The sequence below is a fragment of the Ischnura elegans genome, chromosome 4, assembly GCF_921293095.1.
Source record: "Ischnura elegans chromosome 4, ioIscEleg1.1, whole genome shotgun sequence".
NCBI lineage: Eukaryota > Metazoa > Arthropoda > Insecta > Odonata > Coenagrionidae > Ischnura > Ischnura elegans.
The window spans coordinates 95821286-95893374 of record NC_060249.1 but is presented as its reverse complement, the minus strand read 5'-3'; the positions used below and the strand labels follow the sequence as shown (position 1 = coordinate 95893374).

At 37.9% G+C, this 72089-nt stretch overlaps 3 protein-coding genes and 1 non-coding gene across 4 annotated transcripts; 3 read left to right on the top strand and 1 right to left on the bottom strand.

Annotated features, from left to right (window-relative positions):
- Window positions 1-14967: 14967 nt before the first annotated feature.
- Window positions 14968-37227, top strand: LOC124157816. Its single transcript, XM_046532846.1, has 4 exons — window positions 14968-15253; window positions 23961-25016; window positions 28626-28661; window positions 35475-37227. Exons 2-4 carry the CDS (start codon window positions 24786-24788, stop codon window positions 36237-36239), a joined length of 1032 nt encoding a protein of 343 aa, XP_046388802.1. The 5' UTR covers window positions 14968-15253; window positions 23961-24785; the 3' UTR covers window positions 36240-37227.
- A 6341-nt stretch (window positions 37228-43568) lies between these two features.
- LOC124157815 lies at window positions 43569-45299 on the top strand. Its single transcript, XM_046532844.1, has 4 exons — window positions 43569-43805; window positions 43898-43988; window positions 44082-44200; window positions 44907-45299. Exons 1-4 carry the CDS (start codon window positions 43676-43678, stop codon window positions 45035-45037), a joined length of 471 nt encoding a protein of 156 aa, XP_046388800.1. The 5' UTR covers window positions 43569-43675; the 3' UTR covers window positions 45038-45299.
- A 4803-nt stretch (window positions 45300-50102) lies between these two features.
- Window positions 50103-69197, bottom strand: LOC124157814 (UDP-N-acetylhexosamine pyrophosphorylase-like protein 1). The gene is made up of 7 exons (XM_046532843.1): window positions 68910-69197; window positions 68584-68761; window positions 68034-68340; window positions 66103-66358; window positions 57096-57244; window positions 52293-52571; window positions 50103-51147 (listed from the first exon to the last, which is right to left on the bottom strand). Exons 1-7 carry the CDS (start codon window positions 69096-69098, stop codon window positions 50910-50912), a joined length of 1596 nt encoding a protein of 531 aa, XP_046388799.1. The 5' UTR covers window positions 69099-69197; the 3' UTR covers window positions 50103-50909.
- A 217-nt stretch (window positions 69198-69414) lies between these two features.
- Window positions 69415-69494, top strand: Trnal-uag. Its single transcript has one exon. It is a non-coding gene; the product is annotated as a tRNA-Leu (tRNA).
- The last annotated feature ends 2595 nt before the right edge of the window (window positions 69495-72089 follow it).

The following is a 72089-nucleotide window of genomic DNA, read 5'->3' as shown; positions in this document are numbered from 1 at the left end:
TTGTGCAGAAGTGGTACAAAGCTGCATCACTTTTCAGCATAATCTCCCCCACGCTCAATGCAAGTCCTCAAGCGCTAACCGAGCGATGCAATAAATTCCTTTAGAAAAAAATTCTTTCGGTAATCCGCGCAACCACTCATGCACTGCGTCTTTATCAGAACTTCTTTCCTACCATTGCCAAGAAATATATGCAGATAGCTATTATTTGCAATCACAGTAAGTTATTAACTGTATATGAAGAGCCTATTATGCCTAGTCCTAGTCAAACTATCCTAAAGCTTAACTATCGCAGGTATTATGGTCCTTTATTGTTCGTGTAAAAGCGATATTTTTAATCTATCGGTTCTGCAGTCTATTTCCCTAATCTTATTCTTGTGATCGTTTCTACCATATTAATTAGGCTCTCTCAAAATATCTTGAACACAAGGAAGAAAGTATCCTACTTGGAAAAGGATAAGAGTTACAGATAGAATGAAGGAGAATAGCAAGCCTTCTTATGAATTTGACATGGAAGCCCAAGTTGGATGGGTGTCAGGCTGGGTAATCTGCAATATTCTCCAATTACCTTATCCGTGAGAGAACTTAAATAAAACTGAGTAACTGATTGTAGGCGAAAATCCACCCCCTGGCACTCTAAAAGGCCCGGCTACAAGATGCAAAACACGTAAGAGTTAATGTCTAAACGTATGAATACCAAAATGACCGTGTAACGACCCCAAGTGTGCGAACGAATTAACAGAAAAAAAAACTGTACTAATTTGGTTCATGTATTCGTTCATGCATTCGTTCATCTACATCAACATAATACCCTGCTAGCCACCTCTAGGGAGTTCGGCAGGGGTTATCAATCACCTACATGCAGCATGCAAGTGGACCGCCACAAGTACACCGCACGGTCATTGAAATATTACGCATACTAACAAATATATATGTATATTCATAAACAACGCATCACTCAACCATTCATAAACAACAACAATTCAACTACTATGAAAATATTCGTGCAAAAATGGAAATAAACATATTTTGACTTAGTAGACCTGAACTCAGCCCTGAATATGGGTACCAAGTCGGTTTCCATGGCCCAAGTAGCATTTCAAGACGCCGGCGTTAATTTTACTGCCACCCTACGTCATTCGCTATCCACCCCTCATCTTGAAAAGCACCTCGATTGAAACCTTCCGTAGAATCCTTCTTGTTCTTCCATACATAAATTCTTCCCCGCGCCTCATTCTCTTAACTGTGTTCCATTACGGTCCACCAAAATCATGCAATCGGATATTAACTCGTTCGTGTTAATGTATCATGTAAGAGGTGACGAACGTGTTAAAATCTTAAGAGGTGACTTAGGCTCATGAGTAAACGTATTTTCCGCAAATATAGGTACATTCGATCCACATCATAAGGCTAATGTAGTTTCGCGCTATGAATTTCGCGCACACCTGGACGCTCAAGTGTATGAAAGAGAGAAATCAATTAACCCTCCTTCTCCATCGATTAATAAGAGCAGTTCACCGAGAGAACAAAAGGTCGCGCGTGCTCGAGGGCTATTTTGCCACGCGGAAGAGGCAGACGCGGCGGCGGCGGCAACGAACTTTTCATTCATAACGCCACACGGAGCGGAGATTGCATCATGAGGACGACAACCCTATCGAGCGGACCCAGTCTCCCACGACACGCTTCCCCTTCCCTCCCCGCACTCCCAACCACCACGCCTTTTACGCTAGCAGCTGTTCCGACGACGACGCGAAGAAAGGAGCCTCTCAGGCCGCAGCGATGCGCCGCTTTCTCCCGCAGCACGCGAGCGAGAAAATGGGTCGTTCACTCACACCCGAAAATAAAAACAATATAAAGTTCGGCAATATTTTCAATTCTCTGTAGGGAAAGGATATTTGGTCACAATTACAATATAAGATTACACTGTAATCTACAGCCGATGTCCCACGGTCAAATTTGCATCAAAATATTTAGATGCAACTGGACGTGGGTGTCCCACGATGCATCTCATTTTGATCAAAAACAAACGAAAAACGATATTTATGTAAACAGATTTGGAAACTTGTGGAGGCGAAGGATTCTGTCTTTTTTAGCAGGCGAAATTGTCTGAACAGGCCTCTTGAACATTAAAGAGGCGAAAAATAGAAAACAGAAGGAATGCTGAACTTGGCCTTGGCTGGAAAGGGGTATGAAAGCGTTGGAATAAGCATGCTTAACATGTTGGAGAAGGAGTTGGTCGCCGATGTTCCCGATGTTATCAATATTAATTGACGATAAGTGATGATATTTTCATGTCCCTTATCAGCAAGGCTGAGGGCAGAATAAAACGGCTGGATACAAACGTGAGGCAGTTTATTCCCGCGACGAAAATGTTATTAATAAATGATGGACATTGTGGTTGAGAAGATAGTGAATAGTGCTGTAAACGTGCATTTAAATCACATTTTTTCTCTCCTAATCTAGCAGTTGCTAACATAAGGTCCTTATCCTATAATCATAGAGATAGAAACGGGCAGCTGTAGAGTTACACAGGTTAGTCGACAGTCCATATTAGTCATTTCTCCAGCTGCTCGCTCGCTCGCATTGTATGCCCTCCACAAAGCTAACCTGTAGAATTCGGCCTCGATACCTTAAGTAAATCTTTTATTCTTTCCAAAACATCCCTCCTTGTATTTCGATTCTAATATCGCATCCTTCTTATTAAAGATCAACTCATTATTACGGATTCCCTAGTTGAAAGTTTCCAACGCCTATCGAGACCAATTTCTGCCCATTTTTACTTTTAGGACCACAACAGGCGATGAAATAGACGATCACGAACGTACATATATATATTTGAAATAATGTTTTGTGAATTCACTTCGCGGTATGGTGACATTATAAATTCAAAACTAAACCTTTTAGTAATCCATACAGTACTAGTGAAAAAACTCAACCGGTTTCGATCTTTTCAGGTCTTTATCTAGAGGTTTACGGTAATGATAATGACCTGAAAAGGTGGAAATCGGTTAGCTTTTTGATGCATAATGTGTGGAATACAAAAAAGTTTATTTTTGTGTCCATAATATATATATTTATTAATTAAAATGCTCATGCAGACGATAAATAAGTTAAACCTATGTGGCCTGTGTGTCAGCGCTTGGCGATGCTTTTTTGTCAAAGGCCCTGTGATTGGTTTGTTTCATCCAATTGGATGAAAATTTAGAACCTGTCCTATCCATTTGTACAAATCGGTGTTTGTACCAACGATAGGACCAAAAGCCAGTTGGATGAAATTTTGACCGTGGGACAGGGTGCGCGTCAGTTGCATCAAATTTTGATGCAAATATTTTGACGCAAATTTGACCGTGGGACATCGGCTTACGATTTTCCTATTTCTTCATTACAGCTTTCGGGGCTCATCACGATTTAAGAGTGGCATACGGGTGTATGCCGCGTGATATGTCGGATTTTGCCACGACGTTTCGTGACCGACCGCTAGTAACTTCTTCAAGGGAATGGTCTCCCTTGAGGAAGTGACAGCATTCGATCACGAAACGTCTGGGCAAAATCCCATATATCACGCGGCGAACATCCGTATGCCACTCTTCGTTTTTCCTATTTTTTATGCAAGTAATATTTTAATTTTTGTTTAAAAATTAGTTTTATCGGACTTCGTTCACTTCAGAAAAACCCAAAACCCCTCTATCACCGTCACCCGCTGGAGCGTTTAAGTAAACTCCATCCATTCCCACATAATCATCAATAGCCATTTTCATGATGGGAGAAAATATGCATCAATACAAAAATTCATTTTTAAGAACAATTTTTTACGGAGCGGAAACGTGGACACTTAGGAAGGAGGACGAGAGAAGAATGGAGCCGTTCGAGATGTGGGTGTGGAGAAGAATGGAGAAGGTGAAGTGAACGGAGAGGGGGAGGACCGACGACATGCTGAACATGGAGATAAGGAGAGGCAGCTTGTAGACGAGATATGGAACAGAGAGTAGGTATGGATGGAGCGAGTACTTAGCGGGGAAGGGTGTTGAAAACTGTTAGAGGGTAGAATGTTAGGTAAACGAGGGAGAGAACGGAAAAGAATAGGATTTTTAGGCAGAATGAAAGGGAGTATGTATTATTGTGAATTGAAGTCCGACCGCGCTTCCAAAGCGAAAAACTCTTCTTAAACCTTCACCGGTGATGTGCGGTCTGAGAGACCACTGTGTTTTTAAAATTATGAATATTTTCAAATTTTTGTAAAATAAGGATATGACACCATTAAAATTAAACGTTTTTATTATTCATTCTGTAAATTTACAAATTAATTCGATTAGCGGCCTGAGAGACCTCACGTCACGCCTGCAGAATGCATCTAGAAAAGGAATAAACGAGATAAATCCCATTGTTTCCTTTTAGTTAGCCTTCTTTCTTTGACATTTAAGGCGTTATTTTGAATAATGGCGATATATTGACGCTTAAAAACGATTACAATGATTCAAGTGTGTTTGATATCAGTTTTTGGATCCTGTTTTAAATTACTTTTTTTACCGAAAAATTGATTGGCATTGGTAACCCATAAAATATAAAATTTGGAATAGTTTGGAAGATAAAGAAACATAAACTTAATTAATGAAAATGCAGTCGCAGCATTTTATGAATATTTGATTTATTGCGATCTCCCAGACCACACGCCACTGGTAGTGTAAAAAATATTTCACGTCACTGGTTAAGGGTTAAGTTACGTTTCAATTTCATAATTTGCTGCATTTAGCAGTCACTGCGGGAATACCAGGATGAAATATTCAGATTTTTCTGATTTTTTTCTTTTTCTTTCTATTCAACGGCATACAGCCACTTTCGAAAGTTTTAGGACAAAGTTTGTGGCGCCTCTTCTGCTCCTCGAAGTAATTTAGTTTCCTTACTACTTTTTTGTCCTTGGCTACTCATCGCAAATATTTCGTTTGCGAATTTAAAATGATTTGAAACCTTCAAGAAATACAAAACGAGATAATGAACTGAAACAGAATTTACGAACAAAGTTTTCCGCTACGGAGACTTGATTTAACAACCATTACTTTTGCAGTGGCACGTTTACTCCACCAGGCCATCTCAATTACTTCCGATGGAAGTCTTATAATACGTAAAATACAAATCAACAGTGAAAACCGGTACGAGTCAGCAGTAAATGCACACAGAATAATAATTAAATCTAACATAAATCGAAAAAGAATAATAAATTCAGAATAGAATTGCGATTAATTTCTTCCTCTGAGTGCATGTATCTTCACGCGCAAACGAAATAATTGCAGTGCGCAACCAACGATAACAAAAATAGCGAGGGAAAATAAATTTCCTGGAGGAGTAGAAGTGGCGCGACAAACTTAGTCCAAAAACTGCCAAATCTTTTGAAAGTGACTGTACATAACCCGTTTTACGGTGAACAACATCTTGCGAATTTTGATAATCGCAATGGTTCGAGTGGGAGAAATACATGGCGATTTCAGAATTGAACGACTTTCTTTGACCTAAATATTTCCTCTCTTCATTCTCATCCACGATGCAGGTTTCAACACTTACTACTAAGAAAAGCTTACGTTTGAGTTTTCTGTCCAGGTAACACCAATAGCCTTGAGTGAAAAAACGACTTGATATGGCACTCCCGGTTCGGAGATTGGCGTTCGCCATTCCGGCTTCGATTGAAACCACTGTGTCCTCATGTCTGTGGAATCTTTAAGGTCGTCCTTGATTCCCCTAAAAACGGAGGAAATAATTCGAAAATAAAAAGTTCAAATCAACGCGGGAATCAAATGAAACAGGACCTCGTAAATAGACGTAAGAGCAGCAATAGACCTCGTAAATAGATTGCATGACTTGTAGTGTAGCCTACTAACCTATGTAAAACTTAAAGCATGTTTCTGAATTTCTATTCTATATTCTATTTCTAACAGCATATAGTAGTAGTTTGTTATTCTACGGGACGTTTTTTGGGCGGTGTGGTGTGCATGTGGGAGTTCAAATGCATGCTGCATGCTGGTGATTGATCACCCCCTGCCAAACACCCTAGAGGTGGCTCGCAGGGTATTATGTAGATGTAGATGTAGATGAGGAGTTTTTACACGATAATAATGAATTATGATCGCAGCAGGCGCATTTTCATTCATCAGTTACACCCTCAATCCCATATTTTGTAAAAGTTGCGACTTCGGTCATAAAATTACTTTATAAACTAAAAATAGGCTGGGCAAAAATTAAAATAATTATTTTAGTAGCAGCTCAATTTTCATTCTTAATTATACTCTCTATTTTCTGTAAAACGCGTAACTTCGGTCATTACTTGTTGAACCAAAAACAAGCTCAGCAATACTCGCCGGTATCAGCTTGGATTTTACAACTTAATATTCCTCTACATCAATCTTCGATTAACGTACACATGGCCAATGTTTCCCAAAGATGCGTTGGTACCTAGTGATAGATGGTTTAGTCTTTACAGAAAACCGTGGGATCCATTGTTTCTCCCACTATTGAATAAAAAAGAGAGAGGTCTATAACTCACATTCCACAATTTAAAACATTGATGAAAGATAAATCGCTAACTTAAGCTAATATGAGAGGTAATTGAGAACCCAAGCACTTTCAGTAGCAAAAAAATCAACAGTATTCAGTTCTTCAACATAATTAGAGGTCATCGACGCATTAGATGTTAATGAAAGCTTTTAAATGGCACTCTAATATAAATCAATATCTCTATCTCTACGTAGATGCATTCTTATATTTCACGAATCTCAATATTTGCAACCAGTACTTCATTTAAGACGTTCCTCTGCCGTTATTTCCCTGCACTATAACTTTAACGACTGTCATTTACGGTCCGACGTTCAGATGCATTATCTGCTGGTGCGGGCAAATTACGTCGTATGGGAACGAATATTTCAATGAAATTACGATAGTGTAAATGCTCTCGCCATACATCTCATTGACGGACAGGGCCGGATTTACCGTAAGGCAAAATAGGCAAATGCCTAGGGGCGTCGCAGTCCAAGGGGCGCCTTCAAGGGCGGCAGTTCATTCAGTTACAGCAGTACGCAATGTTTCTATTTTTGAAGTTACTCTTCTTTTTTGTCGTATGAATTAAGGCTAGACATTATTTTTGGAAAGGGTATTCATAAAGTGTTTTAGTTGCATAAAATTTAAACTGTTCCATGCAGTTTTACTTTTTTTCTTTAATTGAATTGTCTATGTTTTCCTTGCGTAAAAATTCAAGCATTAATTTATGCTGTCAGCCATATATCTGTGTATTCCTTTTTTCCGAACCTGTGAACTGGAGTGTCTATCCCTTATCATAAAATCGGGGAGGGGGGGCGCTCAAGTGAGGAGGGGCGCTCAATGGAGAGGTGTCTATAGCGTAACTTTGGGTAAATCCGGCCCTGATTGACGGATATAAACTGCATGCGTGAGCAAGGATTTAATAACAGTTGACACTGTCTTTCGGATGGATCTGAAGCGTAACAGGGCGATTGAAGTGTTTCTATGACCCTCAGGCTGGGTTTTGCAACTTATGGTGGAAGCGCAAAGCCATTTTGTAAACACAAAAATCCGACTGATATTATCCATTTACATCATTATTTATTACCACAAATACAGATAAGGCTTTTTTGCGATCTTAATTAATTTTTAGACACCCTAATATTAAATTAAAATTAAAGTAGGTATCTGCACTTATTTCCTTAAAGCCCGTATGTCACTTTCCAATTTATTGACCAATAAACCGGCGAGCAATATTGTTTAAAATATTGGGCGTAACCTCAGCGTTACGTAACGCAGGGGCGGATCCAGGATTTCTTTCTGGGAGGGGCACAAGCATGGCCGTATCCAGGATTTTGTTCAGGGGGGGGGCACAAGGATATCTTGTTATACAAAACGAACGAAATGATAATGGGACCGTATTAAAAATCTAGCATATTTAAAGGGTCAGGGGGGGGCACGTGCCCCCGTGCCCCTCCCCTGGATCCGCCTATGACGTAACGTACGACACGTATCAATATTTACACCAATATTGGCCGAAATAGTGTTCTAATGTCCCGCTAGAGAACGCCATTGTATTCCGATGATTTTACGTTGTAAAAGCATTGGTGTGATTTGTACGCTTCAATCAATAGTGAAACAAATTCTTTCGTCCACATTTTAGAAACTTCAAGCGAATTTTTTAAAAAAGAAAACAATTTTTTACCACCAAAACTGATGTTTTACATAGAGCTTCTTGCTTTGGCCACTAGAAGTCAACATAACTGACTTCTGATTGTATATTGGCCGCGAGAAAATAGAACCTGTTCAAAATTCCAAATTGGGCAAGAAATTGTGTCCAATATGTGAAAAGGATATTGGACTAGAAATTGGTGTGAGTCGGTTGGACCTCAGTCCAATATCCAATAGATTGGCCCAGTGGCGTAATGGGGGTGATTAGGGGGTAGATCCCCCGCCCCACAAGCCTCAAAGTAATAAAAAGGTTATTTAAAAAATTGCCTAGTTTTGAAACATAATAACTGCATCTACTTAAATTTAAATTATAGAGTCAAAATGATGTAAAATGTTTATTCAGGCATGTCATTTTTCAAAAATCTTCCAGCCCCAGGTCATCCCATTCCTCCTCCTCCCCCCAAAGCATTCCTAGTTAGACCACTGGATTGGCCAATAAATTGGGAAGTGCCATACATGCAAAAGTATTGTGTAAAGTTATCAATCAATGCCTCTAATTATACCTATGTGAAATATGGAGGGCAAGAGGTGGTTGTAACCACCCCTCTCAAGTCCTGGTTACATGGTACATTAACACGTACAAGTTAATTTACGTTTGCGTGAATGATTTTGGTGGACCGGAACGGAACATGTACGAATGTATGAATAAAATTAGAACAGGTTCTATTTTCTGTGCATGCATTCGCACAATTTGGGTGGTTACACGGTACATTTTGGCGTTCATTCTCGCGTTCATACATGTAGACTAACCCGTTCGTGTTAATGTATCGTGTAACCAGGCCTTCAGGAAAATATTTCCAAGGAGATGATAGAGCTGTTATAATTTTGAATCGCCAAGGCGATTAGCGGCAACGATTGAAGTTTTCCATAAAGGAAAATAATTACCGGATGAGCCGAACTGTATTTATTAATACCTTCACCGTACTTTTTGTCCAGTGCAGTCGGCATCAAGCTGATCAAGGACTAAGGATTCTCTTATTAAAGACTGCAGCCACGTCCACTGCAGACAGGGACCGAGCCCCCACTTCCTAATAAGCCCACGCACTAAAAAGAGGCGAAGGTTCCCCGAGATGGTGGAATTTTCCAGAAGGTCTTTCAACGCTGCGAAGGGACAGTTTCTATATCTCATTGAATGGGCGGTTTCCGAGACTAAAATCATTTTTCTTGAAATAATAAAGTTTTGGTTAATGATTTTATCTGAGAATGGAGTTAACGTTCAACAAACCCATTGCTTAAACATCAGGAAAAATTAGCACTGTAAAGTTTTAACTTTAAGGGGCTAATTATCATATAGCGCATATCTTCCTCGCTTCAAGTGCAAGATCGTAAGCGTTATTGGAGCTAATTATCACCAAAAAACTGATTACAGGTACGCGGAACTTTAAAATTTACTCTGTATATATACTGTGACTTGCATGTTATCTCTTAAGGCCTATAAACCAATGGGGAACATGAACGCTTTTTAAAAGTACTAGAATAAGAAGATTCCTACCTCAAATGTGCTCGCAGAAATTTTCGCGGATGAATTATGTCTTTAGCTGAGTTTTGAGTCTATAAAAAATAATCTTCATCGACTGCTTGAAAACACGTGACGGAGCGTGGGCGCGTTATATCACGGCACGGTATCCACTGATGACAGACTGAGGAAGTGGATAGAAAAACTGTCAATGTAGGGGCTCAAACGCAAATTTGGCGAGTATAATTGCTGTTTTAACGTCAAACTTCGGATTGTGAATATATTGGGTTGCCAAGGCATTGTTGAAATAAATAAAGGAGATTGTTTTGGGAGATTTGGAAAGATTACATTGATATAAGTTGATTGCAGATTGTGACTTTCGTTACACACCTACATCATTTGCTGAATGCAGTAAGTGTATTACAGCATGATATTCAATAGAAAAACGAGTGAAAACCTCATAAATCGTGTATACCGTGTATCCTACAAAACCATATAAAGTGCCCCTTCGTCTAGTACCTCTGTTTACTCGCTGGAGAATTGCTTGTGTTCCAAAGAACAAAATAAGAGGAATAAGTGGTCGATGATCCACAGAATGGAGTTAAATACATTATCTATATTGTCAATGAGATATTCTCAACGTAAGTACACTTTTAAATAAGGGTTACCGTACGGTTTTATCGAGTCGCCAGTTTTTCACGGATGACCACCAAATTTTGGATGAATCACTTATTTCATTTTGTAAACAATCCTATAAATATACCTATTATTCTGTCTATTATATGATCAAATTATACGGAAAGTGGCTGATTACGAGAACAAATACTGATTATGATTAAACCACGAGGAAAAATAAGGAATGTAACGGGTGGCCGACCTCTCGTCGCAAGGAGCCCCTAACAAGGAACATTCACGAAGTGTCTTTCGCCGATATCGTTCAAATTTGGTAGGGTAGTAGTGTTCCATAATAAAAGCACATTTTCTAAATTTCTCGTGCCCATAAGCCTTGTGACATAATAAACAGGATATAATAAAGGCAGTTGAGTCTTACACCTGAAAGCGAGTGTGTCGTGATTTCTCTCCATCCTTCCCCTATGAATCGGCGCACGCAACAGGAATACACTAGAAATATGAGGCTTTTGGCAAGGTAAATTCAATATTTATTACTGCGATGCCCAAAGCGTTCGCTGCATGTCAAAGCAGAGCCTAGAATTTTGACTCGTTTTTGCTGTCGGTCTCGGTTCAAAAACAGGAACTCGAGTAAATACAGCGTAAATAGTATTTGAAACTTATTTCTTTGAATATCAAATGCTTTCTTATTTCTTTTTAACGATCATTTGGATCTCAATCTTGGACAATTCTCGCGCTTCATACGTTCGGCGCCTTTCCATCTAATCCTTCCATTTACCCATCCCCTTTTCTTCTGTTTCATCCTTTCGCTACCCATATCCAGTGAAAAATCTAAGACAAGCAAGACGTCAAAATCAAAATAACTATCGGAGCCATACGTAAACAAAGAAGTCGCCAATACATGCCAGATAAACTAAATAATTTGTCACCTATTTCTTCCGTATCTGTAAAAGTAATTGAAAATTATACCTTCCATCACATTGTATAAGTTATTTCTCCTTAGGTAAATATATTTCATGTTCTAGTTATAATTAGTCATAACAATAACATATATTAAAGATGAACACATGCACGTCTCACATTTCAGAAGATTTAAATCGATATTTTAATTTAAGATAAAGTTAGAACGCACAAGTAATATTTTTCAAAATAAAAGTATGATAACTATAAGAACAGTTACATTAGCGCCTTTTTAGCGCTTATTTTTTCTGGATCTTGCGTATTTCACTCTTCACTTATTTTCTTCTTAGATTCCTATTGGTCGCAACGATCTACGCCACCAACATCAGTGACGTCTATGGCTAGGCCATTAGAGAGATGGATTCACGGACTTTCACTTAACCGCCCGGTCACCAGAATACGATGACAAAGTGACTGCCGTTAGCTGTAAACCCTTCGCGCTTTAAGTAGATCGCGTCCACCCGAGTTCTGGAATAAGGGTGCTGGTTACACGGTACATTAACACGTACACCTACAAGTTATTGTACATTTGCGTGTATAATTTTGGTGGACCGGAACGGAACATGTACGAATGCACGAATCAAATTAGAACAGGTTCTATTTTCTGTGCATGCATTCGCACAAGTGGGGTGGTTACACGGTGCATTTTGGCGTTCATTCTCGCGTTTATACATGTAGACATTAACCCGTACGTGTAACCAGGCCTTTAGTCACACCGAAAAAGTTTAATAATTTTAAATTCATTGTGCTCACGTCTAACCTTCAACAATGTAATCTAGTAAACTTTTTTGACATTTCTCCTCGAAATAACCTATGTAAATTCATTTCCGCTCATCTAATCTGAACATCATTTATAGTTATGGCTTCGTTTGCCATAATCAAGATGGATTTCTTTTCCTTAGCTTCAGTCCAAAAGGACATCCTACCAGAATAGCACAGGTTCGAATCCCATGAGAGATGAAGATCTTACCAAAGAATGCCTTTTCTACCGATCCCTTTGGAAATTAGTTCAAGTGCATCATTAGGTCCGTTAGACAAGATGCTTAACTGTAGGGTCAACGACCCTTCGTATTGAGAATGGACCAACTTCGGGAGTTTATCCAGTAAATTCTTCTCTATAATAAAATTTTCCACGTTAAGGAATCCACTTGCAGCGGACTAAGCAATCGTCCAAAATTGTTGTCCTCTTTTCTTTGACGCAGACTGTTTTACAATCAGTTTTGGTAAATAATCGCGTAAAAGTAATCGGATCACTCGTAACTATTACTTTTTACGAAATATAATTTCTAATTTTAATTTACTCCTTGCGGTGTAAGAGGAATCGTTATTTACTCGTAATATACGTTTACTTTACTGATTTACCCAGGCCTACTCGAAACTTCGAATCTACCATAATTTGCTTGTTTAGGATCAGCCACCCTTATGTTGCGGCCTACTTTGAAGGGTACAAAAAGGGTAAATGGCATTGTGAAATCGTTTGGAACTGCAATTGAACCCAGTTACTTTTTTCTCAGTACTTTTACCAACACTGTTCACAGTAATGTTTTTAAAAAAAATTACCAGCAAACTTAAAGTACGGCAGATGGTTAACACACGATGACTCTATCAACTCGAGCCGAAAATATCGATTAGCGACGGTCAGCCTCGCTAGTGATCGCCTGCGAATGACACTGAGCATGCGCGGTGACGTTTCGTCCAGGTATAAATTTTCCACGAAAGCAGCCACGCGCGAAAAATGAGGAAAACCCACCTTGCAGTAGAGTATTGTGGAAGGACAAAGGTATAGAAAGCTGAGGGAGCGTGGTCGGCTGGCTGACGTGCAACTGCTGAATCCTCAACTTCACGACACGTTCTCAATCCTTATGCTCACCCCTGTACGCCAGCATACTATCTACATAATTCCCTGCGAGCCACCTCTAGGGTGTTTGGCAAGGGGTGATCAATCACCAGCATGCAATCTGACTCACACATGCAAACCACACGATCCAAAAAACGTCACGTATACTAACAAATTATACTACCATATGCTGTTAGAAATAATAATAAAATTAATAAACATGCATTAACTTTTACATAGGTTAGTTGGCTACACTACAAGTCATGCAATCTATTTATGAGTTCTATCGCTGCCGTTATAATCTCTTATTGATCGTGGAAAAAATACTTTCTGAATCTGTCTGTTCTACTATCTATCTATCTCTCTTATTTTATTTATATGATCTGATCTTCCGTGGTATGTTGGCGTCCGTAAGATATGGTTAACTTCGTTAGAAAAGACACTGCTCTTGAATTTATCTTAAAGATTTAGTCTATTTTTCAATCTTCGGTTCGACAGCGATTCCCATCCGAGTTTCTCTAAGAGGTCAGTTACACTAACAAGACTATCGTAACGACCTTTCACATACATCTACATGCTACGGAAGATCAGATCATATGAATAAAATAAGAGAGATAGAATGTAGAACAAACAGATTCAGAAGGTCTTTTTTTCCATGGCCAATAAGAGATGCCCAACTATAGTGAGGCTTCACTTAGAATATGCTGCTAGCGCATGGGACCCTTATGAAGTAGGACTAACAGCTGAAATCAATCGAGTACAGCGCAGGGCGGCCAAATTTGTGATGATTTGTTACGACAAAAGTGTAGCGTTTCCAGTATGTTACACGAGTGAGGATGGGAATCTTTACAGGAGCGTAGATCGAAGGACAGGCTTAACTAACTTAGGAAATTCGAAGAAGATATTTTCTCAGACGACGTGAATCATATCCTTCGTTTACCATCGTACTATAGTAGACGTGATCATGAGAAGAAAATAAAAGAAATAGACTGCAAAACGGAGAGATTTAAATTGTCATTCTTCCCTGGTATTATTAAGGATAGCAACGTTGTCTCAATTGATAGGATTAACGGCGTCACTCGCTAGGATGACCCATTGCTTGTTTTTTCCATAGTTCTAACCTTGCATGTATTTAATCTAAGAATTACTAACCAATAGCAAGATTTTTTTAAAGAATTTGCATGTATATTTTGCTAGTAAGCGTAATATTTCTATTACCGTGCGGTGATTATGTGGCGGTCCTCTTGCATGCTGCATGTTGGTGATTGGTCACCCCTGCCAAACACCCTAGATGTGGCTCGCTGGGTATTATGTAAATGTAGATATACCTTACTCGGAACTCGCTAAGAAACCATAACGACATGTATCGGTTCACTAACCTTATCCTTAACGATTCCGTAGCTAACACTGCTATTCTGTGAGTCATTTTTACCGACATATATACAATTATTCCAGAGGAAGGAAAAGTTATCATTCGATTATCTTCCCCAACATTACGGAGATAATCTTGCCATTTTTTGAGTCACTTTTAATGACAATTACCAATGAAAATCTTGGGTACGTGGCAAAAATTTTGGAAATTACGAAGGGAGGTATTATGTACCCTAAAATAGAGATGCATTTGCTGGAGTTATGCCAGCGAAATAAGGACTGAACATTACCTTTGCCATTCATGCAAAGGTTGAAATGGGGAAATGCATTAAGCACCACAATGGGTAGCTATTTGGTGAAAGCCCCCATCCCAAACAGGCAACGCAACCCAAAAAAACCTTTCCCCTCTTACCCTCCCCTCACCAAAGCCTCGCTGCGTGCCCTCCGTCGCGTAGCGACGTAGACTCAAGCATCGTCCCCAACGGGATCCAGTCTTCCTCGGACCGCGGGAAGGGCCACTAGGTTCGCGTTCGATCCGGCCTGGGGCTCAAGCGGGTGGAAGGAATACCCATCGTTTTATTTTTTCCCGCTCTCACAAGATCGTTTACCCAGATCGCAAGTGCCCCGCATAAGAGAGCCATCCAGGAAGACTCGGCCAAACCGCCTTCATTGTTCACTCGAGTAGCGACGGATAAAAACCACACGGGATTATAGCTGCTGGAGGCGACAACATCGCGGTGAAAGAAGAAGCACACATTGGGGCTTCAGAGGTGAGTGGTAACTTTCACCATTCAGTTTTTTTTTCTTCCTCTTGTTCCTCCTGTAATTAAATCGATCGGTTGTGGTGGTAACAATTGTGCTACGAGAGCAGCGTCAGCTTCGAATCACTTCAACTAAAATACAAGGGCCTGGTTTGCCTTTTTTGCATGCTCGGATCATCAGTTTGGTTTCGTGGATTTATTGTCTACATCAGATATGACCTTACTAGCGGATGGAAATGGATGGGGAGGGCATTATGAATCCTTTGCAAAATACAATTGTCAGTGTTCTAGAGTTTTAATAGATGGAAGATATTTTGGGGTGATTTCTGGCTTTGAGTCTACTTTAAAACCAACCATCGTTACTTACAAATGTATTTAATTATCATCATCATTATAATAATTTGTAATTAAATTATCATAATTAGTCATTTAAAGCCTCTTCTGGCCACATGGGTGTTGACAGTCTTAAAAAATCTCAGGTACTTCTTGTCTTGACATTAGGGACCTGTATAGTTAAAAGCAAAACTTAGTGTGCCGATTCCATTCAAATACCATATGAATATGATCTTTAGAATACTTAACTTAAAACAAGAAGTTTATTTTAAAGAGTCGTTAGTTTTTGAGGTCTGACATAACGATCAGATTCGAAGCGATTCGTCAGGAAACTTTGGTGGGCCGTATCGAAAATCTATCTTAGAATAGGCGAGGTGGCTCTACTGAAATGGGGAACTACTTCAAGCTCTCTCCACCACAAAAAAGTTAACATTTTTCACCTGTCGGCGATCAAACCTCACGCTCCTAAAAATCTTATTATAATCCATCAAATTGATGAATACAGATTGCCATGAATAATTAACTAAAGGTTTATTGCGAATGCCAATCGCCCTGGGCTTCCCACACCAAGGAAACTCGAAATCACTTCGTAGCGAATAGATTGCCTTCGTGGCATTCCTACGATGATTGCTCTCTCCCATCGCAAAGCTGACAAAAAATAGACGTTCATCCTTGGAACGTGTTGGAGCCTAGCCGATGGGTTACGCCCCCCTCATGGCCAACGCTTTTCTTGGCCGCGGTGCTTGAGATTCGGGAACGGCAGGTTGTGGGGCGTGTTATGGCTGACGCAACATCGCTCGCTGGCTGGTGTGCTCAAGCAATCCTCCTCCTCCCTCCCCTCTCCCCATCTTCCCCTCCGCCGCTGCCAAACGATCGGGAGAAAACGATCGCGCCTGTTGGTGGTTACGTGGTTACGTCTACATTGTTAAACATACTACAAGGCAGATGGTGTTTGGCAGGGGGTGAATTGACGCCGTTATTCACCACGTTACACACTAGGTCACCGGGTTACTCGCTAAATTAGGACGCGTGCAGCGAAGGTCAGCAAGTTACGATAAATTCACATAGATTCAGAATGTCGTTTATTCCACGATCGATAAGAGATTATAACAACAGCGTTAGGATTTACTTATTGGTTAATTGACTTGTAGTGTAGCCTGCGAACTTATTTGTAGGTATTCCTTAACGCACGTTTCTAGTATTTCCAGCTATGTTTTGCATGCTCTAGCTTCCTAGGCAGATTTTCTTCATAAGTAAGCAAGTTTTGCCCTTACATGAATGTGGAAGTATATTTTGTAAGTATACGTGTCATTTTATGACCGTGCGGTGTGCAGGGGGAATCCTCTTGCATGTTGCATGCTGGTGATTAATCATCCCCTGCCCAACACTGTAGATCTACATCTACATAATACCCTGCGAGCCACCTCTTAGAGTGTTTGACAGGGGGTATACAATACAATTTTTGTTTTGCATATGTATGTTTGGGCAATGAGGTACCCAAGAAATAAACGTAATGTGTAGCGCATTGCCTCTTGGCAAGAAGTCACCACCTGCTTAAGTACCTGATGTTGGTTATGCCAAGGGTATCTTGTAGAGGTTCATTCATGATGCCTGCTATCACTATCGCGCTAATGCTCCATTACCTGCCCAGAAAGGGAAATTATATCAATTTTCGTTACTACGTTATTTTGCAACTGTTACGTGAAATCAATGATTTGATTGACACAGAATATCGATTCAAATGCCCAAAACATACATACGTAAAATAATGTGTGCCTATCAAAAGGTCCTCCAATAAGCAGTGTAAGATGTATGGGCATGTCAGGTGCTATAAACGGCGAGGATAGTTTAACGCAATTCTGACATTTTATCAATCAACCGCGATGTTAGTTAGTCTTGGAATGATAAAAATATATTGACTAAAAGTTCGAGGAAGACGTACTTCTCGCCCGTAATCGAAACATACCGATATGTGCATTTTTAGCTATGGTAGCGTAGTGGCAAACTGATTAAATAATGCTATGCAGCAGATTTATTTATTCCAGTATCGCAATCATCGCCTTTGGACTATAAATTATTATATTTCTGTTTTTATAAATTATTTTTTCCACTGCAGAAAGTACTTGTGAAATCATCTGACGCCTATGACGTGGTCGGCTAAAAACAAGTTATTCAAGAGCAAAGAAGAATTTTTTCTGGATGCTTAAGACATTTTCTAGCTAAACCTGTGGCTTTGAATCTCAATGCCGTGGGCATACAAAACTGGTAAACGTTATGAAGACCCATCTACACCTACATACGACCCCGTAAGCAACCTCAATGGGTGTATGGCGGTAGGTGTTAGTTTATACGAAATGGATTATTGATTTCAGTAAGTTTACAGAATAGTTAACAAATGGATATTTCCACGCTACTCGTGAGTGACGGAGCAGTTCATAGACAAAAAGATCCACTATGAATCGGGATGGAGCAACGCCACAGTCAAATTTCTATATGGTGTACAAAATATAGTACGAAAATGAAAAAGTGACTGCAACACTTACTGTCTTTCCATTAATGTTGAACTATAAGCTCAACCTCTAAGTAATCGTATTCCTTTAGCGTTTTGTGTAATAATGGCCTGATGATACGTAATGAAGGCACAGCAAATATTGCGTTATGCGATTCCAGAAAACATAAATGTCAGAAGAATTTTCTGGCTGAGGAAAGACATAGATCGATATCTCTTAAATTTTCGTAGTAATACAAATTATTCAATTAGCTATGCGGAAAAACTAAAATTGCTGAATCGCAAAAATAACACGTCCATCATCCATAGACTTTGGGCTGATTGTGAAAGTAAGCCTAACTCATTCATGAGCCTTCACTGGCACGTTAGAATGTCTATAGGATATCGCGCTAAGTCACTTATTCTTACTTACCCCTATTGGTCGATGGGTTATAGTTAATTGTTATTCTTACCGACGCCGTGAGTACCCATATAAAACTATAATCAAGGCTCATTTCAATAAATGCAGCACATGCCGAATTCAACGTATTTTATATTTACGCTTTACCCAATGTAACTAGTATCTAATTGTAAGAAGAAAATATACATAATTGGAGTAGGCAAGGATAAAACAGAAAACAGGTTCATAATTTTCCGTTTCACTTTAATACTAACATCAGGAAATTCTTTTGATTTTAGTAGAGCCATAGTAATTAAATTATTGTTCCAAAATGGATAATGCCTGAAACATTCGATTAGTCGATGAAATTCAATAAAACGCCATTTCCTTCGCACAATGTCACAAATTCTAATGGCGGGCGATGACCTGCAATGCCCTTTCAGATCATTACAGATTAACAAGAGATTTGTAAGACATGAGATTTTTCTCGAAAATATTAATGCCTAGCCTGAAATAGGCCCAAAAAATTAGCCCTAGCAAACGCTAAGATTCAATCAAGGTCACGGAATCCCGCTGCAAAGTAAATCTACTGCTCTTGCGTTATTATCTTTATCTAAAAGATCATGGCTTTAGACCGTCCTTCGATTTAAGCCGAAGATGAAAAATGGGTTTGACCACGTTTACTTGAGATAAATATCCTTTGTTTAACTTTTTATGCATGCAAATTCTTATTCTTCGTCTCAGTGATTCTTAGACGTATATTGAGCATAGATAAACATCGAGAGAAATATTTGAGCGAAAAGGTCATCTGATATCAATAAATGACTTCCTCTTTGCATTGAACATCCATTGATATTCGATTCATGTTCATTCCATGAGTATACCCAGTATTCGTCGCTTTTTAGTAAAAAAAACTCGCTGAGATTTTCAGTTTCCTTCCTATTGCATGTCTAAAACCATTTTAAAATATTGAAAGTATAACGATCTGAATATTACCAATAATATGTAATACCGTTCATGAATCAGCAGTTTTTCTATGTCTCTTTTCTAGTTTTCATCCCAGAATACACATTTTGATTTGAAGACTTATTTTTGAGAATTTGAGGACTTATCTTCTATCGGCTAAAATTTACGATTTTTCTCTTAGTTGTTAGCATAAGTATTAAAAACTAGGAAATCTCTGGCGAACTAAAGCCAGTTTTCAATTATGTACCCAACTTCAGATACTTATGTATTGAGAGTTATCAATTTTAGCTTAATTCACGTTATTAACAAGCTGAAGCCATTATTCAATTATCTACCCAAATTCAGATACATACCTACTTATCAATCAAAATTTATCAATTTTAGCTTCATTTATGGTATTAAAATCAATCAAATCTATTTTATTCGATGTAGACTGATGTAGTTTGATATCGGAATCTGCTCATTAAAATCGTGGAGCAATGCGATGGCAATTGTGCGGAACGCGTAATAAAGAGGGTATCTTAGCTATTCCAAAACTCATTTCCTCACCCTTTGTCAGCGCATGCTAACTCCGGTATGAAAACTTTGTTTACTGAGGTACTAATAAAATCTAATACAATAAACACATGGACAAACTCTAACGATAAAATGAGGGCAAGATGACCAATGGGAACAGAACTGCAGACCTATGGGCTCCGAGTTCAAACCCCGAGTGAGGGCGTTCTGACGCGTTCAAATGAGAAGATTCACAAGACTCTTGGATGCAAGAGCTGAGAATATTTTTTCGAAATACGAGGAAACTTTTTTTCAGATTACGAATGAAAAATCCAGATATTGAACAACAATATTACGTCTCTCTCAGAAGGTGAAGAACCCTTGTGTTTGGATATTTTTTCTCCGCCGAGCCTCCTTTGTTTTCATCCCAAGAATCCCATGTGATCACGTCTCAGGCCAGTAAACGTGTATTTTTATGCCGAAGGGATGGCGGCTAGCTTTCTATTTTTGAAAGTCAACGCTACTGCGTTTCAACGGTTTTCCTTTTGTCCGATTTTCTGCCCCCGATTCTCGTGCTCTTCGTTCTCGTCCGGAAAATACCATTTAAGCTGATGACAGATATAGGGTTTACCTGTCGAATACCTGGAAGTTCCTCTCGTGGATTACATCGGGTCAGATACTCCATGTCGCCCCTCGTTGTTCCGCTAGTTTTCTAACACCCTAAAGGCTGAGGTAGGATGGCAACGTTCAGTAAGTTCGGATATTAATGTTTCTCAATCATCAGGATCGCTACTAATCGGCTGTTTTTCGGCCTATAATCATTACCTGATTTTCAATTAATTATAATAATAACATCATCGAACCCTATTATTTTCTTTCTCCTAAGTACCAACTCACATCTTAAATGGTATACGGGCAGCATTTATTGGCCGAGTCACAGCCGATCAAGAGGCCAAGATGAAGAAAAACAATGTATCCGAACTGATCGAGCGACAGAATTCTACCATAGCCCAGAGGTTGACCGAAAAGTAATTTACCGAAACGTTGGCAAAATACACGTTATAATCCGGAGTAAAACCTGAGAGGAATTTTCCTGAACCAGAAAAGCAGTGATATCTCGTTTTTGTATTTTAAATTTGCATTAAAACTATTGATTTAACCCCAAAATAATGTGAACAACTCTACCTCAATGGATTGCTTTATCATAGAAGATACAGTAGTTGTGTGCATCTCTCGTGTCAATCAACGTACACGGCAGTAGGTACTCACGGAAAAAAATTTAAATAAAACAAAATGCTGTTCGGAGTATCCAGGCGTCTGAGACAGCTCACATTTTAAGCTCAGTGAAAACCAACAATCTAAGATAAGTTTTTTACGAAAATAACGTGAAGGAAAATGGGCATAACTCCTGATTATGTAATGATAAAGTAGTTAGTCCTACTGACCCCAAAAATACAAAGGAATACTGCAAACCTTTCTGATAATGCTGATAAATGTCTCATGTACAAAGTTTCATTCACGTAGAGGTCACGTAGTTGTAGTTCATCCACATCTGCACGCGCAAGAAATTATGATCTAGTTTACTGCCAGTTCGAAACATAGATTTACGGCGCTTAAGTTCTTACAAGCATTTCGCATTTTAATAACTTTACCATGTGAACAAACTCGGAGATAGCTCCAATAACATTACAAGAAATCCAAGTTTTAAATATTTCATCTGCGAAACCGAAACAAGAAAAGTTCTGCACGTTTAGAATTCATCTTCTTTAGCTCAGTTCATTTATAATAAAACCTATGTTCTTCAATTAATTTAATGACTGGTCAAGTAAGTGTGGATTGTTTACGCCATGTTGACGTTGAATTATTAGTTGATTTACGACTAAAATTTCCAATAGAGACCTCCGCAACGCTGTTAAATTGTATTTCCATGTCTTTCGAGTATTACTGTGACGTGTATGCTGACTAGTACACTTCGTGACCAATGTTGGCTGCTTCTCTAGATGAGATTCGAATTCAGACGTAATATGAAGATGAGGCCTGCACTGACCCCGACACAACAAAATCAGCGTATAATACTGAATAAATATCTGAAAAATATGGAAGTACGATTTCTATAATAAATTTTTAATGAAATTCCACCTAAACAAGGGACTGACTCCGTTTAATTACAATTTTATAGCAGGAAAAAGTTGACTATTTCACTTTAACAAAGATAAAGTACCCATTGTTATGACTTACCGAACGTTCTAAAGAGTTCGCGGCTATCGAAAATATCAGCGCAACCCGCATACATGATTCAATTAACCTGAATGCAGTGACGAAATTCCACATTCCCAAACGTCGTCGGAAACTTGTCTGCAAAATGCGCTAAATATTCTCCTTTAACAATTCTCATAAGTATACTTTTGATTACATTCTAAGAAAACTAATATCCATATATTTGCCTTGGTTGAAAGGCACATTGAAAGGAAACGCATCCAAGGACAATATAGACGATGCTATTTACTCAGACTGAGCTTTTACTTTGTTATTTTCATTGTCGAGCTGTAGGCAAAAATAATACCCTCGTCAGAAATAACATATTAATAGTCCAAGAAACGTATTCAACGTGTTTTTGCGACAGGAGAACATCCCGGAATAAAAACAATCTATTATTTTTAAACTATTGAATGTTGATGAGCCACTCACTGTCATTAAAACTGTGCTTAATGGGAATCTTTAGCTATTTTTGCGTAGCGAGACTTTTACTTCAAGTTTCTTGCTTTATAAGCGCAGAAAAGTCGGAATGAAAACATTATAAATGAATTGTGAAATATAGTCTAGGATATGCATGCAAACTCTGACGACTCCATACGTCAAGAGAGTGTTGGAGGAATGTTACTCAGTTATAAAATATGACCGAGAAAATAACTCGAGCGTAAGTTATGGATAAGGTTCTAGCTCTAGAATAAATTTTAGGAGTGGATAAAAGCGAATAAGGCTCTACACACTAGAATATATGCGCATTGTAAGACGCTACAGCCTTCAATAGTAAAAATAGTTCCATTCAAGGTCGTCTTCGTAGTTTCCAGTACTAATAAAGTAAGGATTTATTACATCAAACTAATTAATAAGCACACATCCACTTGCACGTACACGCGTGGGATTGTGACAACGCTCAAATTCATCACACTGACATTGCAATCATTAAAAATCGCTGAAGGACTCACTCATTCCGACGATAAATATAAAAAAGAGCGAAGCTATAACTAGTATGAATTCAAGAATGCTGTTTTCGCAAAAATTAAGTTGAAAATAAGTCTCAGATCAAAACTAGCGCATATATAAAATCGTTTCATTGGCTTGTAATGTATCGTAATAGAGTTCCTTAAGAGGTATATCGAATCGTATATCTATAATGAGATACAATATCATTTGGTATATGTGGTGAAGTAGCCTCCGTAGTTTGAAACTAACTTTGGATTTTATAATCTTTCTATCCTCGACTCATTTATGATCACTCAATTGTTAATTTATCCACGCTCAATTGCAGAGAATTGGTAGATCTAAAAGTGATTGAGCAATATTGTACAGAGCGATTTCGAGAACAAATTATGATTTGGTATCTAATTATCCTTCAGAAGAACGGCTAATATTTCGATACACTTATATTTATGCACGCTTCACATTAAAGTTCCTTTAAATGATTATGGAGTATGTAAGCATACGACTTTCAGATTCTTCTCGCCTGGTATTTACTCCTACAAAAAACTTATTCACAACATATTAGATACAAATACATTTAGAGACTATTAAACATAAATTTATAAATTCTTTTCACTGTCACGAGATTCAAAAAAGTGACTGCATGTTATCATAGAGTAAGAATATACTTACTCTATGATGTTATCGACACGTAATCCTTAGCCACCAGCTCCGGTAAAAAATATATTCAGCACAATCGCGTAAATTATTTCAAATTAATTCTTCTGTAGGTATCTCTTCTCAGACTATTGTGATGTTTTCCTCTTATCAACTCTTTTTTCATTTGACAGGTTTCCATAGCTGTCACGCAACCTTGAGACATCCACGGCCCCAGAAAAAGTTAAAAGATTCCACTACCTTGGAAAATTTCTAGCACCCATCCCCAAGTTCAACAGGCTGTACACACGCCGCTGCTGTCTACAAAGAAGACTCCAAGCTATTAGCTTGACTATTCTAACCCTGAAAGGTCCACGATAACAGGATCAACTACTGCTCGAGGGCTCCTGGACCGAGGGGAGAGACGTAACGACACGCAAACAATTGCGCTCCGCCCCCGTCGCATGAAACGAAGTGGTTACCACGGAACCCGCGAGACGCGCTCCGTCCACAGAGCGATTCCCTCTTCCCCGACTCCCACCCTCCGCGAAATCGGGGGGCGGCTCAACTCCCCTACCGCAGTGTTGGAAACAAACAAACAAACGGCAGTGCAGAGGAGGACCTCGAGTGATCCGGAGAGTTGTTAAGGAGGGAGGAGGAACTGTGCGGAGAGAGAGAGAGAGAGAGGAGAAAGGGCGGCATGAGAAGGAAGTCCTTACGGAGCGTGTCAATGAAGATCGTACCGTCCTTGCGGACTTTCAGTTCCCGACATCAATCACGTGTCCCCACCCTCCGCTCGCCACAACACCGCTACCGGTGACCGCCTTTTAAAGAAAAGCCACCACGGTTGACGGCGAAGAGTGCGGAAGGACTTCAGTTCCGCACGGACCTCCGGATCCGCGACACTGCTTGGGTTGGCCGCCGGAGAGCGAGCTGAGACAGCAGCAGTCCGCAAGCGGTCGCCGAATTTCCATCTACAGCAGCTCTGCAGAGGAAGCGCAGTCCCAATCCGACTCGAGATGACGACGTCGCGAGGGGACAGCGATAGGGCGGAAGCGGACTTCCACGGCGCCCATTACGACCCCTATCTGGAGGAGGAAGAGGAGGAGGAGGCGGTATGGGTCTTCGGATACGGATCCCTTTGCTGGTTTCCCGGGTTCGAGTACAAGGAGTCCGTCCTCGGCTACGTCACAGGGTTCAAAAGGAGATTCTGGCAAGGAAATGCGACTCACAGGGGAACTGCCAACAGGGTAAGAAGAATTCCTAGATATATTGCCCTTCCCTCTCCCAATTTGATGTCAAGCTTGCGAGAGCAGCTTGCAGCAAAAAAAACGCTTTGCTGATCAGACTCAGCGCAAATTACTGCCCAGTGCATGGGCGGAAGTTCCCATCCGAGTTGCCTTACACCATCCAGCTCATGATTTTCAAATATACTTATGTGTTAATCGTGGGTAAATTAATACAGAGGGCTAAATACATAAAAACTAACAAAAATCCTGAGTTCTTCGTAAGTGTACTTTTGCACACGAGCGGGTCATTGCGTACGAAATCACATATTTTTCGTGCACTTTTAAAAAATTCCAAGGTTAATTCTATAGTTAACGATAAATGCCACTAAATAAGTGGAAATTTCGGATCCACTGATTTTTTCAAGCGCCTTTACATCCGCTATGAGAATGCTAGGTAGCGTTTTAAAACACGCGAGAATCAAAGAGCTTGCTGAATGCTTGCTTACCCAGGAAACCACTGGCTCGTTTTCGAACCCCATATCCACGAAGTGCAACCACCCCGACTGTTTTCCTGCGTTGAAACCCGAGGCATTCAGTCTCTGCACCCCAAACAGGAGTCACAATAAACAGGCAAAAATACTTTAAATGATATTATTAATATCCACCATATCTACCTCCAAGATTTATCCGGAAACATACAGGCCTCAAAAATTAAATCATGAGTCATCACCATAACTCAACAATCCGTACATTGGTTTGACGTAGCTCTCCACTCCGCCCTCCTTTCAGCTAATACTTTTTTATTTACGTGCTTCTTCTGTTTCTCGTACTTATTAACTTGTGTCCCCTGCAACTTATTCGTGTCCTTCCTTTGCCAAGAGTAATAAACAGTACACGAATAAGTCCGCTGAATTTTAATAGTGAGTGGAAGTCGATATTAACCTTGCCCACGTTACAAAATGACGTAATAAATATGGTTGATTTTGAACACCATTGATCAAACTTACCTACTGTTCAGATGTCTAAGTTTAGTTTTGTTTCAAAGTCACTGTTTTGACGGTGTTTAGACCTTGACGATGAAATCATGAAGTTCAACACTCACCCCCTGGCAACCTAAACTAATTTCAACCATAGGCGGATCCAGGGGGGGGGCACGGGGGCACGTGCCCCCCCCCAGACCCTAAAAAATATGCAAGATTTTTAATACGGTCCCATTATCATTGCGTTCGTTTTGTATTACGAGGTATCCTTGTGCCCCACCCAGAACAAAATCCTGGATACGGCCTTGCTTGTGCCCCTCCCAGAAAAAAATCCTGGATCCGCCCCTGATTTCAACCATTCAACTTTACTGCCGCATTGCACATTAAAATATTCCAACCCCCGGGCTTAACTGCCTGTGTGTCGTACATAACCATATAGTTAAATTCTTTCATGCCTATGGATTTCTTAACCAGCGAATTCAATTTCACTGTCTACTCAATCTTTATCGTAATATTCGAATCACTTAGCCAGGATGTCAGCCAGAAAAAAATTTCGGGGAGTTTTTGAAAAGAGGATATGTTGTTGGAATTTTTATTGGGGGTACTCTGGAGGCTGAATGTCCCAGTATTTCGGTGGAGGTGATTTGAATCCCCTTACCCAGCTCACTATGGTTTTCTCTTTGGATCGATCTGCGCCCTAAGTATCTGCTAGGCAAACTTTTGCAACACTTCAAGTAACTATGTACAAAGGCCAGTAAATATTCTTTCAAAAAAAAAAGAACTATATCCCTAAGAGTATCCTGCGGTAACTGTAATGCTTTTCACATTTTTTGGCAAAAAATCCATCATAAGTTGCCCAAAGAATTGTCTTTAGCTCCCCTTTTATTCCAAAGAAATGTTTGAGAATTTTTATTTTGGTTAAAAAAAAGTAGCTTCAGCGAAAACGCAATCATTGCATATTTCCATTCACTATCTCACTTATTCACATTTTTCAAACTCGACTATCTAAACAACATCTACGCTACTAATCAATCAATAGATTGAACCACGAATTTTTCATTGAGCTTGATCAATGACTTCGATCGTCATTCCATAGTCATTACAAAGTGCAATGACCAGACGTATAAACATTAAGTCATCGTTTTTCATATCTTCATGAACTAAATTGTTTTTTTCCAATCGTTCAAAACGCAAAACTTTAAAGTCTTCTCTTTTGTTTTGGCGTTTTGCGTATTTCTCTTGATAAAAATAGATTTCTCCCGTGATATTGTCAATAAAACGTTAGAACTTTCTACCCTATTAACCTTGACTAAATTTGAATTTGGTGACCTTATATGAAATATAATGACACTGCAAGGTGGAGTCTATTGAATTTAAGGTCGAAAAAATCTTTTACTTTTACCGGTTTTTTAAATACCGCACAGAAGTTGTCGCCAAACAGTTGTAGGCAAATTCCATCCCCCTAAAATATAAAACGGCCTCTGCTTCTTGAGACCACATTCCGTTCCGCATGCGATTTTCGCAACAGCACTTACTAATGATTTTCCCTCTTTACTCCCGTGAAGCCTTTCGTGCAGGCACCTGCCACGTGATAACTGTAACAATGTCCCGCATATGGCAGAGGAAAATCTTGAAATAGGAAGGAAGCCATTGCGACGAACGGCCTACTAATGAGGCTGCCAGGGCGAGCGAACTTCACTATTCGCTATGGCCTTGGCATACAATTCGCTTATTCTAAGGTGATCTTGTTCCTGTCCAATCGATCAAATAAACGCGGTGACGTGAAAATTAAGTTTCTTGTCTGACATTATTAGTGCTTTGTACTTAACGACTTTGATTGAATGTAAGCTAAAACTATTGAACATGACTTGCATACGCACTAGTTTAGAGACTATCTTTCGCAGGTATTGAAATATTTTTTTAAATATTGGGTTTATGGTTTTTTTTGTTATGCTAATTCGTATGCAGCATTCCCTGTTGATTTCTTTTTGTTTACCCGTAGCCTACGTTTTAGCATTGTTGTAACCAGTGGCGTAGCCAGGAATTTCGTTTGGGGGTCGGGGTCCAAAACTAGGGGAGGGGGGGATTTTTGAAAAACAGGGTACTAAATGTAAGTAGAGGGTTTTAAACTAATTTTAACACTTTCCATAATTGAAAAAACTTCATTTTTTGGAGGAATATTTTGTAAATTCATGATTTTTCAATATTTTGTTTTTTTATGAAGGAAAATCACTGGGTTTTTTTATTTCGGGGGGGTCCGGACTCCCCCCTGGATACGCCACTGGTTATAATGATGTACACATTGCCCAATAGATCTCGATTATTCTGATGAGATGAGCTATAGGTTTTGAGACGAAGTCATCGTATGGTACGAGTGAGATCCTGTCATTCTCTGACAGTAGGAAGTTTATACGACGTCAGCATGATATAATTTGGTGAAATTTTTCTGACGGTTATGTTAGGTATATTTAGAGATTTTAACGATGACTATTGCAAATATAGGCTAAGCGATACTTTTTTCCATCCCATTCGCAGTTTTATGCCAGGGATCTCTTTAAATGACACATTTTTTCCATGTATATTATGGAAAGCAAGAGTCGTTTGCATAAATTATTTTTTTCTTTTCTTTCCATGTGCGGTTCCATTCCAGCCTGGGAGAGTAGCGACCGTAGTGGAGGATGAAAAGGTGAGCAAATGAAAACAAAATTCAAGTTTAGCCTCGCCTTTACCCGCCTGACTTCGCTGAATCCGTGGAACTAATGTCACGATCGTTGCAAAACCGAGCCTTCCTTCGTGAAGGTAGAGCAACATGCCTTAGGAGTGGGTCGAATCCTGGCTGCTTGCCCAAAGTTTCGTATTCTTCCTGGCAATCGATAGCGCCACAAGTTATTTCGTGCCGGCCGAGTTGACCACCGCGAAAATAATTTTGAAATTCGACGATGAGAGAAGTGATCAGGAAATTGAGACTCATGTATCGCCCGTCTGGTCTTCTTCCTAATTGCAATTTATGTGTCTATTATTCCCTCAATATATTGATCAAAGTTAAAATCTAAAGCCGTCATCATCATCACTGGTCAGTAATCCCAAGATTGAGAAATATGATTTGATACTTTCCCAGAGGATATTGTGGGTAAACTCTTCTCGGGATTCCCACCGGGTTAAATTATCCATATTAGCCAACGTTTTAAGCTCCGACTTGGGGCTCATCATCATAAATAAATCAACAATCATCAGCCCTGAGGATGAGCTCTGGGTCGGAGCTTGAGACGTTGGCTAATATGGATAATTTAATCTGGTGGGAATCCCGAGAAGAGTTTACCCACAATCCCAAGATTGGTTTGACGCAGCTTTCCTCTTAATTCTCCCATCAGCTAATCACACACACTTACGTATTCTTTTTCTTTAACATCCTTCTTTACCTGTTCCATTTATTTTGTTCTGGGTCTTCCTTCTCCGTTCTTACCATTAACTTGTCCCTCAACGATTGTTTTCATTACTAAGCCGTGTAGAAGTATATACAGAGAAATAGGAAAAATAAGGAAAACGACATTTTTATCGACCATATTTTTCTCGAGTCAGATTTTTTTAGGAAACTAATATACATTATGAATTATACGCCTTTTTACGGGAAAGGATCGATAAATCTTTCCTCGATTCATAGAAACTAAATCGTACGTCCACTACAAATAAGACGCAAAAGTTCGGAAAACAATGAATAGTATATTAATGGCGACCGCCATGTATACGGTCTTTTGTATAAAAAATGTGTTTCCCCATGTATGCCCATATTTTTTCTTTCGAGTGATTGAGGATACCACACCCGAATACTCCCAAATGGTTAACGCCGTTCATCCACAGGGAAACGGCCCTCATTCATTGGAATACTGAGAATGCGGATTAAAATGTAAACAGTAAAACGTAAAAATATGCGAAAGACTGCCTATCAAACTATTTTTGAGAGCGTAAATTAGAGACAAGTAAATATCTTGCATGCACATTCCGTATTCTTTCTCATGATCGTCGATGTAAGCAGTCATTATTCACTAAAGCCAGATTGCCTCCGCAAATGATTACTTTCTTCCCAGTGATAGTTTATCAGGACGATATCTTTGGAGAAGTCTGCAATCCGAGCGTATCTCAAGGTTACATAAGAATAAATACTCAATTTTATTTTGTAAACATTCAGAAATTCTACAATGCCACCCCATGGTGTGTCTTTCTTAAAATACTTACAATAAGTTTCCTTCTTTCGCAGCAAGCATGAATGTCACGTGGGGAAGCCTTTCCACGAAAAAAAATACCATCCACGATACTTCAAGGCACACGTTACCATGTAAAACTGAGAAAAACTTGTTTTCCCCACAAGTTCTTCGTATGGTTTCCAACAATTACCCTAATAAGTGAACAACTTCAAGGGAAAATTAAATTGCAATAGAAGATTGGGAGGGGCTGTACAGGACAGAAACTAAATATCGAAAAATTCGGTTGTAATGGCAGGATTACCACCGTAAATAACTAATCCTTAGTTGTTTTAATTCCCAACCCAAAACAAATATGATTTCGCCTAGCGGAAAGGCGTCGGGAAATCAATTTAATTTTCGCAAAAGTACGTTCATGATTTATCATGTCAGTGCATGCCGCGCAGAAAAGTACTTTTACTTTGCTATGTAGTCTATGACAGTAACTCTTCAGAAATAAGTTAAAGTATAGAAAAATAATATAGTTAAATTACTAAAATAAGTCCTATTAAAATTACCCTTTAGTTACCGAATTACCGAATACGTTAATTACCGAAACTATGTTCATCGAGGGCCAAAATTCTACTTGTTATATTTTTGGAAGATCTCAAGATCATAAGGGAAGAATGAAGGCGATCTTTCCAGATGTGCGATCACTAAATCAACGTAAGCGAAGAAGCTGTTAATTATCTCCTGTCTTATATTTAATCTACGAAATTGTGACGAAATTTTTACGGCAACGCAGCCAAGAATAATTTAGTTAAAGTGTTGTCCATTGCCGTTCTCCTACTTCCTGTACCCAATACCTTCGTCTTGTTTTCCAAGTGAACTACTTTAACAGGGAGCAATACCCTCGCACAGACAACAACAAGGATGAATAAATCTCCAACCCAGTTCAACCTTTAAATTAATATTGCTGCAATAGAAAGTCTAAATTCCCTGCTTCCCACTTCATTTGACCTAAATCCAAACATTGGTCTCTCTTCGAAAAACAAATCTATGAAGTGAGCATACGATTTTTTTCCAAGGGCAAGGCGTGAAATCCCTATTCACCGTTCCGATTGTCATGATTCTTTTTGTTGGGACATTTCAATATCTGAAGCTGAGTGATGAGTTTGTTTGCTACATGTCATATCTTACTCCATAAAATTCTTGGACTTGGGATCGGCGATTAAAACAAAAAGATTTCCCTGCGTTAGAGCAAGGCTTCCCATGTAGACGCCCACCAAATGAAAGGTCATATCTCGCCATTTATTTCACATTTGACTGAAAAAAGTCCTTATCCCAATGATTACTCACAGAGTTAAGTAATATATGCGACAGCTGTGTGATCCGGATTCGTTAAACATATCGCAGTTATTGGTCGCTTCACGAAGACATGTAAACAAATTCGAAAGCACTTGACCCTTTCAGGTCGCTTGTGTTATCACCAATCCGGTTATTTCCAGAAGTTCGACAGCCTTTTCGGCTGTGATTTCGGCTAACATCTTCCTCCCATAGCTCCTAGACGTCTCCCGTCACTTCAAATTTATCAGTTTGATGCTTAGTGGCTCGTCAACAATAAAATGATTAAGACCACTCTTGATAGCCTTTTGCGACATAGCTCATGGCTCACGCTTAATGGTGTCCCCGTAATATCTTCGGCAGTGTTTACTTCCGACGAAACGCTTTCTCGTAAGAGTGGGTTCAAGGATATTTATGTAAAAATACTGTACATACATGTACAATTCCATGGATTTCTTGTATCTGACTTTTACTTCTTCGATTGTCAAATATATCGCTGAACTTCGGCATGCCCATACTTCTCAAACGCTCATGGTGGCGGCATGTGGGAAAGTTTTAGATGAAGATGCTCAGTATTTACCCTAAGATGTTCAAAAATATTTTTTTTACGAAAACAATGTTTTTATCATTAAGTTTTCAGTGAACTTCATTGAGGTTTCATTACTTAGAAAGAATACACTCTGTGTATCTACCAAACAAAAGTTCAAGAACTTGGTGCTCCGCATTGTAGAAAATAATCACTTACTTATTGCAAAATTGCCAGCAATAGATGGAGGAACGACAAATTTGGAAAAATTTGGCGAGGGACGCCGAAATGAAGGGACTTACCTCCAGTCCCTTCATTTAATGGGTTCCACGAAGGGGCCTTCAGAAACAGTACTTAGCGTTTTTAAAGGAGGGATTAACGCATAGCAACAATGATAACATTGTTCTAAGCACATAAATACTTGTAAATTAATTGCCCCGTTTCTGGCCTCATAAGTAGTAAATATCGCTTACCACTGATCCTATGGTAGATTTGGAGAATTTCAGCATTCATTAATTCATTTTAAATTACTTTCAAAAATGAATCGCGAATAATCTTCGTACTTAAAAATGTATATTGAACTGAAATGGCGCACATATAAAATTTACTCGGCTCTGCACTTTAAAACTTTTTCAATGCTGCTAGGTGTAATAATTACTTTGAAAATTCCACAAAAAAATACTAAGGTTGCATACACTAATTGCAAAGTCATTTACATTATCGTATTTCACTTTAGCCAAACTGATCATGAATACAGCTTACATAAATTATTTTCCCGATCAATTAAAAGCGTAGGGAGACAAGAAACAGGTCAATCAACATATACATATATATTTCATGCTATTCACCTTCTCCATTTTAGATCCTCAGCTCCCCACAGTCATTGCATCATGATAGCCGTAAATATTTAAAAACCTACTAAGACAAAGTAAAGCTGCCAAAAGTCCATGCTAACGATGGTCGTCGCAAAAAGAAGTTTTCTCGTATTCTATTATCCTTCGAAATCTTTCGCGGAAATACTTTCCATATTTTCTTTCGGTTGTCATGCTTTTCACATGACGGATACAATTATTTAAAATTTAAGAACTCCGAACAGTCGTCGTCTATTCGCACAGCTCGATTCTATCACACTCGATATAACACTGGTATTCCCGCATTCCAAAAGTGACTAGTTTGCCTCGCAAATCGAATTCATTTTCGCTCACCGATGTCAACATCCATCCACCGCGACCTTCTCAGCAGCAATATCTGCCCTTCAATATTCAATGAACAAACCATGTTTACATATTTTACTGAGTGATGATATCAATCCGCACTCTTCCCAGTGGCGCTTCCTTACCCAGTTGTCTAACGCCGTCAACATGTCACGTTCGTGAACACAAATATATTGCATTAGTCCCCTTGTTCGCTAGTAATAGCTGAAGAGGATAATTTCCTTCATTGATGGAATACGTCATTCATTATAGAAGGACGCAAAATTTGATATTACTTTTACAAAAAATAACGAGTAAATAGAGTAATCACAACCTTTATAACCTCTTGATGACTCAAAATACCCGCAATCGGTCATTTGATGCGTTTTAGTCTGATTTTACTTTCTTTAATTTTACGGTGAGAGTCCATGAGAGGCAGATTATTTCCATTTTACATTAATTCGCTATGTCACCTACCTTTGGGCTTCGTAACCCTGAAAAACTTTTGGTAAATACTTACAACTTTGAAATCGCATATTTTCGATCTCGTGAACTAATGGGGGATGAGTAAATGGAGTTGAACCTCATTGATTCCCACTTGTCTCTGCTGCGTGGGTAATCAAAACAAAATACGTGCGGTATGCGAGATAAAAATACACTTATTGTTAGTACATCCACTCTACTTTATCCCCAACCATGGTTTACTCAATACTATGTCAGCACCCACTGACCCACCTATTCATGAAAGTCCACTTCCGAAGGCTAATTTGCCACACTAATGTATGCATAAATATTTGTTTAAGTGCGCGGGGTGAGTTAAATTAATCTTTAGCATACTTTTACACCTCAGGGAATAGGAATAATTCAGTCACTTTAATAATAAAGAATAGTAAAACCCTTAACTTATTCATATAACCCAATATAGTGCTTGACAGTGGTCGCAAAAATATTTTACTATTCGTATATCTCACTTTCTCAAACGTGGGCTCAAGGTTGTAACGAAAAGCGGAAGTGAGCGTTTATGAACTTCTATTGGAATGCCTGACCAGACAATTTTGCTGTGGTTTTCAGTGAGCTATCATTACTAAGAAAATTGCATAATTACATATTAATCAAAATAATAAAAAAAACCGATGCCCATTCGCGATAGTGAAAGGCTGTCTTTGACGCCTTGAAGGTCTCCGAAATAAAAACTTCTGACGGGTCATGAATTTATCCTTAATATTTCGACAAAACGAAAGGCGTGCATGCATTTGGGGTCGCACTTGAAAGGGCGCAGTGGGGTAGTAATACTGTAGGGGTGCTTGAAACGACATGTTTCCTACCCTTCTGAAATCCAAGACTAACCTGAATTCACAATATTTACCGCTATCGGTATAAACAGGAAAATAAATTTTGAAGCCCTCTGCTGAGAAAAATAGATACGGCCCAGGTGCCTGCTCTCGGTTGAGTCCGCCCTCAGCTTCTTGCCCAGGTACTGTGTGTGGGTGAGCTGAAATGATGTACAGTATAATCATGACTACCTATCTTTACGGAAAGATTAACTTTCAATTCAAATTAGAACCCAGGGATTGTACTGAATTACGTTATCTTTTGAGGTCACTATTGCAATGTTCAATCCCACCGTTGGCATGGATGGTAGACGGGATAGAGGCGAGAGAGGATAAATTTCAACTCGGCACCTTCCACTCTATTGCCCAGCGCTCCATCCACATCAGCACTGCTTCCTTTTTTGTATCACTTACTATTTTTGCTATTTATTAAATGGTAGAAATCCACGTACTTCTCTATCAAATGTATGATATTTAAGGCCTATAAACAGAGTATGATATCTCAGGATATTGGATATATATCTAACAGGGTAGTCATTTTCTTCCTGCGGGATTCAGCTCTCACTCATCCTCCAAAACATGGGATTAAAACATTGCATCTATCTGAGGCAATGTATTCATATGATAATGGATGTGGATAGTTACATATGGTTATTCTTACGCAGCTTATCGACAGGCAGCAGAATTAAACGAAACTAATATTATCCAACTTGAGTAGCATTGGAAGGCCGTAACCAGCAGGGGAGGTCAAGAGGTTCAACCCCCTCCTCGCTCCAGAAATTTTTGGAATATTCAGTCTTGTGTGCCTCCAAATCAATCCCTCAAAAATACATTTCCCTTTCATATATGCCGAGAAAAAAATAATTATGTCTACGGCCTTGATACACCTCTCACCGTGTTCTTTTTTATTTCTCTTCCCTATATTAGGAAGTGGTGTGGGGGAGGGCATTCCTGGTCACCGGTGACGCGGCCCTACCCTACCTGAGTCAGAGGGAGTGCAAACTGGGAGGATACGCCACTAAGAACGTCCTCTTCTATCCACACCAGCCCAACGGCACCAAGTCAACACCGTCCACGACAGGCAGCGCTACCACCACGACTTCGGGCGGAAACCACCGAGACGCGCCCACAAAGGAGGACCTATTCGCGCAGAACCTCCTGGCCAGCCTGAGGCTTGAGGAATCCTCAAGGAAGACCTCCGGGTGCTTCTGCCCGGACATGAAACACCGACCCAGCTTCGCTAACGCTTCCCCATTCTCCATTGCTACTAAGTACTTCTGCCCATCCCCAGACTCCGGGTACTCGTCGCCCGGCTCCCACCATCCTGACCGCCAACGAAAGTCCAAGCCATTCACCGTGCTCATGTACGTCGCCCAGGAGGACAATCGCTACTGGATGGGTAAGGCACCATTGCAGACGATAGCGGACCAGATCTCCGAGTGCCACGGTCCCAGCGGGAGCAACGCGGACTACCTCCTCAACCTGGCGAGGTTCATGAGGACGGAGTTCCCGACGGCCAGGGACGATCACCTCTTCGTACTCGAGCGGCTGGTTCGCGAGAGGTTGACCGCTCGTGGTCAAATGGCGCTGGTCGAGGAGGCGGCCGCGGGAAGGGAGGAAGCGGCCGGCGCATCGCCGCACCAGTTCACGGCCAGGCTGCCGTCGAAGAAACTCCGCTGCCTCAACATCTGAGCAATCATAAAGGGCCGACTTAATTGGTTGATAAATCGCTCACGTTCTGTGCCCACTAGCGGTATTTGGCGTCGAAGACCCACGGTTCGCAGTGTTGTTTTTGTTTACGTGGAAGAAATGCCTGCACGGAGCCTTCGATATCCGTGATGAGCAGGCAAGGACGGGTGCTTTTATTTCGCCGTTGTCACGGCTGTCGCGATAGCCATCATGGATCCATAGGCTGCTGATTTTGTTGTGTGGGATAGTGAATGCTACTCGCAACGTGGTATATTGATAAACAGGAGAACTGCTAACAACTGCTCAAAAGTAGGAATCCAAAACTACTTTAGATGAGTATGAAAATAAACTCTAGAGAAATCGAAAGTGATGAATGATGATAGGGTAACCTCTCCATATTACTTACATCAGATGTTGGAAAAAGAAATTTGGCTGTGAAAAATGTACTATTGTACAAATTAATTTGTGTGAGACTTCGAGAGGATTATTTACCTCATATGTGCTTTTCTTACGCAGCTAATCGACTGGCAGCCGAGTAAAACTATTTTTTGTGGATGCACGGAAAAAATGTAAGCCTTTATATAAAAAAAACATTAATGTCATTTATTCTTCATTTTGGCACATTGCTATTCACTGATCTCAAGCATTACGTAAAGTGATAATTAACTGACATATTTTTGGATCCAATGATGATTATTGTTAACTATGAACTTCGTTGCTCAATAACCGATGTTCTCTGTGTATATAATGACCTAAAACTGTTATCAGGACGTTGTTACGCAAGAAAATGCCTTGACTTGCTTGTAAGGCATTTACTGGCGGCGCAAGCTATTGAATTTTTGTCGTCATTCCCCAGTGACGAAGTGAATATGACAAAAGAAGCATTCTATCCAATCAGGTAACTTATCCCAGCCATTATATGATATCTAATTTATTATAATAGTAATATTATTTTGAAGGCTGAGAATGTTGCAGCTTAAAATAAAAGAAATTTTTATTGAAAAAAACTGAGTATCATTTTAAAATTAGAGAAATGAGGGTATCTATTTTGAAGTACGAGGGAGCTTGGTAGCCCAACCCGAGAAGTGGGTAGAGCGCTTGGTAATTAACCGAAGATTCCTGGGTTGATGATTCTTTGGATAGATGGACGCCCCCACAAAAGTGAAAAGAAATAATTTACCTTCCCGGAGTGTGTGAAAATCACGCGATTTTAGCTTAATCTGGGTTGAGCTTGACCGTCCCTTATCCACACCAACCTGAGTTCGAACTACTTTCTCTACACAGCAGAAATTTTATCGGGAATCTGTGGACATTGTGGCTGTGGCCGAAAACTTCTTCTCGAGGCACATTTGGTATTGGGATTTGTTTAGGGTAGGGTTCTAGACTTCAAACACCCAAGTCACAGGTATTGTGAATTTCAATTTTACCCGGCCCTGCTTACATAATACTTGAACTGCTCTCAGAACTAGCTATGCAATCATTACAAGAAAGGCTGTTAACTTCCACCTCACCGTCCTCCTCAAAAACTCGTCCCTCCACATAATAGGTCTTATTTGTGCTCGGGGCACTCACGAGCTCGAACGATGCATTCGTTTTGATAGAGCATAATTTGCACACAACCAATGGCACAGTCTAAACATATGTTTATTAAGAGACTAGACTATAGACTGTGCGAATGGCATTGTCAGCGTAATCTTCTCGTCCGACCCTAATAAATGGAATTTCATTGTTAAATTTCATAAACACATTTAATATGTATTTTTCAAGAGCCAGTAATATTATATTTCCATACCTATACATCTTCACTCCCCGGCATTCAGCATGTAATTAGCAATTGCTGTTGCTTATGTAAGTAAACATTGCTGCCGTTGTAATTTTCGGCAAGTTTCCGGAGACAGCCTTTGAAACCAGGTTCCGTGGCGTTTGTTTTTTAAGATAAAACCTCCGAAATATATATAAGAAATAAAACCTCACTTACAGTCGTTAAATAAACCGAGAAATTTGGTGACAATGCGCAACGCCACTGATATTTCCCACACGATTGCATGAGCTGACGCACTTACTTACTCTTACTTACTCTTACTCCCAGGGCCATACATATCTAAGTAGATATTTGGCCGCACCAACAATCCTCTTCCATCTATCTCTATTTCCTGCGTCCTCCTCGGTCGCTCCTAATCGCTCCAGGTCTACCTTCACTTGGTCCCACCACCTTCGCCTTGGTCTTCCTCTTGGCCTTCTTCCTTCAGGATTCCTCATTATAACTTGTTTTAAATGATTAGTGTCCTCTCTTCTCAAAATGTGCCCAGCCCATCTAATTCTTCTACATTTAAACTCGCACACTACATCTGGATCCTTGTATAGCTCTCTTAATTCTCTATTGTGTTTTCTCCTCCACTCTCCTCCTTCAGAGATTGGTCCATATATTTTCCTAAGGATCTTATTTTCAAAAACAATTAATTTTCTTTCTTCCTTTTTATCCAGTTTCCAAGTTTCACTTCCATATAACAGTACGGGTCTTATGATTGTTTTATATATTCTGATTTTAGTAGTGTGCGATAGTAATTTTGAGGACATGAGTTTGTTGCAGGCGTAGAAGCATCTGTTAGCCAGATTTAGCCTGTTTTGTATTTCTATTGCTTCTTTGTTTTCTCTTGTAATAAAAACGCCTAAATACTTAAAGGAGTCCACTTTTTCAAATTTGTGGTTGTCTATGTAGAGAGGATTTTGATTTCTGTTCATTTCATTTCTTGTAAAGTGTTTATATTTAGTTTTTCCATCATTTACTTTTAGTCCTAGATTAGCTGTTTCTTCCATGAAAAGTTTTGTAAGCCGGCGAATGTCGTCTAAATTTTCTGCTAAAATTACCACATCGTCTGCAAAAGCAAGAATATTTATTCTGGAGCCAATTGTTACGCCTTCGTCCATTTTTGCTACTTTTTGAAGAGCTTCTTCTATTGCTAAGTTGAATAGGATTGGGGATAGTCCATCACCCTGTCTTACTCCTGCCTTTATTCTGAAAGGTTCCGACACCCGTGCATTTATTCGTACTGAGCATGTGGAGTCTGTCATACTTGTTTTAGCGAGGTTTATTAGCTTTTTTGGAATTCCGAACTTGTCCAACTTTTCCCACAGTCTCTCTCTATTAATACTGTCATATGCTTTTTGGAAATCGATAAATATTGCAAAAAAATCTTTATTAAACTCCCAGTACTTCGATATAATTTCTTTGAGAATAAATATTTGATTTGTTGTGGACCTGCCTTTTACAAACCCTGCCTGGTGATCTAGAATTATTTCACATGTATATTCTTCAATACGATTTAATATTATCTTAGATAGGACTTTATAAGGAATGCTAAGGAGTGAGATTCCTCTAAAATTACTGCACTCTACTTTCTCTCCTTTCTTGTGTATGGGGACAACTATTGCTTCCCTCCAGTCTTTTGGCATTTCTTCTCTTTCCCATATTATTTTCATTAATTCACATAGCTTATCTATGACTATATCTCCTCCCGTCTTCAATAGCTCTGCAGATATTTCATCCTTACCAGGAGCTCTATGGTTTTTTAGGGCTTTAACTGCTGCTTTGACTTCTTCTCTAGTTGGTATTTCTACTTTGGGTTGTACATGATAGTAGATATCTTCGTTAGCTGACGCACAGTGGGCTGAAATCGAAAAAAGCTGGCCAAAAATCAAAATATCGACTTTTTCATTTCGAACCGGGAATACTGTATTATCATTTTAGAAGGTCCAGGTCATGTAAAACTGAAGTTGATTTTCTGTCAAAATTTTTTGTTTAATTTTTATAGCTCGCCAAAAATCAATAAAAATCTATGAAATCGTGAGTGCACGATTTATGCGTAAAAGTTCAACGTTTGTTACCCATGCAATCGAAAACAGTGAATAATTCGGAATTTTTGAGGATATTTATTGATAGTACCACTCTTTTGGTTAATTACGAGCGAACATTTGTTGTAGTCAATTGTTATTTATTAACTTTATGATTTGTTAAAAATATCACTGTTTTTCGTTAATTTTTCACCTAATGCTAGGATAAAAGTAGTTACCGCCGCTTGCCGCTCCTAAGATATTTACACCAGGAGTTAAACTGAAGTCTATATTATCAGTCGGAAAAGAAAAATCTTGCTCCAACTTGCTCCCCTCCGATTTTTTCGTGGTAAAGCAAAATGATGTCGGGCGGTTGTCGCGCTCCATGACCCGCAATACACGGCGTATGCACTAGGGAACTTAGGATGACATGCGTCGTAGTCCGTTTGAGAGACTGGATTTTCCCTTAATTGTGAGTGCATTGTACTCATCTACTTTATTTGCTGTTATTTAGGGTTTGTACCCTCTTCTGACGATTATACCGCGGGAGTCTTTCCGCGGGAACCGCGTACGGATGGTAAAAAACCTAATGGTTCGCGCGCTCTCCAAGCCCTTTGTCCTCGGCGGCTACCCCTATGCAACCAGATTTGTTCTTTTACTATGAGCTCGTGCAAAACTTTTCATTCTACAAATTAAGTTTTCCCAAAATATGCCGTCTATGCGATTGACACGCTCATTTCTAGCCGAGTGCTCAGTATCAGTCTCACTTCAGTATTCCTTGCTGAAGTGTGCCGAAGGACGTTCACAGTTTAGTTCCCCAGTTATGGATACAGCATAAGTGACTCGCTGAGATTTACATAGTGTGATATTGTCAAATAGAAGGGGGACCATCAAGCAGAAGAAATTGTTAGTACTGGAGTTTTTACTCTAAAAACTATTTTTGGGAGGAGATGAGAAATTAAAAATTTTGCTTGCGGCCTTCATTCAAAAAGTGTTTTTTTCATCAATAGTTTCGAAAGTGGGAAACTGCGTGCACCGGATTGAATAGTAGATTTCTGAAGTTGAATCATATTTGGTTAAAACAGCCAATACCACTTCCTGACACTGTGTTAAAATATCTCCCATGTTCGTCTCCTTCAGGTGAATGCAAATGTTTACGGATAAATGATAATATGTACTACACGCATATAGAACTGCGCGAGTATTTCATACCTTGTTGCCTTAGTCCGTGAATTGTAATTATTTCGTAATTTATCATTGTTTTAGGTTAAACTGAAAGCACTCTGAGCACTGACGTCATGACGTCACTTTCCGGCTGCCCAATGGAATTACGTTTTGAAGTGGGTGTGTTTGTGGAACTGTTACGGTCATTTCTTTTGTAAATTCGTAAGAAAAAACGTGAAATAAGTGCGTTAAAGAGGCATTAATGACAATTTTACTATAGTTTACGATTTTTAGTTAATATTTGAAGGGATATTAAAATTTTGTCCAGAGACTTATTAACTCCACGGTGTCGATATCAATTCCGCGGTGGACTGACATAAAAGCCAAACTGTGCTGTCTTTCTTGGCCTGCAGAGTTTCCTAGATAAGATTTTTTCGATATTCTCTTTTAGGCACTTCATTCGTTTTGCCGAGGACTTGATAAAATTTCCAATCGATTTTATGATGCCTATAGCATTTCAAATAGACTGAACATGACAAGAGTTAGAGTAGAGGCAGAGTATATACTCTGTGGTTTGGATTTAATGCCAATCCGCCACAGAAACATCGACACCGAGGAGTTAATTAATTTGTTCGCCGCGAAGAAAGCTAGAAGGCTCAATTTATTTTTATAATAATGTGATTATATTTTCCTTTAAGGGTTTATAATAAATATGTATATTTAAACAAATGCGCTATTTTATTTATCTTATTAAAATAATTCTGTGTTTGTCTCCTATCCCATAAACCCGCCCCCCATATTTTCTGGCTACGGCCTTGTGCGCATCATAACCAGTTCCTCAATGGGGTTTCCCATAGTTTATGCGGTGATTTCTGTCATATCCTTACGCAACCCTGGCGAAACTGCGGAGTGATTTAAGAAAGAGAAAATAAAATAAAATTCAATCAACCATCCGCATCGGGAAAATTACACCATCAGCATTAAAGCCAAGCGAGTTGGAGATTGCATTGGTGAGAGGGTGAAGATTTTTTATGTCATAAAAATATATTGTTTTGGAGATCCACAGAAGAGATGGGGTAGGATTAGACATTAAAATTGATAATTTCTCATAGGGAAAGTGGAGGGGTTAAATACGAAATTATGACATTGGCGGAGATTGGGATGGAATCTGATATTGAATAAATATTATTACCCTTCCCACCGCAATGGTAAAGAACTGCATAGTTATAAAACTATCATACTCTTTGTGGTCCATGAATTATACTTCCTTGTTGATGATGCTGTGGACATCCTTCCCTAACGAAGCAATAATACAAGAAAACGTCATTCATCCACAAATTTTATATCATGGGTAATGACTTTCTCTTATTCGCCGTTTGAATTATACTTTATGCATGAAAACTGAGTTTTCAATATTATTACTATTCTACTTACTCCGAAAAATAAGAGTAGGACATAAGTTTACCCAAAAGAGATTTCTAAAAGTTAGGCAATAAAAATTTAAACTAAGGGTCAGTTTTGACTGTGACGCTGTCCTTGAAAAATTCAAGAGTAAAGGCCTGTTTACACGGTACATTAACACGTACGGGTTAATGTCTAAATGTATGAATGCGAGAATGAACGCCAAATTACACAGAAAATAGAACTTGTTCTAATTTGGTTCATGCATTCGTACTTACATGTTCCGGTCCACAAAAATCATTCATGCAAACAGACATTAACTCGTACGTGTTAGTGTATAGTGTAAACTGGCCTTTACACAATGCCTTTTAATGGCCTTTGCTTCCTTTCTTTGATAGCACACACTAGTCACCTAAAGGGAATTATTAATTGAGATCAATCGAAAGCATAAATCTGCAACCCAAGGAGTATTTTTGAAAATTTTATAAGCATGGAAAAGTATCGATCGTGCAGGAACACGTAAATACATTTTTCAACGATAAAGGACTACATTACTACGAAAAAGCAGTATTCACGTTTAGCTAATAATATTTATGCTGCATTGCTAGATATTTTGACTCTGGATACCTCTACTTTAGCTTTTGTGAAATTATTTCTTTTTGTAATTAAAGATAAACGTTTGAATTGCCGCCATTATATCCGCTGTGTATGAAAACTTTTAATTCACGTAAAAACAATGACAAGAGAAGCTTTGCAGGATCCGAAAATAATATTTTATTAAATATTTTTAGGGCCTCAATACTGAATAAGAATCTAAATATAATTCACTTTACTCGTTAAATCATGATTTTAAAAATATACAGCTCCCTCCATTCTCTGAATTATATTCCCTTCGTACTGATGGTTTTATTTTTCATACAATCGATCGTCGCTCCATTTCGATAGAAAACCGGGTGTGCGGCAGTAGATGTTATGGGTGTGGGGTTCTGCGAAGAGATAATTTCTTATTTATTACTTAGCTATCATTGCAAAACGTAAACAATATGTCTAATCATAAGCTAATGTATACCTTTCGAGGGTGGATTGCATTTGTCGCATTTATGGACGTAGGAACTGCTGTGAGGTGCTACATCGAAAAACGCACGTTCCTTGGTGATGGTCTGTTTATGCCCGGTAATCATTTCCAGATTATTTAAATCATGTAAACATTGCCGATTCCTCGGCATTCAAATCTCTTTTAATACATCTTACTACTACTATTTCAGAGGACAGTTCACTTCCTAGAATTTTAGGAGCTTATGCCGTGCTCAAATCACTTATATTGATACACTGTACGTTATTCATCCACTATAGACCGTAAGTGTTCCCTTTGTAAGGCAATGAATGTTAATTAGAATAATTACAAGAGGTGATGATTTTTTTCATGGATATTTTCCATTTTTACAATAGGATTATCAGTCTAGGCGTCTGCTCCCTCCTCCTAACCATCCTTCTGTATCTGTCAGAATCTCTTTACTTTGGTACGGCGGTTTTCGGCTTCTATGTCCTCTTCCCTTGTGTCCTGAACGGTGAGTGCCTGAATCTCTTTTAGCTACCGCTTTCTTTCGTTGCCAATTTCCTTAGTTACCTCTAGAATTAGGCTTTTCTTAGTGGTGTGATGACTTAATGAATTGTTTCCAAAGCATGGCGAACGAGTGCAGAGGTTATCCCGAGGATCTCCTAATCTTTTATTTAACCTTAAAATCCGCTTTCACCGTAGTGGTTATTTCAGCGTCTGTGCTATCGAAAAACATTCCCGTGGATGTACTTATGAACTTCATGCAATAGGAGTTCAAAGGCTTCTCAGTATGCCTGTCGCAATTTTAGAATTTTAGTGCTTTTCTCCTTACTCTCTGAATCCCCTTCTGGAATACCACTTCTTCCATAGTGGCTTTTATTTAACTCGCTAATGTCTAAATGATTGACTTAAGTTTAGAACTGCATCTTAGGAATCTGATAGTAAATTCAGTGGAATTGTCGCTCAATTACTTTTTTTCCAGCGGGAATTTTCATCTATGCACTAATAGTGGGAAGTAGAATTATATTTTGTTCTAGTAAAATCTGATTTATGAAGTTTTTTGCAACTGTTAATCTATAGTGAAATTCCATCAATTGCCTAATTAATGTGAGTTCACCTGCTGAATGATTTCATGTGAAGATTTTGATCTGATGCCCTTTTTGCCTTGAAGTCCTTCAGGTTTTGTTATGCATTTCATTCTGACCTTTCAATTTTAGCTCTCACGATGGTCGGGCTAATGATTACGCCTCGTTTCTTGGATCCTCCTGAAGTCATTGAAGATGAGAACACTGAACTTCTTCGGCAAGCTGTTGCTTTTAGACGAAGAAGAGGGAAGAAAATTAATTAACCATATCCATTTGGATATTTAAAAATATCCTTTGCATTATTAATCAATACTTGATAGTTTGTTTCAACTGACGTTTCAGTCGGTGTACATTTTGAAGTCTTTTGAATTCCTAGTCATTATTGAATTTCCTTAAGGTTTTTAACCATGACATGGTCCACAGGTATTAAAGTGTGGTCACGTATCAAGATCTCAATTTTTTGAAGTTTTACATTTTATATGTTAAGCCCCTGTGATAAGAAATAAATTAGATGATATTGCTGAATTTTTTTTTATTTCTTGTAAAAATGCCAAATTTTAGTAATCCTGATATCCAAGACTCATATACAGGGTGTCCAGCCAATCAAATCAGAAAAATTCATGCATAATTCCCAGTTTTCCGGGGAAATTTTACAAAATTCCAGGTTAATCTCAAGTGACTACCGCTATAGGTAAGAATTTTATAACACCCAAAATTACTTCAATACTTTTAAGTAATGTTGTATTTGTGTATTTACAAGGAATAGGTTAATTAGCACACATAGTTTTAAGATTTAAATTTATTAAATGCAAACCAAGATGCTGGTTCGACCTCGATAAGTAGATGCTGACGTCACCTGGCGTTCTATTCTTTGTGTTCTAGAATCTTGCTGGAGTCAAAGAGTGCTAGACATTTCAATTCTGTCGTCTTGTCTGACATTCCACGTTTCGATGTGGTTGTAAAAATTCTACTTAGATACTGCACTTAAAATTATGATAAACACATTTTAGGCCAGAAAATTGGTGTTGAAGTGAAAATTTTGTATCTAAAATGAATATGAAACAAAAGATTTTGAAATTCCCGGTTGGAGCAAAAATTAATACATAATTCCAGGGACTTAAAATTCATGCACAATTCCTGATTTTCCCATGTGAAGGTGGTCTGTTTTTTATTCATATCATAGTCTTTTTACCTACATTAAACATTTTAATTCAGATGGTTAATTCATGATTATTGAAACTCAACAGCATTTGTTATGTTCACTCCCCAAAGACGCAGACGTTTGAAATAAGTAATACCCTGGAGAGTAACTTCACTTGGTAAAATAGTCACTGAAGTAATGTGAACTCAATCCCTGAGGGTGAAAATAGTGGGCATTGATTGAGATGAGACTCCATAATGTACTTTTCCATGTGCAAGTCAATTCTTTGCCATAGGTAATCCTTTAGTGTGAGCAGAAACCAGCAATTATTATATCGACTTGAGCATGAGTAATGACTTTGAGGGAAAATAAGAGGTTGGCAATTTAAAAGGAGTGGTGTATCAGGAAAATCGAGAATCAGTGGAGGGAATGACATCCACATATTGAACCAGATGTTAGATAATATGTACAGGTTTCCCTCATTTAACACTATTGATATGTTCATAAAAAGTTAACTCTTAAGTGCTAAGTGAGAGGTATATTTCAGGCAGTATAATTTACACTTGGCCCACCATAGGCCGACTTTTCTGGAAGCTATTTTACATCCATGGGCATCTATACAGTTAATCACTATGATAAAAAATTCAAGAAATTATTATCTTTTGTTAAGCCTACCACTTTATGAATCATGTTCTTATTTGCTTTTCCCAGGCTTATAAAGCGGTGGCATGAGAGTTTTGGTAAGTTCCTTAATTGGATTAAAGCAGGATGTTTGCTTGACCTAATTGAGAGCAATCTTGAGACCCAGTCCTGCTATAGGGAAAACAACACTGCAAAAAGGCGAGGGATACCTGTCTTCTGATGTCCATTCAGCCTCTAAATTTAGTCACTTAAATGAATGGGAACATCTTATCTAAAATTTACATTGTGGATCTCAACTTATGTTCAGTATGTTAGAAGGTGGCGGAGGAGGTTATTTTCAGCATTTTTTGCTTCATGAACATGGAGCCAGAATTCCTAATTTACAGGTTCCTATAGAACTACTCAATTTCTCTGATGAATATTGTTACCATCAACACACCTAAAATTAGTTAGAGTTCATAAGAGTAATGAAATCAAACTTTTCTTCAGTCAACACATTGTGTATTTTTTTATTATGCATATGTTAATATTTATTGGATGTATAAAGGGATGAAAAATATTTTTGGGGTTAAAGCTTATAATTTCATTCCCAATCCATCATTGCCATATTAATTATAGTTTCTCATCAGTTTGGTACCCATCAACCCTTTGCACTTCTCCTCTGTCGACGATAGCTCTTCATTGGAAAATTCTATTTATATTTTCATCTCCAACTTTGACAGTGTTTCCAAGGCCCTTTTTGGAATTTTTCCTGCTCCTATGTAATTTCTAGTTCGACAGGTGGCAAGGTAGTACAGCATGTTGCTATCTTAAGTTACACATTTTATACTTCTTATTTCAGTAATTCCTTAATTATAATTATGAAAATTACTTTTTCTTGTGACTTCATGCATATTATGTTACAATATTTTCATCACAAATTTCAATGGAAGTGGTTTTACTTTGTGGCTGTGATAGAAGAATGCAGTGCTTAAGTTCTCAAACTTTAGGTACTGGAGTGCATACGCTCATATTTAATACACACATGATTTTCAAATATAAGTCCCCCTAACTCCACCTTAAAAAAACTTCCAGTTTTAAAACTTGTAATAAAAGTTACAATGAGGAACCATGCTTTACCAAATGCAAAAAACAATGACATTTATAAGACTGCCTGCGCAGCGCTGAATTACAGTTCCCACTTTTCACTAAGAGGTGCCAGAACGCTGTTCCGGTTGAAATTAAGCACTGGAAGGATGGGCATTAAGTGATTAAGTACTGTACTACTAAGGGTCTTTCTAACATTTTGAACTGGCACTTCATTACCAGTGACGTAATCTTAATTTCATTTTGGCAGTATGCATACATGATATTATTTCCTGTATAATATGTGAGCATTTTTGTGGAATGTGTGAAATTTAATAGGAAAATGTCTGTTATAACTTATCAACTCAGCTGCATCTCCTAAATAATTGAAAATTGGTCTCAAATCACCCTGTGCCAATATTCTGTATTTCATCGGTTCACACTGATGGACAGCCTTACCATACCAAAAAGCCACCTCATACAAACAAATCCTTCCCATAAGATTCTGTGCATCAAATGGTTGCTAATCAGTCAGTTTGGCTACTCCTCCAGGAAAATAGGAGGGGAGAAAGTGATTTACTGAGTGTTTCTGAAGCTCAACATGACATGATCCAAATCTGCCAATGAAATGTAAGGAAAAAATAGTCTGGGATAGTTAGTGGGTCAACTTCTCCCGCCAAAAATTGAGTAGGCATTCAAATCAATTTTGCAAAAGAAAAATGGGATGCAGCAATATGTATTAGAGAATACTTATGCCTATATTTCCAGTCTAAAAGTTGTGGCCAAAGACTTCCTTTTGGTAATCAAATTTGGTACACTGTACTGAAAAATGATACTGAAAAAACAGGGTCTTAAAACCTGTACAGAAATTGTGCTGAAGTAAAATCTAAAGCACAGTTTACACACACTTCACTAAAAGTAATTTTAACTAACCTTTGCTTTTAGTTTTCACCTGCCAGTATAACAGGAAAGGTATGCATGTTATTTCATTATTTTAAATGATGACTACTTAGGGAAATACATTAGCAATGGAAACAAAGTGTAAGGAAAATAATTACTAGAGTATGTGCATACCCAGCAAGGGGCACAGGGGGGCAGCTGCCCTCCCCTAGAAGCAATAATCGCAAAAGTTTTTAAGCAAAATCAGTACTGAATTGAAATGAAAGTATTCAACATATTTTCTTTAAACCCATGAAAAATGATATGTAACTAAAATAAAACTATTTTTTCAAGGAAAGAAATAATCTCATAAATCCCATGGCTTGCCTCCCCTAATTATGATCCTGGGTATACCCTTGTATTAGAGATTTAGATATGAAATCATTCTTCTCACTTAAACTAATCCTTGCATCTTGGAATGTGAGGAGGTTCTGGTACCTATTTTACCCCTCTCAGGACCACTGCTTTGCTATCAAATATATAAAATCAAATCCCTGCATTAAGATAATGATGAGTTAAATCAATAATTAAATTTTCTTTCTACATTTTTATGTTTTCACTTCCTCTCCACAAACAAAGAATTCTCAAGTACACATTTTCAATCATAAAGTTACAATCCATTTCACTAAAAGCATTTCATTTCCCTGGCTTACTTAGATATTCACTGAAAACAACTTCGATCCTGAATAATTTTGCCTAACTGGACTGTAAACATGACAAACCGACAGAATCTCGGCAGCTCCGACAGCTTCTAGAAATCGGCAGGATTCCGAAATTCACACCCACTCGAGTTCACTGCCAAACCGACCTGCTGCGTACAGAATCACACAGTTATTTCATTTATGCAGTTTGTCTTTCGAACCAATGGGAAAGCTCCTGTACCAATCAGTTGGGGTATGCTGAGTATGGTCCCTGAACTGAGTAAGGTATCCCTAATTTTTTTATTAAAATTTTTCAGTACTCGCCCTCCAATCTTGTAGTAATCACTCGAGAAAAAGCTAGCAAAAAATTTCATTTATATCAAAGTATTCCTTCCCATTCTTGAACATTAATCTGTTCAAAGTATTTTTCCTTTATAATTATGGTTACTTCTGCAGTGAGACTTTTATTTCAGGAAATAATTCCTTTTTTCCAAAAATGACATGCTATTAATATGTATTAAATACATTGCATGTGCCTAAATACCTAATAGCTGGGCTCCAATTCCATGTCAATAGATGAAAATTAAATAGAAATATCTCAAATTTAGATATCTACCATTAGAGAAAGCCTTCATGCCAAATGAATATAGTAGGATGAAATAATCATTTATTTTAATTGCATAGCATTTCCAAAAGGTAGGACCTGACTAGATTTTACATTCTATAAAATTGCATCCCTTTTTAGTTTGACTCAATTTATGGCTTTTACTCCTCATTATGGCTGATACAGTAGTAACCTACAGTAAATTTGGTATTTGCCCCAGCCAGAGGAGCAAGATTCCTATTTTCTGAATTCTCACAGTTCACAAGGAAGCAGGTTAATGCAACAAAACACCCAAGTATAACAAGCGAAAATTTAGTCATTATATACAAATACAGGGCCATCATAACAAGTTTCTTCTTCAATGCTGGAATAACATATAATTGAAATGCAAAATAACATAGACATGATTAACATGGTCAACAATATACAGAAGTCTGTACGAGTAAAGACAATTAAAATTTCAAAATGAAAAATAAAATTTTGTTCCATTGATACCAGATTAATTTTGTGAGACTAATAATATTTCAGTCTTAGCACCAAACACATAAATTACAGGCAAATTTGATAACAATGATAACTATGCAAAAATAATTTAACTCTGTAAATGTGCACAATAATATTCCCCAACCAAAACATTATATTTACATAGACTTGACTAATTGATCCCTCGAGCTACCTACATTTTATCAAGACAGAGATGAAATAAATCTTTGAGTAGGAGAGCATGTTAACAGGAAACACAAAATACTATTATTCATGCTCCACCACCAAATAAAAATATTGCGAGCATAAGGACTAGGCCTGCAGGACAAATATAAAATACTTCCCAAAACCACGAAGCTGCTTGATAAAGAGCTGGCCATATTTACACAATGGACACAAAATCGTACAAATTAATTTCCACTCAGCTATTACCCCCATTGACTCATATTCTATCTGAATTTCACAAATTAATTTCTGCAATTCATTATAAAACTCACTCTTGAGATACCTATTCTGACTTGGTATCTCTAGAAGTCATAAATTTCATTATAAAAACATTCACTCACCACTCAAAATTAATTGCACTTCCTCAAATTCTTGTATCCAGAGATGCTAAGAGTTCATTTTAATGTAGTGTTTATGAGATTGTTGATACCTATACAGTGATTCTTGAGCACATCATTGTGGTGTTTGTCTTCCTGTGGTACCGATAAAAGAATTGGTAATTTGAAAACTTTTCCGTCAACCAAGCTTTTAAGTCCTTCACCACCATATGACACCAATGGAGAAACTTCACATGGCAGGGTTGAATTGAGTGTAGACTGCTCTGTTACAGGATTACCTTGTTGATCCACCACACTAGAACAGAAAATGCCACTTTTAGCCACCAATCTTAATATGAATCCTTATGTCCCACCTTTATAGCCCACCAAAATGCCAGAATCTCATAGTTGTCCTCAAAGGTAATTCACAATAAATGACAATTTTGATTAAAATGCTAATGGATAAAAGTTCTGGCAACCTATGAATTGGACTTGCAATTTCTAGTAACCAAATGCATAGAAATAAAAGTTATTCATTGTGAAACATAAGATGAAACAAAAAATGACGTTAAAAGCTATCGGCTTACCTATGTCTTCAAATTTAAGAGCCTCAACTGGTACATAAAAAAGAATTGAAGCCTTTTATAATTTTCAAGAATACATATGTACTTGCTCAAACATTTCAGCTGAAGTTAGCATTACTCATGAAATTTTATCAATACATATGAACATATGTGAACTAAGTTGTGTAATATTTTGAAAATATAGTATAAAACTGTTATAAGTTCCCAAACTACATGGAAATTTTGCAATAAAAATAACACAAGTCTCCATCAACTATAGGCTAAGATCCAAAAATCACAGGAATACATGACATACTATATTCCCTTAAATGAAGTAGATTCAACAGACATCATTTAGAGAAAAGAGAAATACCGACAGGATATAAATTTCATCTGTGAGAGAATGATATGGTTGGAACCTTATTATGTCAATCTATGTGTATACATATTTTACATCTGAACTGGGGTGCTCAGAAACTCACAGAATCCAAAAGGAATTACTTTCAAGGGGTTAAGATAGTTAAGAGTGTCTCGGGACTTTAACCTCTGTATTTTTCTAATACCTTCTCCATCACTAACTATTATACTGAAATCAGAAACCTCAGAAGAAGTCTACTAGTGCAGAACAGATTCATATAAGATAATATCCGATTCATTTTGTTTTGATTCCCCGCTCAATAGGTTTTCTTGCATTTGAAGTTTCCAACACTGACCCTTGGTAAACTTCTTGAAAGGCTTATAATATTACTTCAGTGGTCATAAGACTATAATATTATTTAACAACAAATTAGCTAAATGATTCATTACAGAGAATTGCCAGCAAAATTCTTAATATCGTTTAGGACATTTGGCAATTTAAAAATAATTGAAGGGGGAATCAATATATGTTGCACCATACCTTCCACCAGCTGCAAGAATCCAGCGCAAATGAAGAGAGAAGTAAGCTCTTCGGGCTGAGGTGGGTGTGTCAGGCAATGGTTCAGCCCCTGGTGCACCATCTGAATTCTTCAAGGCACTAAACTCATCTTCTCTCCTAACCTCCCATGTTGCAAAATGCTGGGACCACCAGAATACATCAAATACAAATTTTTCCAGCTTCAAACCAACAATGGGTTCCCCTCCAGATTCAGGACTACCTGCCCATGCAGTCTTGATTTTCCTCCTAGCCACATGTAATCTAAGGGTTGAATAATCCAGTAAAAAGTTATTTTAAAACTAGCAGAACTTTAAAACTCTTTCAAAATAATACCTATTTTACTCCATGGGTTAGGAGGCTGCACACTAGGGTGGCTAGTCAAAAACTTTTTTCCATATATTTGAGAGCTAATAAACCCAAAACTGGTAATGGGGACAAACAAGCTTTATCATTTATCGTTTTGTTATGGAGGTTTTTTTCATTGAAAACTGCTGAATTACTGCCCAGGCATTCAGATAAACACTTTTTTTTTGACTCTGTTGATTTGTTCTTGCTTGAGGGGGTGTGCCCATGTGGGCACACTAGCTGTTCCATCACAGTCAATAAATTTTCAAAATAAATGCAAAAGAGACGATTTATTACTATGGGCTCTACCTGCATGTAAAATGGACTAACTAGCCTCTACTGAATTTTTGCTGGCATTTTTTGTCTATTTGTCATGTAAAAATTAGGGTAGAACATATACTTTACTATTTCAATAATTTACAGTAAGGTAAAAATTTGCAAAAGATGAAAACCTCAGGAGAGCCAACGTAAATTATAAATAGTCTTTTAATGAGCTTCGAAGATAACTTCTCTAACCCAACTCCCAGATACCAGCAAAAAAAAAGTCTTATTATCTCTGCTTTCTAACTAACACAAACTAATTATTTTAATACTTTTGATAATCAGAATGCTCACTGAGTGAGTTCCTTCTAATTTATTTTATTTTTATTAGAGATGTGCGAATAGTATCCGCGAATACTCGAATACCTCGAATAATAGAAAGTATTCGATATTCGAGATCTCGAATAGTTATGCCAAAGGTACCGTCTCGAATACCTCGAATACTTAGAATTTCGCGTCATACACTGTCGCTCGCACGTCGTTGGTAGTTGACTCGGAAAAATGAGAACTCTAGTCGTCTAGTGCATGCAGCGCCGTTTTAGGCAAGCTGACGAAATACATCAAATTCACGGGTTCGAGCGGTGAAAAGAGTTCGACGTGGGGAAACGAAATTGATCGGATGAAAAAAATCCGAAAATCCCAGGTGTCCCCTATCAGGAGAACCTCCGTTCCGTGGGATAGCAACATTGGCGCATTTCCCACGATCCGCTATCCCCATCCATTCAGCGTTCGCCCCACCCCCTCAGACGGTTTCCTCTTCCCCGAAAACAAAAAAAGGTCCCGGCTCGTGCAGGGATCGTATTACGAAGACCTCAGCTTTGAAAAAAATATCAAGTTACCGGAAAATAATAGAATCGTGTTTCACCCTTCCCTCTTTCTCCCCACTGACCATTTTCCCGCATCCATCTTTTGATAAAATGAGAGGAGGTGTTTGCCGTGTGTCCTTTGAGGCTAATAATAACAGGCACTTATTTTGAATCTTCCCCAGGAGATGAAACTACTATAGGGAGGAACTCAGTGCCGTGGGATAGTGACATTGGCGCATTTCCCACGATCTGCTATCCCCCTCCATTCAGCATTCGCCTCACCCACTCTTGACGATTTCCTCTTCTCCGAAATCAAACAAAAGATCCCAGCTCGCGCAGGGATTGTATTACAAAAACCTTAGCTTCAAAAAATATCAAGTTACGCGAGAAAAATAAAAACGTGTCTCGCACCCACCCCCTTTTCTCACCCACTGACCTTTTTCTACCTACCTGCTTCGAATTTCCCCCTTTCTCGAGGTCAACTGCTGCATGAGTCATCTACTAGCCCGAAAGGTGTCTAACAATGACTTTCGGCAATTGTTATTACACCTTTATTGGATTGAAATATTAGTAATGTGCGCGTAATTTAAAAAAGAATAAGACCAAACACGACATATTTCTGACTTTATTTAAGCATTTTGCGCAGGAAAATAAATACCGGGAAGAAGAAGAAATACAACGGAGGCGTAATGCTCAAATAGGGTGGTTTCCTATTATTTATTATTGCCTAAATCGAAATATTAATACTCCTGAAGTAGTACGTATTTAACGCTTTTAGATTTTTAAATGACGATATCTATTTTTCGCGATTAAATTAAAAGTGAAAATTTTCAAGCGCGCGAAAACGCGACGGGTAAGTATGAATGCCGGGAAAAACTCCGCGTGACGTCGTTCTGGTTCCCGCTGCCGCAAGTGAGGTGACCTTGGGGCGAGGCTCTGAGCGCTAATACGACGCAGGATGCTAGCAGGTAGCCGAGTACCATGCTAGCTGGTAGCGCTTGGCTTAAATAAGGATTATTAATACCTTATCAAACAGACTGTGTGATTATAAAGACATGTTTCCCTGAGCTCTGTGCCTCATGCATGCATTAGTAACCTCAGACGATGTAAAACTCCGATCCTCTCGTGTAGAAACTAGGTCCCTGTGATGCCACGTGGAGTGGCATCGCATAGGCGCCAATTTTTCAAATGAGGTAAAATTGAACATTGCCATTAGTCTAAACCGGTATTTCTGGATTGAAATAATTTGTTTATTATGAATACACTAATGGTGGGTAACGAATCACAATCAATACCTTTCGTTTTCTTTAATGAAGGAAACTACCCTATTGTTTACATAAAATTAAAATATTCCATTAATCAGCTAAATTCCTTGTTTGAATCCTTTAAAGGCAATCACAATTACTCGCCAAAATCTTGGGTTTCCTGCTGCATAGGCGACCTAGTCAAACATTTTCACATTCATCGTTTAGTATTCGAGGTATTCGAAATTCGAGGTATTCGAATATTCGAGCAATGATTTAATATTCGAATTCGATATTCGAATTCGAGAAATCTACTATTCGACCCATCCCTAATTTTTATCAGATAGTGGATTATCATGAAGCTATTCCAGTTTAAGCATGCAGCCTGAAGGTATTAAAAGATACCAATCTTGTTCTACATCATTGAACAACACTTGAAACAAAAAATCATGTATAAATGACAAAAAAAATTTATCCATTGGCAGGTTGCATCAAAAGAAACTAAAAACAGGTTGAAATGATGACAAAGGCTTAAGTAATGATAGTTGAGAATCATTTACCAAAGTTTAAATAAACAGCTGAGGCTAACAAAATAAGGCTCTTTTCTAAAGGCCATTTTGCACGGTACACGGAATTGCACAATCTGACGTACGTGCAAAGGCGCAATCAAAATTGCGTCATGTAAAGCGGTGAATTGCTAGAACACATGCGTGGATGCGAGACGTCAAAATAGCCCCTGTTCTAATTTCGTTGATGCATTCGCGCAATTCCGCGCCATTTTAGTAATTAATGCAGATCTAACCTGCGCAATTCTGTGCCTTGTGTAAAACGGCCTGAATACACTGAGAGCTTCATTTTTTCACAATCTGAGGAGATGTCAATGAGCTGGGGACAATTATAATGTTATCAAAAGACATTTAATCATAGACAATGATTTATCACAATAATGACATCAGAACAACAAACTGCGGAGGACTGCAACAACTAAAAGGAATTTAGCTCTATCGGATACAAGAATATTACAATTAATTTAAAAACCCACGTTTTCATTCAAACTGAAAAGCAGAAAATAAACATCTCTCCCTTGGCCCAAGGTTTTACGAATAAATTTTACAGGTAAAAGACAACACGTTCAATTAAATAAAAATGTGAATTTTAAATTAATCATTCAATCTGTTGTAATATTATTTCCTTAATTTAGGTTATATATATTAGATTATTATTAATTAAATCGTTAAACTTTATGCTGCAGCTGAGCAATTAATACAAATATTAATTGTAAAAAATGGTTGCTCATGCTGCCTCTGAATAACTAAAAATAGCATAAGAATGCATTTTCATCTGCTTCTGAACCGCACGGCATTACTACAGTTTTAAAGTCCATAGCTAATTGGAAAAAGGGTTAAATTTGAGTCACAAGATTTTGCCTGGAGGGATAAACAGCCGAAGAGACAAGAAAGTGACTTTATCAAAACGTGGTAATGTATTCTACAATTAGCTCACTTCCTTCGCAACAAAATGGATAAATGCAAACATTTACACATATCACCTCTACCCCTTCATATTACAACAAAAACCACAGTTAGTCATTTAAATCTAATGTATTCTGGGAAATTGACATTGATATGACTTTGTTACGATCAAGTTACACTGCAGAGTCTAACTATTTACACTGAGGCTAATTCCTACTGCAATGCCCCCATATGAATATAACGCAAGAAAAATAATATCAAAGTTACATCTAACATGAGAAAACACAGCATCACCATTATTTAACCAATTTATGATGTGCAATATAGCATGTAATTGTTAAGCAATACGTACTGCTTATAGAAAGCTTATGATCACAATTTAGCAACCATGCTACAGGTGCAAATAGCACTAATATTGTAAAAAGACTAAAATGATTATTCAGCAATTTTCAGGTATGCCATTACAGAAATTTCAGACTGAACTCCAACACTGTTCTAACAAAATTTACACACTGACAGCTAATATCACAGGTATAGGACCATAACCATATCATTTCCAAGAAACTATTCACAACCAAGAAAACAAGCTACACATACCTCATGGAGCAACCATGTTTCTTGATCACATCCCACAGGAATTTAACCGTAAAGAAATGGTTGCATATATTGCCAGCTCCAAATGTTAGCATGCCATCTTTGTTTCTTCTCTGAGCAGTTTCTAATGAGATTTCACTGTATTCGACTACCTATAGATAACAATTGGGTTCACTTATATAAATGAAATATACAACTCTTAAGTCAACTTTGATCTGAACTCATGAAAACTAACTCATAACCAAAGAATGGATATTGAGAGAGAAAACAGTATCAATGGCAACTAAACTAAAAATAAGAATACACGGTACATAGAAACTATGTAACTGAGTTTTGCAATGACTTGCCAAACCAGGAATTTTTATGGTTTTGCATGCAGTGACTGTTAAGTGTTCTAATTGGCCACCAGGTGAAACTTTCAAGAGGTAAAAATGAAATTTAAAAAATTGAAAAAAGAAATGCTTGCCTCGAACAGTGTATTGCCACTCATATTTGCCTGCAGGATAATCTCAAATTTTCACGTAAATCATAAAATTTTCTGATAATCCATTAAACTCACGACCCATGTTTTGCAATGAAGTAGTAAAGGATAGTTTTATAACTACATAAAATCTAAGTTTACTAGTTCTCATTTGCTGGAGCAGGAAGTATTTGATTCCTGTAACAATGTCATTCTGAAGGTGTTCCCTTAATATTTGCAGTAAATTATATATCAATAACTAAAAATATTTTTCATCATGAGCTCAATAAAAAATACACAAGTACTATCAATTATTGGAACTAAGGAATGAAATGATATACATACTATTGATTTTTTGGACCTAGGTAATTTGGAACTTGAAGTTTCACAGGATTTGTGATAAAATGCTCAAACTTGGCTAACATTTTCAATAGGGTAGTTTCCTTTATAAAAGAAAACAGGAGGCATTGATTGCGATTCGTTACCCACCATTACTGTATTCATAATATACAAATTATTAATGATGAAAAACACTTTGTTACTTCCACAAAATTCTGTGGAATTTTGTGGAAGTGACAAAGTGTTTTTCATTATTAATATGGAGCTCTCCACCACGTAAATGCTTCAAGTTTCGATTTAATATACAAATTATTTGGTTTTAGAAATCCCAGTTTAGACGAATGTTAATGGTCAATTTTATCCTCATTTGGAAGAGGCCAGATTGGCGGCCATGCAATGCCACTCCACGTGACGTCACAGGGGCCTAGATGCTAAACGAGTAGTCGGGAGTTTTACATCGTCTGAGATTACCAATGCATGCATGAAACAGAGCTTAGGGAAACATCTCTTAATTATCACCTATTAAAATTGCATATGGTGGGAAAGTTTCCTTCGTTTGATAGGGTATTAATAATCCTTATTTAAGCCAAGCGTTACTTGCTAGCAGGGTACTCTGCTACCTGCAAGCAGCCTGCATTGTATGTTTTTCACTTTTCATTTAATCGCGAAAAATAGATATCGTCATTTAAAAATCTAAAAGAGTAAAATACGTACTTCAAGAGTGATAATCTTTTGATTCAGGCAATTAAAAAAAGAAATAGGAAACCACCCTATTGGCATCTTGTGAGATATGGTTACATACTACGTACAGACTGTTTCAAGGGTCGTGTGTCATTTTTGACCTGTAATTTTAGTAACTTTGCATCGAGCAATATTCATGAAAATTGGCACACTTATAGGGAAAGGTCCTAAGTTTTGTTGAATGTACGCAAAATTTTACAATTTTGACCCTTTGACCTCACAATGAGGGTCCAAACCAAAAATTTGAATTTGCCTTATGGGGTTTCAATGTTAAAAAAATCGAGATAGAAAAAAGTCTGAATTTCATTAACCCAATTGTCAATTCATAGGTTTTCGGACCCAAAAAACCCGAAAATAACACTTATATTTACGAAAATTCATCTGTTGACCCAGTAAGGTCACCGTCAGGGTCATAAGGGTGGCAAAAGGAATAGCATACCAACAAAGGTGTCGACCCATGGGTTTTATAGGGTGCCCAAGTCATTGGTATAGTCCAAATACCCGTATTGTTCACTAATCGACCTCCGAGGGTCACCAGATGTCAAAAAATCATTACGGTACGGAATCTATGAACTGCCTAACCGACTTTGGCTCCCTTCGAAACCTATGGTTTGACACCTTGGTTGTCAATGTGGCTCGACGTTTAACTCTATGACCTTTGACCCCCATTGTGACCCATGGAGGTAAAAAAATCAACAATACGGATTTATGAACTGCCTAACAAACTTTGACACCCTTCACAACCTATGGTTTGACACGTTGGTTGTCATGATGGCCCAACGTTTAACTCTATCACCATTGACCCCCATGGTGACCCTAGGAGGTCAATTAGTGAACAATAAGGGTATTTGGACTATACCAATGACTTGGGCACCCTATAAAACCCATGGGTCGACACCTTTGTTGGTATGCTATTCCTTTTGCCACCCTTATGACCCTGACGGTGACCTTACTGGGTCAACAGATGAATTTTCGTGTTATGATGAATTTTGAAGTGTTATTTTCGGGTTTCTCGGGTCCGAAAACCTGTGAATTGACATCTGGGTCAATGAAATTCAGACTTTTTTCTATCTCGATTTTTTTAACATTGAAATCCCATAAGGCAAATTCAAATTTTTGGTTTGGACCCACATTGTGAGGTCAAAAGGCCAAAATTGTAAAATTTTACTTACACTCAACAAAACATAGCACCTTTCCCCATAAGTGTGCCAATTTTTATGAATATTGCTTGATGCAAAGTTACTAAAATTACACGTCAAAAATGACACACGACCCTTGGGACAGTCTGTATATACTTTGCCTCATTATGGCTATACATTATGCAAGTTGTTTCCTTCCTAAGGAAGTAGGACTTGCACCACAAATTCTTGCAGATCTTAAAGCATGGTCATCAGCCATATTAGCAAAAAAATTCATCCAAATAGGAAAATGGCATAGTTCTTTAGCAAGACATGAATACTAGGGTTGGCCGAAAAAAGGTTTTTTTCCAGATCAAACTTGCCCTGCACGGGAAAAATGAGAAATGATTTAAGGATCTCGCACACAACATTTTTTTCAAATCGGATGATATTAACCACTGCCGCCCAAGCTCTCAAGTTTAAAATTTTGCAAAAAACAGACTGATTTCAGAATCAAACGACTATGAAGACGAATTTTATGAAAATATGGGATAATGGATAATATTAAAGAGTGGATACATGTTTATAGTTTATAAAAATTAAATTTGATGTTAATTTGACAAAATCTATGGTTCAAACAATTTCTTTGAATTAACAACAAAATTAGAGTATAGACCACCTACACAACACAACTCATTTTTGCCTACGTTTATAAAATTCCATTTTGGGGGCTAAATCGCAGGTAAAATAATATTTATTTCGATTGAATTTAAGTTTTAGCAAATAAGTCATCATATGGAAGTAAATAATCCCACAAAAAATAATGATAAGATAAATTATTTTAAATCAACATCAATCATAATGACGAATAATGCACCTGAGGAGCTTATTTTAAAAAAGAAATTCAGCCAAGGCTGAGAAAGAACAGAACCTGAACACCAAGCATTTCACTAAGTAGCTCTCTACTAGTTTCGTGGAGAAACTACCCAGAACTCACCACGAGGAAGTGGCTAACATCGAGTTCCACCCGTGTCCCCTCAACCAACCTTCCAAAGGATTACGGGAAGATTGACGCAATGGTGAAACTAGAGAAAAAGCATACCAGGTGTGGAGTGGAGTGTGTGATATTAGTTGCACCCGAAAAGTTCAGGGGTAATGATTTGCCCACTTATGAAGAAATGATGAAAATGTTTTTGTACTCTCAGTACATTGAAGAAGAAAGTTAAAATACCATTATTCCTGTGCTGGAAATCGCGGATACAGTGGCTTACACCATTGAAGACATTTGGCATAGATCCTCTATCCCAGTTGTTGATTATAGGCAAATTCTTAGAAGAATCATTCAATATCATGGAAACAATCGCAAACTTCAAATTTCATTTTTTATAAACTATAAACATGTATCCAATCTTTAATATTATCCATTATTCCATATTTTCATAAAATTCGTCTTCATAGTCGTTTGATTCTGAAATCAGCCTGATTTTTTGCTAACCCTAACCATTAGTTACCGCCATTTTGTTCCAAATGAGAGCATACCTAACAGTAAATAAGAAAAAAAGGTGTCCAACTATCCAAATCTTTTTAAGTGACTGTTGATTTAAGAGAGATCGCATCGTTTCCTCTCGAATCATGGTAAAAATCACACAATAGCACTCGCGGTCTGTTATCATTAAATAATAAATATATGTTCACTAATGCATGCATGTTTATTTAAATGCATAAATATAATGGTTTAAAAGACAGTAGTGCCTTTCATTTCCAAAGGATATGAGAAAATGTTACATATCACTATAACCCCTCTATAGCCTCCTTACATCAAATTGCCCAAATTTTGGTGCCCTCCATTATGATGTCAAGAGGTTTTACTGTATTTTTGAACTTTTTTGCAACAGCTAAAACAAGGTAATGACTATATAATGTTAATAAAATGAGAGTTAGTAACCACAAGGACATTAATTTTTTATAACTTACAAGAATGGGGAAAGGTCATTTTGGCCCACTAAGTTATTTATCAATTTCTAAATCACACATCATCAAAAATACATAATGGAAATTTGAGGAAACAGAAACACCTTACTTCTGTAAATTAATTATTAATAGTAAAAGTTATTCTATTTGAATATCCATATTAGTTCTAAGGCACAATCTCAAGCAATATTCAACCATTATAGTTAATAAAACAGAATACGAAATTGAACATTTTGTGTTTTTTTTTAACTCTAGAGATATTATTTAAATTTATAACTGATTAAAAATTCTCAATTATTAAAACAGCAACATGAATAAAATAACATCCACACACACATAGTATATATGTAGGTGAAAAATAAAAGCGAAGCCCACTGGCGGCTAAATGCAGCCAGCTGAGGAACAATGTATCAGATGGCATCCATCTTCTAAAATTTTGTCCTAAAAAGTGTTCTCATTCAACCAGGAATTTTTAAACTAAATACTTGTTATACTAAGGAAATTCAATCATACATGTCACAGTACGACAATGCATAAAAGACACAGCTGACGTATTAGACATAGAAACTACCGTGGTATTTTTAAGTACCCCGCCCCCCCCCTCACAGAAATTTCCCCACTTGTGGCATATGTGAAGTGCTATCTAGACGTAGCAGGGGAAAATTGGGCTGAAATCAGCTGTTACAGGTTCAGCTTGGAGCCAGCCATCTCATCTCCAAAAGATTTCTCCCAATCCCAACCTATCCTAAATAAATCCTAACACTTCCCATTTCAAGGGTGAATTCCTTGAGCAGAGTGAAAGCAAAAAATTTTGAGCCACCAAGAAACTTTGCAGACGTCAGTTTTCAATTCAGTATAGCAATACACTACTCGATATATTATTTTCAATCATATTTTCCTGCATTTGAATCACTTAAAATAAACCAATGATCAGGGAATATGAACCCGAAATGATTTAGTCCTAAGAACTGTTGATGCTCAAATTGATATTCCTTAATTTCTTTCATGTTATGCCTGAATCAATTCATCAATTTGGTCATCAACTAAGTCTAACTGTAATATTTATGTATACTTAATTGGAAGGTGTAAATAGACCTTTGTAAACTTAAAAATCAAATAAAACTTGATTTTTAATCATATTATTCCACCAAACCCAATTGGAAGGAAAATAATGTATAACTAGAGCATGCAATACATCTGAGCTTAGCTTTAAATGTCTTACAAATCCTACCACCCAACATGAAATTAGGATCAGAGAAAGTATTAATAATAATTTTTACCTTAAGTCAAGTTAGTTAGATAACGTAAAAGATTACAGTCATATAATTAGGTGTAAAGTAACTTTGTGGATGCCAGATTCATGATAGAGTAAATAGGACAAACCAATTTTGCTTTTAAAATATTTTCCCTACTTATCGAAATATAATATATATAATAATTATTTACCTAATTAGTTTTTGATAGATCTCTATTTTATACATTATAATTCTAAATAACATTTTCTGTATAAACACCTGCCATTATCTTTTGATTCTAGGATCATTTTACTTAGTAGAAGAATTTGCAATTAAAAGAGACTCAATAATACTTAGCACATGAAACACCAGAGCAGTCATTTTGACCATTTTCAATTTTCAAATATTCATATTTTTTCTTCCAGATGCATAGAGTGATGATTATGAATTTACAAGGCATTAATATTTTAAATGCACAAGATCATGAGATTTATGAAAATATCATAAACCAGGGATGAAAAAAAAACAGGTATGTTTTCAAAAGAAGGTGACACAATCAAATGAATTTATGGGTTTTCAACAAGCAAGACATTTACCTGCCAAATTTCAAAAAGATGTGACCCTGAAATCAAAATCACCAAGGATAATATTTCAGAAGACCTGTACAATGTTTAGTTTTGATTCTGCACCAAAAAGTATACCATCACGTCCACCAAAATGAAAGGGGAAAGGTCCTTTCATACTTGTCATAGTAGAACAATGCACACCAAAATTTTAATAATAAATAATAACTGAAAAGGGAACCACACACAAATTAAGTTTTATCCAAGACAGATGAATAAATTAACCGAAATCATAAGTAAATTCCTCCCCAGAGGTGAGGAGGTAATCTATATATATAAAAGAAAGTCGAAAATCGTGTTAGTTAGAACACTTATAACTCGAGAACGGCTGCACCGATTTCAATGAGATTTGGTTCTTTGGATTCGTCTCAGGCGGGGTTAACATATAGGCCATTAAAAAAAGGATAATTTGACAAAAAAAGTTCATCTCTTTCATATGGACATGCTTTTAGGAGTTATAGTAACACAACAATTGATAAGTCGGTCAAAACTACAAATTAAATAATTTGTTTTGTTTTTACCACTTTAATAACTGAATTTAGTAACAATATAACATTTTAATTACTAAATATATTCAAAATATTAATTAAATTGAAATTACATTTTTAAAATTTAATTCGAGCTTAATTGTAAGCCCAGCCGTGGCCCAGCTCGAGTTGACACTTCACTACCATGTTTGTAAACAAATCTCCAAGCAATTGTTGACAAACGGTAATGTCCGTGTTCCGAATCAAAGATGGTTGATTTAGCGAGCAAGAACGAAGATGTGGATGACTAAAACGAGGTAAATTCAAATAGTTCGTACTCTGCATGGATTCGAATCTTTTAAATGTGTAACAAACGAAGACGAAATCACCAACTATCTATCTGAATATTTTAAGTCCTTGGACGTACCTGGCTTACCAAGGCACGATTTACAGAAAAATGTAGTTTCTGTGCTCATGATCTTTCGAAGCCTAAACCAACCATAACTATCCAACGTGTGTGATCATTAAAAAATTGGTGATGAATGTGATTCACGCAACTTTACTCAAAGGAAAATTCAAAGATGAGGAAGTTCTCATTCCAAAGATTCCATGATCCCAACTTATATGCCCTTTTGAGCTTCAACGAATTCCAGTTCGTGTTGCATTCATGACGATGATTAACAAATCACAAGGACAATCTTTCAGTGTTTGTCCTCATATGCTTAGGTTAGGAAGTCCTCATTCCGTAGATTCCATGATCACAACTCATATGCCCTTTTGAGCTTAAACGTATCCAATTTCAAATTCGTTATGCATTCGTGATAACGATTAAAAAATCGCATGGTCATTCTTTCAGTTTTTGTGTTGTTTGTGATCATGTGCTAATGAAAACCCATGATTTTCTCATGGTCAATTTAGCGTGCTATGTTCACGAGTCGATAAACCATCCTCTGTATTTCTTCCTTCCCTTCAAGTGCGTAGCTAGGATAGGGGGTTTTGGGCGCAGCTAATACCACGGGTCTGTAGGGTATAGAAAACTCGCTAAGGTAAGCGGGAAGTGTGGGGGCACTTCCCCCAGACATTTTTTAAGATAAATGGTTCAAAATAGTGGGTTTTGTGGCTGTGTGAATAGTTAAATATGTTTTGTTTGTTAGTCATCCGTCCCCCTAATATTAATAACAAAATCTTTCATAAAAAAATTCTCTAAGCTCTTGGGGGGGGGGGGGGTTTATCCCCCAAAGCCTCCCCTCGCTGCGTCACTGCTTTGCTTCGCTATATTTATTTAGCTTCATCCGCTTCATCTTGCGCCTGATATAAAACAAAAACTGTTGTTTATCAGAAGGTGGTTGACGCAAGACATTAAACCCGAATGTGTAGGGCTCACCGTGGTGCGTTTACGCATGCAGTACGTTTACGCAGTGCATTTTTTCCAAATAGAGATACTAAAACTGGCGCGCCTTAAGTCATTTAATGCGAATGCTGCTTCATAGGGGCTTTTCTTGCATGATTTTGAGCATCAGTCAAGCGTCGGTCTGGGGTTGTGTCAACCTGCCCTCTGAAAGGGCCAAGTGTATGCAACAGACTTGGACCTAAAAACATTTTTTTACAGCTAATAACGCAAATAGCCAACGACTGAATGCATATAATTTTTATTTCATAAACTGCTTTATTAAACCACAATGCCCAAAATTTCTTAAGCCAAAACGTAAGAAAATTTGTTGAAAAAAAATCCGCGTAAACGTGCTCCGATCCACCCCATGTAGATTCAATAAAGAAAATGTCTTTCTGACAAGCAATTTTGGTACTCATTTACGTAGTTTTATTGAATTTGTATCCTTATTTTATTATAATAAATTAAACATGATTAAAAACGATACAGCCGCTCTTGATTTATAAAAGGTGTAAGTAAACTGTAAGTTCATTGATTGTTAGGCGGTACGAAGTTCGCCGGGTCAGCTAGTTATAGATAAAAAGTGACTCATGCAATCTGGATTCTACAGTCTATACCATTTCAACATTCATTTAAGTCTCCTAAACATACAAATAACATATTTACCTCATAATGACCATCACAGACACAAAAGACACCAACAGCCTCCGTAGGGAATGCTTTTTCAACTGCTTTGGCTCCACAATCTGCTCCCTTGGCTAGACAATAGCCCAAAAACACAGGATCACCCACACGGACTAGTATGTTATCAACGCCATAAACATGTACGTACTGAATACCATGAGATTCCATTTTGGATAGGATATCATTATCTTTTAGAGCCTTATAAAGACCTCCATTACCATCTGGTGCTTTGGCTACCCTGTACAAAAGACATTCATACATTAATTGATGTGAATGAATTTTTTTTAAAATATAGGATGTACATGATAAAATATACTTTAATTATTAACCCTCTTATTTCCATACTTGGAATAGCACTGGCGAGAAATACCAAGGGCATTTAAATGAAATTTGTCACCTTCAAGAAAAAATTTCTGTCACATCATTTTTGGAAAAATCAACCTCCTGTTTTTTTATCTTCCCCTGACAATATTAATTTGAAGAACTGCCTACCTCAAAAGCAATACTTCCGCTCGTAGCACATTTTGGCTGAGAGGCAAAAGCAGATACATTGGCCTGTGGCACAAAAAGGAGGGTTAAACAACAAGCATTACTTTGATTTTTCCATGGTCATTGAAATTGCCACTTGTTTTCTCATTGTTGCATCAATCAACTTCTTTTAATAACTAACCAGTACTACCACTTAGTTTCTTATAAAAAATGACCAATTCAGATGATGCTTTGAATAGTACATACATAAAACATAATTTCCTGGGTCTCACTTCAAGCAATTCAAACAAATACACCTCACTCAGTGCTATAAATAAGGGTAGCTATACATTTTTTGAGCCACATTACATTAATGGGTATCTAATGTTTCTGAATCTTTAGCATGGCATATGTTTAGCTCCAAACTGGGAAGATTACATTTCAGTCATTCACTGTTACTATAATCAGCATTCTAAATACATTATCCACATAATCTTTACGGTCATAATTTAGAGAGGAAATGAGAAAGAACTCTAGAGGAAATTCAATCAGAGCATAAATACATGGCTACAACCTCTTAAACACAAAATTTCAAAGGGTTAATGATAGGGTAGACAGTGGCGGAACCAGAATAGGGGTAAAGGGGTGGGGGCTGCTAAGTGGGGATTAACCTACCAGCAGTAGTGGAGGTCAGAAAAAAATTGCAATTCTATCTAGTGTAAATTGGATACCCAAAGGGGGGGGGGGCCCTATAGCCCCCTTAGATTTTCACCCCCCCCCCCCCCACCCCCATAGATCTGCCACTGAGGGTAGATGATGGAAATAGTGACAGTAGGGCGATAAGGGAATTTTGGGAAGGAAAAACAATTCTTAATGTCAAGTACATTACTTTTGGGATGAGGAAAGGCTATATAATATAAAGACGAATGGAAAAGAGGGAAAATTCACTTAAAAGGCTGACATAAAGGCCATTTAAAGTGTCTACTGTACTCAGTACTTAAAGTATAGTTACTCCCATGGTCTTCATCGCCAAGATAGTCGGTGAAATTTGTCATATTCCATATTAATTATGAGAGTAACCACTTGGTTGAAGGAATGCGTCCCAAAACATGTTTAAAAACAAGTCATAAATTTAAATTTCTTCAACTTCAAGGAGTAAGATGGGCAAAGAATAATTATAAACTCAACTTATAAACTTTTAATTCAGGAATATTGATAATTTACTAGGAATGACAAGCTATCTCCACCACTTCTCACAGAATCCTTACGTAAAAGTTATTTTTCTATTAAGCATTGTAACAAGATCACTCCCAATGCCATTGACAGCAATACGGTGGCAATAATTAATATTTGTACCAAGTTGAAATCATTCTAATAGAAAAGACTGCTGGCTATAGCGTTATATTTCACCGGAACGAGTGAACGATGCACAACAAACAACGCACCTGCTACGAGATTCCAGGATGATTTTCCCGCTTTCAGTAAAACATGGCAACATTCCCTGTTCAAAGATTATCACATCTTCGGGATTAAGGCCAAAATAATTATTCTGGGCGAAGAAGTCTTGAGTTGCTTCTTTGGTATGCTCGCTAGTCATTACAAACCAAGGAATCAGCCCGCTCTTACGACGGTCTTCAAAGTTGTGATTTCGAGTGGGAAATCTTTCCAATGCAAGCCTTTCCAAGCATTGTATACGCTCTGCTTGAATTTGATAGAGTGTTTTGCGAGAAGGAAGTCCCACGTCATACATTCCTGCAAAACAGATATATTTGGTACGGCTGATGTAAACAAACACAAGAAATTAGAGGATACAATCATTTAAAATTACATCATAAGCTACTGAGGCTATTTAGGCCATAAAAATCAGATAAACTTCAATGGTAAAATAAGCATAAGGAGACGAAGGAAGATCCTGGTGTAAAAAAGCAAAAAATATAAAATACTGATGGTAGAGAGGTTGAACCACAACCAGTAAATAGGGAAAAAGATCATTACCTTTCGGATAAGGTACACCTAAACGAGTACCCTGTCCGCCGGCAAGTAAAAGGACCGCCACAGCCCCATTAGCGATTTGTTCCATTCCAGCATCTTCGTAGGATTTTAATATGGCAGGACTAGTCTTCGTAATAGACCCTCTTCGATCAGCAGGAATAGGTTGTAAACGTTCATCTGCCTGAAAGATAGATGCAATAATGAAAGGGGCTGAAAATAAGGACGGAAACGAAATTTGACGGCAGGGCACCGGTAAGTTCTGCATATGGACTCATTTTATCGGAAGACCTAAGAATGACACAAGGAATCGAGAAAGCGTCGATTATTACCTTTTCTTGAGCATTACTCCTGCTTTCCATTGCTCTTCTAAAAAGATTAGTGACATCTTCAAAGTCTATCTCGGACAAGTCTTCAAATAGTTCCTTCCTCTCGTCTTCATTTATTTCGTCCCAAAACTCTAACAGATGAAGCTGCCCATAATGGGCCAGCTTATTCTTCAGCTTTTCTAAGTCAGACATGGAGTAAAACTATAATAAACGAAAATTACTACATTAACGAGATCCAGCACGTCAACATCCCTCCATAGTGACAACTCGTTGACAATCGATAGTTGCGATAGCCAAACATGCGATAAGCGAAATGCGCAGCGTAAAGAAATAATTTTTTCTCTGCTACCCCATTATCTCAATTAGGAAACCAAATTCAATATAATGGAGTCATAAGGCAAACTTCAAAAATTATTTCTGGGCTATCGATTACATAATAAATGTTCATTTAATGAAAATAATTTAGCTAAGGAAATAAATATTTAATATTTTGCCCTCTCGACCATCAGGTAGCGTGGCCGAGCGGTCTAAGGCGCTGGTTTTAGGCACCAGTCCGAAAGGGCGTGGGTTCGAATCCCACCGCTGCCAAACTTTTTGCTGTCGTGGCTGTAATTACTCACCTTCCTTCGGAATCCTGCGTTTACATTATAATTATAAATATCGGTTTTGGGTTCGGCAAAAAAAATATCCTGCATGTTAGTTATAAATATATTGATGACGCACCACTATCTAGCCTTTTATTAGGTAAAGAGAATTCTGCTAAACATTCAGATAGTGAAGACATTTTCGATAAAATTTTATCGTAATGCAATAAAATTGCAAATATGAGCGTATAATATATTACACGGTACACGTAGGCTTTGTTATGTAGGAACTGTTATTTTGTGCTCAATGTGGTAAATGATTGGTTAAAAATGGTACATTTTAACTAACCAGACCATCGCTTATAAGCATTACATTCTACATCCATAATTATGAAATCTAACATCTGAATACCGAAACATAAAATAGTAAAATTTTGTGATGTAAAAGAACTAAAATTTTAATACCCCGGATTAATTTGAATGACGAGATTAGTTGCTAATGAATTATATGCTCATCTATAAGGGAGGATTTTCTCCTCGTGTGAAGTTTAGTCGAGTTACTCCGCTCGAGCGACGCGATTATTATCTTGATATATTGATGAATCAGCTGAATTTAAATCTTTCCGAAGACGCAACCAAGAAGGGATTTGTTCTGATGACTGCATTTTCCTTTCGCATTGATAGGCAAGATCATGAGAGAATGCTCGGTTAAGGCACGTTACATTTGCTCGGAGTTGAACGTGTGGATGGACGAGAACAGCGGTCTGTCGATGTCGATATACGGAAAAATGTCGCTGGAGAAAGTGAGACAAGCATGTTACTCCTTTCCGAGGGGTTGACTACATTCGAAGGATACACGCTGAAAATTTTTTCTTCGAGATATATTTATGAATTCAATAGCATTACTCATAATTTTCCAGACATGATCCCTCCATCAGTCTACGGTATATAATGAAACGTTTGCCTAATTTAGCATTATAAAGCGACGAAAGAACAGCACATACTGGTATTTTTAACTATTTGCGATAATGTGGCATACTTTAATCCAGCCCTCTAAACGGTGATGAAATGCACATTATTCCCATGGGGAAAATTCTTCTGGACACGGAAAAATTGCAAAAATAATATGCTCATTGTGGACGAGATATTATATGAAGGGAATATTACAGCCTAAGATATTATTTCGCCTTCCTAGTCCAATGAAAACATTAGAGCTCACCCTTTTTTGATAGGAAATGGACAAATAAATGGAAAACAGAATAATTAAAGCATATTACTTACCAACTGAATTTAATGAAAAACTTCAATAAAAGAGCCAGAAAGACTCTTCACTCATGGCCGTAGCCAGGACAATGTGCGTCGGCGTGAAGCGGGGGGTCGGCGGGGGGGGGGGACCACTCGGGGTATCAAGGGGATGGAACCCCTCTCTGGAGAAACTATGAACATTTTCATCATTAGATATCACATTTTTTGCTATTTTGGCACCTAAAATTGCTCAATTTATGAGTTGTTGGGAAGCTGCTTTGCTAAAACATATTGATGGAGTGGAATAAATTATTTTTCTACTACAATTAATTGGTTTGGGGAGGCGCGTGCTCCCAGCTGGTTACGCCACTGTCCTCACAATATGCTTTCAAAGTAAAGCCCATTCAAGTAATGACGCATGCATAATACGTTCACCCGTTTGGTGAATTTGAATTCATAAAAGAAGTCAGTTCGGCATTCTTTCGGAGGCCATGGTAATAAGATATTATAATCACATATTTAATACCGTTAGGTATTGCGCTACAACTTGACTAAAGTCCCTGGAGACATTTTTCCGAAAGGAAGACCATGGGGTTAAACACTCCTGCCACCACCAAATCCTGGAGGCGGAAATTCGGATGATGTGGCTCAAGGCTGAGGACGGCAGAGGAAGTGCACAAGAGATAAAAGTCATAAATGTGCTTCTGAGAAATCGGGGTGGGGGAGGTCCAGATAATGAGAGGGCATATGCCGCTTGTATTTATGATGTGGGAGGAGTAGGAAAATATCCCAGACATCTAAATATTTGGAAGGCATGTAGACTTCATCCCGCACAATTTTTCCTGGAAACAAAATATATTGGCCTTAAGCTAGTTTGGCTACGTCGAGGAACAGAAATATTTCATGCGAGCGTATAATCAAGTCTATAAAGATGGAAAAGGACGACTGTTTCCTAGCTTCCTGGAGAGGAGTGAACGAATGAGTTATTAAAAGATGCATAGGTATTCATTTTCAAATAGAATCTCTTCTTGACATTCCATAGAGCGCCAGTCAGGGCCGGAATTAAGACTTTTGTCAAGGCAAAGATCAGTTTGCCGCCCCCCTCCTAGATCCCCCCTCGCTCCCTTCCACCCACTCCCCCCACCTCTACAATATAATACATTAAATGCGGTAGTTGAAATTATACACCGTATGTGTGCTAATTAGAAGTTATACGAATATTTTTTTTTAACATTTATAAATAAACGATCATTATGAAATAATTTTATAAGAAAAGTTAAATAACTTTTTTCAACAAAATTTTCAAATTTTAGCGCTCCCTGAAATCTATCGCCCGGGGCACATGTCCCCTATG

Bases quoted from the DNA above. Each gene is read 5' to 3' on its own strand.
- LOC124157816 (XM_046532846.1), top strand. From the start codon at position 24,786: ATGACGACGTCGCGAGGGGACAGCGATAGGGCGGAAGCGGACTTCCAC. The intron at 25,017-28,625 runs GTAAGAAGAATT...GTTCCATTCCAG, and splicing joins ACAGGGGAACTGCCAACAGG to CCTGGGAGAGTAGCGACCGT. The intron at 28,662-35,474 runs GTGAGCAAATGA...TCCCTATATTAG, and splicing joins CCGTAGTGGAGGATGAAAAG to GAAGTGGTGTGGGGGAGGGC.
- LOC124157815 (XM_046532844.1), top strand. From the start codon at position 43,676: ATGTCTAATCATAAGCTAATGTATACCTTTCGAGGGTGGATTGCATTT. The intron at 43,989-44,081 runs GTAAGTGTTCCC...TTTTTACAATAG, and splicing joins TTATTCATCCACTATAGACC to GATTATCAGTCTAGGCGTCT. The intron at 44,201-44,906 runs GTGAGTGCCTGA...TTTCAATTTTAG, and splicing joins CTTCCCTTGTGTCCTGAACG to CTCTCACGATGGTCGGGCTA.
- LOC124157814 (XM_046532843.1), bottom strand. From the start codon at position 69,098: ATGTCTGACTTAGAAAAGCTGAAGAATAAGCTGGCCCATTATGGGCAG. The intron at 68,341-68,583 runs GTAATGATCTTT...TCTGTTTTGCAG, and splicing joins AGGTGTACCTTATCCGAAAG to GAATGTATGACGTGGGACTT. The intron at 52,572-57,095 runs GTATGTGTAGCT...TTCAACCCTTAG, and splicing joins AAACATGGTTGCTCCATGAG to ATTACATGTGGCTAGGAGGA.